Raw genomic sequence first — 72,089 nt, 5'->3', positions numbered from 1 at the left:
GAAACAGGGAGAGACTGCAAAATCACCACAGATGGTGACTGCAGCCATGAAATTAAAAGACACTTGCTCCTTGGAAGAAAAGCTATGACCAACCTAGACAGCATTTTAAAGAGCAGAGACATTACTTTGCCAACAAAGGTCTGTCTAGTCAAAGCTATGGTTTTTCCAGTAGTCATGTGTGGGTGTTACAGTTGGACCATAAAGAAAGCTGAGCAGTGAATAATTGATGCTTTTGAACTGTGGTGTTGGAGAAGACTCTTGAGAGTCCCTTGGACTGGAAGGAAATCAAACCAATCAATCCTAAAGGAAATCAGTTCTGAATATTTATTGGAAGGACTGATGCTGAAGCTGAAGCTCCAATACTTTGGCCACCTTATGCAAATAGTTGACTCATTGGAAAAGACCCTGATGCTGGGTCAAATTGAGGGCAGGAGGAGAAGGGGATGACAGAGGATGAGATGGTTGGATGGCATCACTGACTTGATGGACATGCGTTTGAGCAAGCTCTGGGAGTTGGTGTTGGACAGGGAAGCCTGGCATGCAGCAGTCCATGGAGTCACAGAGTTGGACATGACTTAACTGAACTGAATTGCACAGTAATTCATAAAACATTCCCTTGCCTGAAAGGTAAAAAGAAATAGAAATCTTGAGACATATGCATTTCTAAATGTTTATAGAATATTGATGATACTTTCTGTCTGAAATGTAAAAGTCTAAAATGCAGTCTCAATCCAAAAATGATTTCCAATATTTACCTCTGAATATGAGATAGTATTGAAAAAATGAATCAAGTATCAATATTCTTTACTATTTCTTTAAATATAGACATGGTGAAGATTCACACATGACTGTCTCAATTATTTAGATAATCAGGGATGATTCACACATGACTGCCTTAATTACTTAGATAACAATTGGTTCAAGATACAGACTGCTGCCTGTGAACTCAGAATCACTTCAAATCTACCCCTCAGAAGTAATTCAGAATGGTATTTCTTATTACTCTTATCTTTGATGAGAAAAATATCTAGACTTCCTTATTATACAATGCTATGAAGCTTGCTTTTCCCACAAAGACTGCACATTCTAGGGTAGAAGAGAGAGACTATTTGGAGCAAAGTTTAATGTATTCATTCCAGAAGAGGGACAAGAGAGATGAATATGGAACAGTTTATATGTAATCTTTTTCTCCAATGTCCCTTTCTCCGTGAGTTTTGACATGATTTTGTAGTTTTTCTTAGAATGAAGGAGTTATTTCCCCCACAATTTGCATCTGGAATTGGCCCCTAAATTTGCTTTGACCAGTAAAGTAATAAAGAGATGAAAGTAATTATATGTCAGTTTCATGCCTGTGCCTCAAGAATTATTGCATGCTTTGTCTTCCTCTCTTGCATTTTTGCTGTCCTGGAGAATGTGTTCAAAAGTGCTCACTGATTCAGGAGAAGGATGAAAAATACCTGGAAAACAGTCTAATAAGTCTGGATCAGATAATCACTGGTTGAATATGAGATGCAAATATATATATATACACATATGTGTATATACATATACACACACATATATATATATGTATATTTTGTATGCCACTATGATTCTACTGTTGCTTTTAATTGACAATTATGTGGCAACACATACTTGAATTAATTGAGCTAACTACTCAAGACTAGCCAAGAAATACAGCCCCTTTTCATTGACTTTTCTGACACAACCCTCAGAAAAAGCATTTATGTGTACATATTACATTTTAGCAAAGGTTTTAGGGCAATATGCTTGATGTATACATGGTTTTCAGCATCAAAATCCTTAAAGCTGGAACTATTTTGTAGTCTTTCAGTCATCTTGAAAATGGGAAATTTTCATAACCTGTTTACCTAGGGTTTCAACTTCTGATGTGACTCTGCCATTTAATAAGAGGTTAATTTGCCTCTGAATCCTCCAACCTCAGTGATTCCAGTTCCTTTCTTTATTTCATCACATAGATGGATTAAATCCCCCTCTTACCCCTCAGCTCTAGGTTTATTTTTGTATATAGAAAAGGATATTTAATGGGATTTGCTGAGCAGAAACATTTAATCAGCATCTCATCAGTTCATATGTAAAAGAACTAGCAAAGTTTGGAAACACAAATTTTTCTTTCTCCTTTCCCACTTTCTTATAGAGGAAAGTGAGTAAAAAAATTGTTTATCTTCCCACTGATATAAAGCTATGTATCATCTTTAGAAGGTAGAAGTGTCCTTAATAATTTTTATCATAATATCATAATAATTTTCACCCTGTTGCATTAATTTGTATAACTGTGATGGTCGTATGAATATTATACATTAACACACACCTTCAAAGAAGTAATGTGCATTTGCCAATTTATTACTGAAAAGTTATTTGAGATAAAATGAAAATTAAGCATGTCAGAAATTGAAGGAAAGTCTTCTGCTAAAAATATTTTTATTATAAATCCATATTGAGTTTGAAATGCTAAATTGATATTTAAAGGTGGAAAAATATTAGATATAGAGTGTATGCCACTGGTACTCAAAAAGCAACTACTCTTGAGTATTAATGTGGTCATAATTAGTATATGAGGAAATTTAAAGAAGGTAGAATGATGTGCTATCTGATTAAAAAATTTATTTATTTGGCGGCATCAAGTCTTAGTTGCAGCATGCAGAGTCTTTCATTGCAGTACACAGACTCTAGTAGAGGTGCTGGGGCTCAGTAGATGCAGGCGCAAGCTTAGTTTTTCTGCGTTATGTGGGATGTTAGCTCCCTGACCAGGGAGCAAACCCACATCCCCTGCATTGCAAGGCGGATTCTTAACCACTAGATTACGAGTGATCCTGGCCAAATTTTATTAAAAAAAAACAAAAAAATTGTTTTAGTAGCAACATGAAGACTAACTTGGTGGGAATAAGAATACTCGAGCTTCCTAGGTGGCGCTAGTGGTAAAGAAGCCGCTGGTTAATGCAGGCTAGGCAAGAGAGCGGGGTTCCAGTCCCTGCGGAGGGAAGATCCACGGGAGGAGGGCATGGCAACCCACTCCAGTATTCTTGCCTGGAGAATCCCCTTGACTGAGGAGCCTGGCGAGCTACAGTCCATAGGGTCGCAAAGAGTCAGAAATGACTGAAGCAACTCAGCATGCACCCATAGGAAACCTCATTGAATGTTCACTGTATTTACCTAAAAAATAGGAAGGCTGCTGCAGTGGATATAGATGAGTTAAATTTCCCCCTTATCCCTCACCTCAGGGATTAATTGCAACATATATAAGCTATATTAGGAAGAATTTTAGAAAGCAAAATTGATTGATCTTAGATATGGTTTGGATGTTACTTGTGAGGAAGAAATACTAGAAGATAGATCATGGTTCACACTTAAGAATGAACTAATGGACAGATTGTGATAATTTCTATGTTTCCCATAGATTGAAAATACAATCAATACTTTTTCACTCAATCATTTCTGATAGAAATATCAGACACTACAACTCACCTGTATTCATTTTAAGGAAGTATTTCTAAGTATCAAATAGGATCCTGGAGACATTGTTTTCTTCTTTTTTTTCTGATGTTTTTTATAATGACTTCTGAAACTACAGATTCAAGTGTGTAAGTGGGTAGTGTGGTTAGTATATTAGGTCACTTATTCCTGAGAGGGAAAGTATAGTAGCTCCACTTGAGATGGGTAATATTCTTGTCAAAAACTGGGACATCCTGGAAGTACTAAATCTCATGCCCTGAAGCATCACCAAATATAAAATGAGCAAATCAGTGGTGTGCTAACATAAATTTCATCTTCCAGATGATGATTCATATCAGTTACCAGAGTACCTTTTTTAAGGAAATTGTGTTTTAAATTAAACTAGAGCTGAGACCAAAAGATATTTTATCCATCTCTGCTAAACAGAGATTTACACCTCAAGAGTTTTCAGTAAAATCCAGCTGATATTGAAACCAACATCTGGCCAGACTTTCTCTAGTGTTACTCCTGTGTGTGGATTGTGTTAAATATACAGCATTGTGTTGTATACGACCATAGGAGTCAATAAGTTCTGTTTATTTGGCCAAGCTAATTTCAGTTGGACTTCTGAGCTCAAAGCCAACAATCAAATTGAATGCTATGTATACAAATAATTTGCACTATGTATACAAATAACTGTACTATGTATACAAATAATACAAATTATTTACAAATAATTTCACTAATTTGTTAAAGAGGAATTTTAAATAAAGAATATAGTATGCTCTGTGGGAGAAGGCGAGGGTGGGATGTTTCGAGAGAACAGCATTAAAACATGTATATTATTTAGGGTGAAATAGATCACCAGTCCAGGTTGGATGCATGAGACAAGTGCTCGGGCCTGGTGCACTGGGAAGACCCAGAGGGATCGGGTGGCGAGGGAGGTGGGAGGGGGGATCGGGATGGGGAATACATGTAAATCCATGGCTGATTCATGTCAATGTATGACAAAAACCACTATATTGTAAAGTAATTAGCCTCCAACAAATAAAAATGAATAAAAAAAAAGAAAAAGAAAACAAACACACACACACACACGAAAAGAATATAATATGCTTCATTGTTTTGCTAGACATACTTTGAATTACCTAGTTAATCAAATTGTGACCATAGTATTAGATTGTTACTATAATGGTTAACTGGTAATTTTACCACTGTTCAGTCTGTTTATGGTTAATGAAGATTACATTTTGCATATGAAATTAATTATTTTCCATGTGTGTGCTGTGCTTAGTCATTCAGTCATGTCCAATCTTTATGACCCCATGGATTGTAGCTCACCAGGCCCCTCTGTCCATGGGGATTCCCCAGGCAAGTATACTGGAGTGGGCTGCTATGCCCTCCTCCAGGGGATCTTCCCAACCCAGTGATCAAACCCAGGTCACCTGTTTTGCAGGCAGATTCTTTACCATCTGAGTCACCAGGAAAGTCCAAGAATACTGGAATGGATAGCCTATCCCTTCTCCAGAGGCTCTTCCCAACCCAGAAATCAAACCAGAGTCTCCTGCATTGCAGGTGGATTCTTCACCATCTGAACTACCAGGGAAACCCCAGATATCTTCTAGTGTGTCTCAAATATATAAACCTATGTCAAATCAATGTATGGTGATATCTGAAGTATTTAAAACTGCTTTAAGGTCTTCTGTGATATCGTTACCCTGCATTTCACAGCTCCATGTGTCTTCAACACTTGAGTGTAGAATTTTAAGTGCCTGGTATTTATATAGCTATATTTTAGAGAATTTGATAAAGAAATACAATAAAATATAGAATTCATAGCTACTCTATAGAGCAAAATTCCAAGCAATATAATCATATCTCAAATAAGCCTGTGAATAAAGACAAGATTTGCAGTGAAAAATAAATTTAGAATCAAGCTATTGAATCAGTAGAAAAGAATTCAATGTATTTCACTTGTGTGACCTAAAAGAAATTTTAGATTTATAAGGCAATATATAAAATATTATCACTCCTTTATAACCTCAGTCTAAATGTCATACTTTGTTGAATGAAGCTTAAACACTGGCTACATCAAAACTGCTCATTGAGGGTCAAAGAGAGAAAGTGTGAACATATGAAGAATATTTTTATATTTTAAAGACTACAGTTTCAAATAACTTGAAACTTTTAGTTTTGTGACTACTAAAGCTAGCAGTTTCGTTCAGTAATATTTCCATCACTTTCATAGAATGAACTTAACTAAACACACAGTGAAGGAAGGACAGGGAAGCCTGGTGTGCTGTAGTCATAGGGTCACAAAGAGTTGGACATGACTGAAAGACAGAACAGCAACAAACACACACAGAGACACACACAACTCCATAAATTCAGAATAAAAAAAAGTTATGTGGGCCGTTTCTAATATTAAGAAAAGTCAAATACTCTTAAGTTCATAATTTTTTTTAAAAAAGAAAAGCATTCAATTATAAATTCCAAAATATTATTCAGCTTGAATTTTTCAATTGAAAATACTAAGCATTTTTAAAATTTCAGACCCCTCAAAATAGAGGTTATCACTTGAAAACACTTAAAGATTACTTTTGATGGAATCCAGAGTCAAACCTTGTGACTTTATATTTATAGCACTACACCATAATTAAATCTCCACCATTAAACTGTGAGATCCTTAACAGGAGTATCCCATCTTATTGAGATAACATTGCAGTAATGTTTAAAATTATTAATAATGATCTTGTCACTTGGCAGATGGTTGTAATATCTGTAGCAAACTTTAAGTAATGACATAAAGTATAAGAAGCATCCCCATTTTTTCTCTAGCAGTTTGCAAGTTGTGAAACAGTTTGCTGTGTATAAAATCAAATTGACCATCTCCTTGTAATCTATTTGGCATTCAATCTTTTTAAAATATAAATTAACGAACAACACTAAAAATCAAGCTATTTCACATAAAAAACATGCATTTTTATTGCTCTCCAGAAGTCAGAATATTTGGGAAACATGGCCTCACATTCTTGGAGAATAACAGTGCTCTTGAGCAGAGTAGCAGAGATGCCTATTTGTACAAGACACCACAATTTCCTATTTTATTTCTTATACCTTTTCCTTTACTAATTTACATAATGGAATGGCCCTTGTAGTTCTTTAAGTATGATCTCTATTTCATAATAACTCATATAAGTCATAATACTCTTAGACACAATAATAAATATGCAATATGGAAACAACACACCAGCTTTTTTGAATGGTGAGAGTGTAGTTGGCACCTTAATGTTGTAAAGACTGCTGAAATTATAAGTTTCCAATAACAGAAATACATTTGGAGCACAAGATATTTTCAGGGGAACAGAAAATTCTCATAAAATAAACAATATTCATAAACTTAAATGAGTGAAAGTGAAGAGTCAGCCGTGTCTATTTCTTTGAAGAGACAGAATCATAGTTTTCCTTTCTAACACAGGATGTTATATTATAAATATTAAGTATTGGTCCCAGATATAAAATGCTTTTAGAGCTCTTATCAGTGAAACTCAAAGAATACTTGAATTACAATCAAACTATATGTACGTAGCAGTGAAATAGCAATACATTTTGAACAAATTTTACTTATCACCTTAGAGTTTTATTTTGGCAACTTCAAGAAATATTACATAATCCTAGTATTGTATTGTTTATCATAAGAAAGCTGAGCACCAAAGAATTGATGCTTTTGAACTGTGGTGCTGGAGAAGACTCTTGAGAGTCCCTTGGACTACAAGGAGATCCAGCCAGTCCTCCTAAAGGAGATCAGTCCTGAGTGTTCATTGGAAGGACTGATTCTGAAGCTGAAACTCCAATACTTTGGCCACTTTATGCGAATACTTGACTCATTGGAAAAGGCCCTGACGCTGGGAAAGATTGAGGGCAGGAGGGGAAGGGGACGACAGAGGAGGAGATGGTTGGATGGCATCACTGACTCAATGGACATGAGTTTGGGTGGAATCCAGGAGCTGGTGATGGACAGGGAGGCCTGGCGTTCTGTAGTCCATAGGGTTGCAAAGAGTTGGACATGACTGAGTAACTGAACTGAACTGAATTGAATCATATGATGAATTGATTTTGAAAGGCCTTTGTAAATGGTGAGGCTTCCCTGATAGCTCAATTGGTAAAGAATCCATCTGCAATGCAGGAGACCCTGGTTTGATTCCTGGGTTGGGAAGATCTGTTGGAGAAGGGATAGGCTACCCACTCCAGTATTCTGGCCTGGAGAATTCCAAGAGGGGTCACAAAGTGTTGGTCACAACTGAGTGACTTTCACTTTCCCCTTGTAAATGGCAAAATATGTGGAAAATAATATATTTTAAAAATTGCCTTTAATTTTTGTTGTACTCAAAGACTTCAATGTATGTATGAAATGAAAACATTATATTTAAAAAAAAATGAGTGCTTCTGTCAGTTATAAGGATAAATAAATGCTATATCAAAGCAGCTCAATATTTTTTTACACTTCTGCAATTCTTGTTAGATCATATTAGTGAGGATCAACCTTAAGATACAAAATCTGTATCAACATATTTTATTATTTTTCAATTGAGTAGTTTTTACTTGCATATCCTGTTAGCAGCTCAAAGTTTTTCAGACTTATTTAAACTTACAATAATTCCAATGATTAAGTAGAAAACAGAATATTCATGGAATCTTAAAGAGGTCAAACATATAGATACACTCATGAGATTGCTTCTGAGGATAAATCAATTCAAATTTTCTGGAAAGTAAGATATTAGAATTAAGTACCTTAAATATGTCCAGATTTGAATAGAGCAATTTCAATTTCAGGCAATTATCCTATGGATTTTTTTGACCAAAGGCTAAACAAATCTTGCACACCATTTTATAATATTGATAGAAAAAAAATGGAAACATTAATTGTGATCAATTGCTAAAAATCTAATAACTAGTGATATATATAGATAGTATAAAACAGTTAAAATTTATTTTCAACTATCTTTTGAAATTTTCTCATGATATAATATTAATGAAATGTCATTATTATTATAACTATACACTTTTAAATTTGATTCACACATATTTGCTGAAATTTCTCATATGGCAGTTACATAATAGGGATATATCAAAAACTAAGGGTTTTAAAAGGCCTTTATCTTGAATGTCCGTCAGTTAAACTGAGATGGATGAACCTAGAACCCGTTATACAGAGTGAAGTGAGTCAGAAAGAGAAAAACAAACATCATATATTAACTCATTATGTGTGAAATCTAGAAAAATGATAGTGGCGAGCCTATTTGCTGGACAGGAATAGGGATGTACGTGTGGAGAACGGACTTGTGGAGCAGATGGGGAAGGAAAAAGCGGGGTGAACTGAGAGGGTAGCATTGAAATATGCACATTACCAGGGGTAAAGTAGACGGCTAGTAGAAAGTTGCTGTGTAACACAGGCGCCTCTGCCTGCTGCTCTGAGAGAATTAGAGAGATGAGCTGGCTAGTGGAGGGTGGGAAGGTGGCTGAAGGAGAAGCGATACATGTATGCTTTTGGCCGATTCACGTTGTATGGAAGAAACCATGCAACACAACATTGCAAAAAATTAGACTCCAATTAAATATTTTAAAACATAATTTGAAAAAGTCCCTTACTTTTATGGAGTTTTCTATCTAACAAACATATACATATGTTTGTTAGATATACATATGTATATGTATATTACATATACATATGTATAAAAATTAAGGAAGTGTATGGCATTTTGGAAGGAAGCGTATTCTGTTAATACCTAAATAGGATGGCCAGGAAAGATTTCAATGAAAATATAACAAACACATTAAAGAGATGAGGTACAAATAATAAATATAATAAACAAACTTGGTTATGGTAAGAAGAATAAGATCTTGACTGGGATAGACTGGGAATTGGTAGCAGAGGAAGAAATAATCTTTTTGAGGAGTTTTGGAGAAAGGGAAGAGAGAATTTCAAGGGAGTTGTGGAATCACAGGAGTTTTTTTTAAATATTTTTGTTTTTATAAAAAGTATGAGCAATTAAAAAAAGACAGGAAAAGGGAAAAAAATGAAGAAGAGAGAAAAGAATTTTGCTGGAGAGATATTTTTATGTGCCCATACCTTTGCCCAGATATGAGCAAAAAAAGTCTTTATCCAGTATACAAGGCTCAGATGGTAAATGTGGGAGTAGTGAGTTTGATCCCGGGTCAGGAAGATCCCCTGGAGAAGAGAATGGCAACCCTCTCCACTCTTCTTGCCTGGAGAATCCCATGGACAGAGGAGCCTGGTGGGCTACAGTCCATGGTATCGCAGAGTCAAACATGACTGAGTGGCTAACACGTTTACAGAAATATAAAAGATGGGCTTTATACATAAATATGGGCAAGTTAAAACTGGAAGATCTGGGAAGAAGTGACATACTGTTTTACTCATTTTATCCCATTTGTGATGCAAAACATAAAAATATATAAAAATAGAAAATTGGCTTTTGACTTATCTACTCCCAGAAATAATCTTTATCCTTCCACTAATTGACTCCACATTTATTGATGGAAGGCACTTATCTTTGATTTATGAATTAATAGCTTGTGTAGCTTAAAATGGATTTGATTGTTTTCTTGGTCAGGACTAGAAACAATAGTAACTTATTAATGAGGCATGCATTCTAGAAGTTCCCTGATGAAATTCAAAGATTTATGATAAGATTAATGGAACAGATTTGTTAAATACAAACTGAACCACATCCCTGCAAACTACAGCCCTTAAGGACCAGGAAACACATTTAAGAAGGCAATCAAAAATATAATGTAATGGGAGCACAAACATCCTTGGAAATCTTAGTGATGCATGTTTTTGAATGCTAGGGATAATGCTAATGAAGTGGATAGTACATCTTCTATGTAAATTTTTAAGATACATGATCGACAGAATTCAGTTTGCAACATTTACCATTAGAGGCAAAATTCATGAGATGACCATTACAGGGATCAGGAACAGAGTGGAAACCACGGTATTTTGAGCTAGGTTCTGTGACAGTGACTAATTAATCAGGAGGACATGAGGAATTAAACATTTTGATCATCCACTACTTCTTAATCTATATATTAATAAGAGTAAAGGATTCTGGTGAACAGAATTTTGACATTAGGCAACACAGCAAACATTGCTAGGCTCCCAATCAGTTCTGAAACCTAAGTTAGCTCCATATACCAAGATCCCATGATTGAAGTGTCTTCCTTGAGAAAACACTGAGCCACTGCAAAGTGTTAATACTGTAAATATTTCTCCAAGTATTTTCCAAGGGCCCTATGAGCAGCTTCAAAGATGAATGTGTACTGTAAAAGCGAATATACCTAGAATGTTTTAGGGATTATGTGACACTGGTTGTAAATCGACACCAGAACCTGGAGAACCTAAATACTACTATTGTCCTCAGAAAGGAGAGTTAGGGAGGTCAGGTAGGAAATTAACTTTTAGCTCCAGTTAACCTCACAATATTCCCAATGGGTGGGCTGAACTACCAGTCAGTAATTTATACAGCTCTTGACCACATTGAACGAGATAATAATTATTTTCTGGCAACTGAAAATATCACCATACTGATATCTTCATCTGTATAGTAAAAGTCATTATATTTGCAAATATCAGATGGAAACTCTTTGACCTGCCTCATGCAACCAAAATAGAGAACTTAAAGCAAAAACACATCCATTGAGTAACTGCAAATATTAGGATAATCATTAATATTTAAGTGATGCAGGTTATAATTTGTATCATTAAAAAAAAAAAAAACTCACCTCTAGGAGTAGTGTAAAAACCATCTAGTTCTTGTGAAATTGCATACATAATCAGGTGATACTCTAAAATGCAGTTGCCATTTTCACGCATGGTACTCCCAATTATTATTGGAACGAATAGTCATATTCTCTGGCACTGGCATTCAGCTTTTGATTTGGAAAGTGCTCTTCCAGAACAATTAATGAAAATGATTGCTAACAGTTTCTTTTTATGGAATAAAGACACTCTCTTAACACAAAGATATATTAATTTTGTTTCTCTATATCACAATATAATCCGGAGATGGTCTCTTATATTGATGACAGGATATGGTGAGGTATATAACTGACTGAGAGATGATTTAAGCCTTTTGAAAATGAAAGGTCTTATAATAGTAGAAAATTTCTAAAGGTCAATTGTCTGCAACTTGCCTAAAGTGAAAAACAAGCCACTATACCTTAAACCGAAATCACTACGAAGACACACAATGATCGTTAGCCTTTTCTGATTTTAATGGTAATATATCAGGTACGAACTATTCCAAATCAATAAATGAAAAAAAAAAAAAAATTACAGCTGGTAGTTGTGAATAAGGCCCAGAACAAAAGAAAGAGTAGTCTCAGGTCCAGCTATGCAGACAAGTATTCCTGCAACCTTTTTTTTATAAGTAAAACACTCTCTCCTTCTCTCTCTCTCCCCAATTGTAGAAAAAAGCAAAAAAAAAAAAAAAAAGTATTTTACATAAAATCTACTTTCCTAAAAATATTTTAAGTGTACATACCATCTTGTTAAATATGGGCAGGCTTATGCATTCTGTATTATTGAAACTTTATACACTGCATTTTCCTAGCCCCTGGCAGCTACTATTCACTTCAAGTTTGAATAGTTCATATCTACTTGATATAAGTGGAAAGAAAGTGAAAGTGAAGTCGCTCAGTTGTGTCCGACTTTTTGGGACCCCATGGACTGTAGCCTACAAGGCTCCTCTGTCCATGGGATTTTCCAGGCAAGAGTACTGGAGTAGGTTGCCATTTCCTTCTCGAGGGGATCTTGCCAACCCAGGGATCGAACCCGGTTCTCCCTCATTGCAGGCAGACGCCTTACTCTCTGAGCCACCAGGGAAGCCCTGGATATACGTGGAACCAGGCAGTATTTGTCTTTCTGTGACTGTGTCACTCAGCACAAAGCCACAGTGACACTCAGCACAAATTCATCCTACATATTGTAGGCTTTCCTTCTTTTTGAAGGGTGAATAAAATCCCATTACACGTATATAGTACCACATTTTATCTATTCATCTGTATTTTTACATAAAATTTTACATAAACTTCATCTGAATTTTATCTATTCACATTTTACTGTGAATAATGCTGCAGTGAATATGGGTGTACAAATACCTCCTCAAGATCCTGATTTCAGTTATTTCAGATGAATACCCAGAAATGGAATAACTGGATCATATGGTAGTTCTGTTTTTAATTTTTGGAGTAACTCCCTAGTATTTTTCATAGCAACTGCACCATTACACTACCTTCAAACATATGTAACGATTCCCATTATTTTTGGTAATAGCCATCCTTCAAGCATGAGATGGTATGCCATTGTTTTTTAGATTTCCATTTCCCTGGTTATTAGTGAGGCTGAGTACATTCTCATACACCTGTTTGCCATTTCTATCTTTTCATATCTTAATAGAGTTACTTATTTTACTTTTTTATTGCTTTCTATTGAGTTTTAAGAGTTCTTCATATATTGTAGATATTAACCCCTTATCAAATAGATGGTTTGCAAACATTTTCTCCCACTTCATAAATTACCTTTTGACTCTACTGCTTGTTTTCTTTACTGTGCAAAAGTTTTTATTTGATACCATCTCAATTATCTATTTTTGCTTTTGTTGACTGTGCTTTTGGTGTCACATCCAAAAAAAAGTTGTTGCCAAGACAAATGTTATGAAACTTCTCCCTTATGTTTTCTTCAAAAAGTTTTTCAGTTTCATGTCTTAGCATTTGATTCTTTAATCCATTTTGGGTTGATTATTTTTTGTATATAGAGTAAGAAAAGGGATCAATTTCATTCTTTTATGTGTGGATATCCAGTTATCCCAATACCATTTGATGAAGAGACTATCTTTCCTCCATTGTGTATTCTTAGCATCTTTTCCATTAATTGGAGATCTTCATGGTTCCAAATGAGTTTTAGGATTGTTTATGCTATTTCTGTAAAAACAGAAAAAGTCATTAGGGTTTCAGTAAGAATTGCATTGAATCTGTAGTATGGACATTTTAATGATATTAAACCATTCAATCCATGAACATGAATGTTTTTCCATTTATTTGTTTCTTCTTTAATTTCTTTCATCAATGTCTGGGTCTTATGTGCATCAGTTTCAAAACTATTTGTTAGGTGATCATATTTAAAAAGAAAATAATCAAATAATATTCAGTGGGTATCTTTATGTGTTGAGACAGGCCATGAACCTGGTCCATGTTATCTTTCTAACCAATCTTCTTTGGAAAACCTGAAGCTTTCATGTACTGAAAAAAAAAAAAACCAAAAAACAAACCCAGAACGTTTAGTATAGCACAACAAAAAGCATGTAACCCGAGCTGTACATGATAAATAGAGTATTGTCTGTTTCAATAAGCCACAGGATTGAGTAGTCTATTATTAGCTTATTATCAGTTGTGGTATTATGTATGAGATCAAACACAAACAATTCCAAAAAGCATGAGCATATTCTGTCAGCAAGAGGCTCAAATGTCCAATGTATCTACTCCTTCTCTCAATCCACAAATATGGCCATGTATATAATTTCTTATAACTAGTTGATATTAAAATAATAAAACTTGAGTACAGTTTCCAAATGCCCTGTATGAAATATTAGGCTTAGCTAAAAACAAAGTGCTAAAGAATTACAGCTTCACTTATGGATGGCCATGAAAGAGAATAAAAAAGGTGAACTATTTCAGTGGGAATAATTTCACGAAATACACCTGATCAACACTCTGTGTGTGTGGCCAATGGTATAAATATGTACTGATTCTTAATAATGAGACATGATTCGTGTAGCAATATGGGATTTAGATTTAGAGTTCTACACTCAATTCTAATGTGTGTGTGTATGTGGGTTTTTCCTCATACCACTAAGGAGTCCTTTGGGATATCAACTGGGTGTCTTATAATTTAACTCAATTGTACCTTAATCCTATAGGTAAACGATTAGTCCTACAAGACTGCCTCCCACTTCGGTTACCAATACAACCTTTCACTTCTGCTCCTGACCGCTTCACTGGAAGTTCCAGTGATCCTTCTCTTTGGATTTAATTAACTTGCTAGAGAACCTCACAGAACTCAGAAACATTTTACTTATTGGAATATTAGTTTATTACACAAGGATATAACTTAGATAGTAGTGATGAATAAGAAGAGGGGGAATGTCCATAACATTTCTGAACATATCACTCTCCCTAAATCTCCATGTATTCACCAATATGGAAGCTCTCCAAACTCTGTTCTTTTGGGTTTTTATAGAGAAAAAAAACATCTACTTCTGCTTCATTGACTATGATAAAGCCTTTGACTGCTGTGGATCACAACAAACTGTGGAAAATTCTTAAAGATATGGGAATACCAGACCACCTTACCTGCCTCCTGAGAAACCTGCGTGCAGGTCAAGAAGCAACCGTTAGAACGGGACCTGGGACAAAAGACTGGTTCCAAATTGGGAAAAGAGTATGTCAGGCTGTATATTGTCACCCTGTTTATTTAACTTACACACAGAGTACATCATGCGAAATGCCAGACTAGATGAATCACAAGTTGGAATCAAGATTGCTAGGACAAATATCAATAACCTCAATATGTAGATGATATCATTCTAATGGCAGAATTAAAGTGCCTCTTGGTGAAAAGTGAAAGAGGAGAGTGAAAAAGCTGGCTTAAAACTCAACAGTCAAAAAAAATTAAGATCGTGACATCCAATCTCTTACTTCATGGCAAATAGATGGGGAAGCAATGGGAAGAGTCACAGACTTTATTTTCTTGGGCTCCAGAATCACTATGGACAGTGGCCACAGCCATGAAATTAAGACATTTGCTCCTTGGAAGAAAAGTTATGACAAATCTAGACAGTGTATTTAAAAGGAGAGACATCACTTTGCTGACAAATGTCCATGTAGTCAAAGCTACGGTTTTTCTCGTAATGTATGGGCTTGAGAGTTGGATCATAAAGAAGGCTGAGCACTAAAGAATTGACGCCTTCAAACTGTGGTACTGGAGGACTCTTGAGAGTCCCATGGACTTCAAGCATATCAAACCAGTGAAGCCTAAAGGAAATGAACCTTGAATATTCTTTGAAGAGACTGAGGCTGAAACTGAAGCTCAATACTTTGGCCACTTGATGCAAAGAGTCAACTCATTAGAAAAGACCCTGATGCTGGGAAAGATTAAGGGCAAGAGGAAAAAGGGGGACAACAGAAAAGGAGATGGTCAGATGACATTGTTGACTCAATGGTGAAGGACAGGGAAGCCTGGTGTGCTGCAGCCCATGGGGCCACAAAGACTTGGACATGACTGAGCTATGAACAAGAGGCTTCATTACATAGGCACAGCTGATTAAATCATAAAACCGTATCCTTAACTCCTCACCACTCCTTCAAAATTAGGTGGTAATGCTTCAAGTTCCAACCTTCTTTTTTTTTTTTTTTTAATTTTTTTTTTTAATTTACACGTATTCCCCATCCCGATCCCCCCTCCCACCTCCCTCCCCATCCCATCCCTCTGGGTCTTCCCAGTGCACCAGCCCTGAGCACTTGTCTCATGCATCCAACCTGGACTGGTGATCTGTTTCACACTTGATAAGATACATGTTTTGATGCTGTTCTCTCAGATCATCCCACCCCCGCCTTCTCCCATAGAGTCCAAAAGTCTGATCTGTATATCTGTGTCTCTTTTTCTGTCTTGCATATAGGGTTATCATTAACATCTTTCTAAATTCCATATATATGCATTAGTATACTGTATTGGTGTTTTTCTTTCTGGCTTCCTTCACTCTGTATAATGGGCTCCAGTTTCATCCACCTCATTAGAACTGATTCTAGATGCCATCAGCAGACGAACGGATAAGAGAGCAGTGGTACATATACACAATGGAATATTGCTCAGCCATTAAAAAGAATTCATTTGAATAAGTTCCAACCTTCTAATCACATGGTTTGCACCACTGGCAATGGCCCCTATCCTTAGGTGCCCTCCAAGGTTATCCCACTTACATAACAAAAGACACATTGGTCACACATTTATCACTCCCATCTCAAAAAATTCCAAGGGTTTAAAAAATTCCTCCTGAGACACAGATGAAGACAAAATATACATTTCTTATTATGAATCACAAGATAATAGGTGACAAAGAAATCAGAAAAAGAATGATGTTGAGGGATCAAAAAACCTGGGATACTCATCTTTCTTGAGGTCATAAATCCCAGTTTTTTATTCCGTAATTTAGAGGTCTACTTTGTCTCTCAGGACATGGCTTTTGCAAAGAGGACCTGTTAAGGCTGAACTTTTACTCTCTTTTGTCATTCTGCCACCTTCAAACTCACATCATAGTCTGGATTTTCAGCATAATTTTCAGTGCGACTTCAAGAAATGCTTCTCCAACAAAGATGCCAAAAAGGACCTCTGCCTATCACAGCATGCTTCAAGTTGTTAGCTAGATGCCCTGAGTAACCTAAAGCTTCTTTTTTATGAGAATTTCAGTGCCACTAATCCAACTAGCTCACATCACAATCCTTGGAATTTTCATTGTATCTTGACACATAAATATCATATCCATTATACACTTTCCATTTATACCTCAAATCAATTAACAACTGAAGAAAAACTGTACTGAATATGATGCTACTGCATACCAGAGAATAGAACCCATCCCTTCCCATGGATATGCTGAACATAAATAATAAGGCTCCTGTTGCCTTCAGAATAGTGGGGAATCTAAATCCACAAGCAATGTGAGTAACTTTCTTAAATTACTCCTGTTGCTGGTAATATTTTTGTTCAGAAATTCTACACTATATAGAAACATGAAACAAGTAAGAATCAGTTCATTTTTGGAGTCCTTGATGGCTTGGCAGTAAAGAATCTGCCGGCAATGCAGGAGACAGAGGAAATGTGAATTAATTAGATCCCTGAGTTGAGAAAATCCCCTGGAGGAGGAGATGTCAACCCACTCCAGTATTCTTTCCTTGGAAATCCCAAGGACAAGAAGATAATGGTGGGCTACAGTCCATAGGATTGCAAAGAGTTAGACATGACTGAGCATGCACAGAAGCAAATAAGTCTGCTATACAGTATTGTAGTTGCACATATACAGGCATAATATAAATGGAAATAAATGAAGAAATTTTCAAGTTTACATTAAAATATTAAGAGAATTTTTATCTATTTATTTGGTTGTTGTTGTTTATACTTTTGGTGTCATTGCCAAGATCATCACAAAGCTTCATTGTATATTTTTTTCTAGGAGTTTTATAATTTTAGGTCTAACAAGTAGGTCTTTAATCCATTTTGAGTTTTTCCCTTTGTATAAAACCAGAAGCTTTTTTTTTTTTTTTTTAATTCACATGTGAATACAATCATCCTTAGATATCTGTGGGGGATTTGTTCCAGGGCCCTCCACAGGTAACAAAATCTGTGGATGCTCAATTTCCCTTTTCTAAAATGGCATAGTACACAATTGACAATATGCAGTTAGTTGAATCTGTGGATGTGGAGCCCATAGAAACAAAGAACCAACTGTACTATAAAAGATGCATGTGTAGTGGACCTGTGCAGTTCAAACCTGAGTTGTTCAAGGGTCAACTGTATATAATTATAAATATCAAGATAAAAGGCACAAAACAAAAATCATCTGGGGAAAATGTTATCCATGCTTTATTTTTCTCCTATACTATTAAACATGGAAGCAAAAAAAAAATATTAAAGTGTTTCCTAAATAAAAAGTAGCTATCTTAAATTCCTTTATTTGTGACTCTTTTGGTTTTTTTTTTTTTTTTCTTTTGGTTTTATTAGCCATAAAATATTGCTTGTTTCAGAGTTTACTAATAAATATAGACTGGAGACAAAGGCTGTGTATCTCTAATTAACAGTCATCCTGGAAAACATTTCTTTACTAAGATAATTTTATTTACTCAGATGTTTTATGTAGTGTGGCAATTAAAATCTTTTATGATAAAACTGAAGGCAATGAAAGTTCCTTAAATCATAAGACTGAAAGCGAACATAAAGGCAAATTTATGAAGGGGCCTCATTGTCAGATTTACATTTGTACTATATCTTATAAAACATTATCTTCTTTTTTGTGAGAAAAATAAATTGCCTCAGTGTTATTGTGGGGAAATTTTATAGATACTCAAACTCTAAAAGTTTAATGATATCTCCTATGCATTGCAGCCATCAATTTTTCAGTATTTCTAATTAATTGTCATATAAAACTACTTTCAATCTTCTGTCTGTAAGCTGTTTATATACATCTAGTGTTTTTTTCTTTTGCTAAAATATTGTTTCACTTTTCTATCTGCCTTCTCTTTTAGGTAGTGTTAATAACAAAATCACTGACTCTAGCTGAATATAGTCTTAGATTAACATTAGTCAGATATCTTTTTCTATATCAAATGGTGGAAAAAACACCCTAAACTAATGACTGCACACACATATTTTATTTATCCAACTCTGCACAATCTCACTGAGTATTCCTGACCAGAAACTATCAAACTTAGAAGAGAAAGAGAGAGATTAAGAGTGGTAAAGAACTTGCCTCAGTTTTGAAACTTAGTGTTACTTTGTCACTTAGCTTTGAGATTTCTTTTTTTTTTCTCTGCAATATAAGATTTTAGACATCAAAGTCAAGTTATAAACCCTATTTCTAGCAAAGAACTTATGAAAAACTTTAGATGTAGTTGAGCACAAGATAGAAATTTGTGAACTTCATAGAAGATACTGACAAAATATGTTTTTAGGGGCTTAATAGAAAACATTGACTTGAAAAGCTTGTAATCTTATTTTTAATTGAGTTATTTAATTGTCATTTAAATCCTGAAGCCATTAATTATTTAGAAATTGAGTTGTAAAATCTATATGACTATGGACATGTTTTAAAGGTTTAGACAATATCAAAAGTCTTAAAAAAAGAAAAAAAAACATAGTATTTACATTGTTGCTATATTTTCATAGATAAGGTACATATCTATGGAAGGACATGAGAAACCAGTTTTACTCACCAATAGTAAATTTATTTTTGTGTTTATGTATGAATGTATGTATTATAGTTTCAGAATCTGGTGAAAGCCCAGTTGGTTATACATTTGGGGAGACCACATAAATTTGACTCTGAAGTCTTCTCCAGCGGTGGCCAGCTCTCAGCTGCCTGCTTTTTTGTAATCCAAGCGTCAGTTTGGAAAGGGGCTGAAATTCCAACCTTGGGTTGTGGAGTCAGCACCTCAGTGCAGGCTGGGGTCCAGAGACGACTGAGCTGCCATGAAACAGGTCTTTATAGCCTAGGCTAGAGCACTGCCTGGTTCTCCAGGCTCACTCTCCTCTCACCAAGCTTTGCCTAGGCCTGTGTCACAGGATCTTGCTGGATATAAGTGGCAGTTGAGGGCTTCTTGGTGAAGGCCTGGATATTTCCTGGTGGCTCAGAAGGTTAAGAGTCTGCCTGCAATCCAGGAGGCCTGGGTTCACTCCCTGGGTGGGGAAGATCCCCCAGAGAAGGGGATATTCCTTGGTGGAGTCCTTGGATATGCCTGGTGGCTCAGAGGGTAAAGAGTCTGCCTGCAAGGTGGGATACCCTAGCTCAGGGAGATCCCCAGGGGAAGGAAATGGCTACCCTCTCCAGTATTCTTGCTTTGAGAATCCTATGGAGGGAGGAGGCTTGCAGGCTACAGTCCAAAGGGTCGTGAAGAGTCCGACATGACTGAGCGATTTCATTTTCAATTTCTGGTGGAGTCCTTAGCCAGTCAGAGATTGTATCATTTTAAACTTTTTGCAACTATGTGTGTGTAGCCATGCTGAGGATGTAAAAGAGGGTTTCTGCAAGGGAGAAGGAAATGGCAACCCACTCCAGTGTTCTTGCCTGGAGAATCCCCAGGATGGGGGAGCCTGGTGGGCAGCCATCTATAGGGTCGCATGGAGTCGGACACGACTAAAGCGACTTAGCAGCAGCAACAGCAGCAGCTAGGGTCACAGGGGTCTCTGGGCTTCATGAGTAAGGCTACTGTTGGCTTGTGCATGAAGAGGCTTCCTCCTCGGACGTGGGTCCAGTCTTGGTTTAGGTGGGAGACATTTGGGTAGATAGCCCCCAGAGATCGAGATCAATGCTGTGGCCATGGTGACTGTGTGGTTGGGATGGTCACACTGCATTGACTCTATCTTTGCCATAATAGTATGCATGGTTCATCTCCTTCTACCAATGCCTCCCTCTCTCCTTCAGCATTTTTAAGGGAATTAACAAAACCAGGACTACCCAGTGGATATTTTTAGATGATTCTGTCCTTCTGGTCAATGTAATCAGTCACATTCCATTTTACTTACACAGATAAAAGCACTATGAATTTTGCCATCATTTTGTTATTTATTTCTTTTGGAAGGAAAGATAAACAAAGAAAATAAAGTACATGGAAGGAATGAATCATATGCATTGTTAAATTTAATCCACTATTATGTCTATACTAGAAATACTATCTTTCCTTGGCATCCTAAGATAAATTATTTCTCTATATCATTAATAAGAGCTTCCCAGGTGGCTCAGTGGGTAATTTGCCTGCCATGCAGGAGGCTCAGGTGACATGGATTGGATCCCTGAGTTTGGAAGATCCCCTGGATGAGGACATATCAACCCACTCCAGTATTCTTGCCTGGAGAATCCCATAGACAGAGGAGCCTGGTGGACTGCAGTCTGTAGCATCAAAAAGAATTAGACATGGCTGAAGTGATTGAGAACACATGCATCATTAATAAAGCTAAATAACATTTCTTCCCATTAATAAAGCTAGCTATTTCTTCTCTAAGTTTTGAAAACTCTATATACTTTCTGAGCATGCAAAAGTAAACCATTGTTGTCATTGTTTTTCAAAGCTTCCAACAGAAAAATGCAAACATTGTTAATTTAAGTAATGTAACTAGACCAATTTTGACTATGTTTTTTTAAAATAATTTCAAAGATAGAAAGGGCAAAATGATTTTATGTAAAAATATATATAAAGAATATTGGAAGGCAATCAAATGTTTTTAGTATGAAAATAATATTCAAAGAACTCTTCCTTATATCTCTAAGATTTGAATAAGTGACTAGGCATATTTTCAAAAATAATATATTATTTAGGAATAAGCTTAATCAAAGAAGTGTAATATCTGTAAACAGAAAACAATAAAAAATTGATGAAAGATGTTGAAGACAACACATAAATGGAAATGTATCCAATGTTCATATATTGGAAGAACTAATACCATTAAAATGATCATACTAGCCAAAGCAATCCGCAGATGCAGTGAAATCCCTATCAAAAAAACAATAGTATTTTTCACAGAATTAGAAAAAAAAATCTAAGATTTATATAGAACCACAAAAAAACAGGAATAGGAAAGCAATCTTGAAGACAAAATAAAATAGTTGGAACCATCCCACTTCCTGATGTGAAACTACACTACAAAGCTGTAGTAATCAAAACAGTATTGATATTGGCAAAAGGACAGATACATATACCAATAAAACAGAATAGAAAACTCAGAAATAAACCTTTCAATTAATTTATGACAAAAGGTCCATCATATTTTCAAAAATGATGACAAAAATGGGCAGCCACATGGAAAAGAATGAGACTGGGCTCTTATCTTACACAATACAGAAAAAAAAAAAAAATCGACACAGAATGGGCTAAAAATTTGTATGTAAGAGTTGATACTGTAAAACTCCTGGCGCAGAGTTCCTTAGCATCAATTTTGATAAGTCTTGACAGTTTTGTTTTTAGGTTTGACACCAAAAGCTCAAGCAACAACAGTGATATAAACAAATGGAACTACATTTGATTTAAAAGATTTTGAACAGGAAAGGAAATCATCAATCAAATGAAAAGGCAACCTAGAGAACATGAGAAAATATTTGGAAACAATGCTTTTGATAAGAGGTTAATATGTGAAATATATCAGAAAGTCATGAAGCTCAATAACACAGTAATAATAATAACCCAATTTTAAAATGGACTAAATACCTTAATAGGCATTTTCTGAAAGAAGACATACAAATGGTCAACAAAAATATAAAAAGGTGCTCAAAACCACTTATTGTGGAAATCAAAATTACAATGAGCTCTCATCTCACACCTACTAGGATGGCTATTAACAAAAAGCAAAAGTAACAAAAGTTAGAAAGGTTGTTGTTGTTGTTGATTAGTCACTAAGTCATGTCCAACCCTTACGGCCCATGCACTGTAGCCTGTCAGGCTTCTCTGTCCATGGCATAAGGACACCGAAGTGGGTTGCCATTTCCTTCTCCAAGAAAGTATGTGGAACAATGCAGTTGCATTTTATACAGAAAAACAAGTTTTATGTTTTAGTTTTTTTCAGAGCTAAAATGTAATGTTAATGAGATGAAAAATGCTTTAATAAATACCAGAAATACAAAAACTATTTACATGTATTTTTTTTTTTATTAGTTGGAGGCTAATTACTTTACAAAATTGTAGTGGCTTCTGTCATACATTAACATGAATCAGCCATGGATTTACATGTATTCCCCATCCCGATCCCCCTATTTACATGTATTTTGATTCATATTATGGCAAAAGAAAAGTTTCACTTTATTTTCAAGAAATGATTTGCATTCTTCTAAAAATTATATCAAAGTACCTTGACATATCTCTTCTCTTTAATATAATTGGTATTTATTTTGAAAGTTGGCATAGCTTATCTTAGTATAACCCAGGTCATTTTTAAAGTAAGTGTGTTCTTCAGAAGCTTTTAAATATGATTTCCTACTAAAAAAATTGAATAATTTTATATAAGCTTCATAATTTTAAGTTTTAAATTAATAATTTTAAAAATAATCCAAAATATTAAATCAACCCAGAACAGATGTGTTTGAATCTTCATACTAACTCTCTCAATTGTTCAACATTATCCACCTCATTACTTCTGCAGGAATGACCAACTTCCCAGTCAAAGATCAATATATCTAATGAACTACTGATTATTTTCTATCTAAAGACACTTCATTCAAGTGTTTCAGATTCAACCAAAGTGCAGAATCATTGAAGAAAAGTTTCTAAAAGTCTCAAACTTTAGGACAGTAGCTATCAAATCAATTAGTGATCCAAAGAACATTTACTGTGCTCACAGTCTGTGATGACACAGTGAGTTGTTTGTATTTGCTTTTATTTAAAAATTTATTTCTAAAAAAAATTCTAAATAGTTACTACATTAAAATCTCTTGTTTTAGGAACCCTACCTTTAATAATAAATGCAATTTTGAAAAATAAAGTAGAGCTATATCATCTTTTATAATTTGAAGAAATTTTGTTTCCAGTGTTATCCTCACACTTCTAAAGGTAAAAGTGGGGGTTTATAACTGTTCTCATCACTAAATAAAAGTTTTTTTTGAGCTCTTTGAGAAGCAGGTATCTTCTCAGCATAAAATGTTGAGGTGCGAATTACTGTTATTATATTGTTATAACTTACCATCAGAAATCCACTATAAATAATCAGTCACTACTGCAATGTAGATTTAGTCCCATGAAGAAGCAAGGTGTAGAGCTCTGATGGCACTGTGGAAGTCAAAATGTTACTTACAAGAAGAATTTTGTGCTCTTATGAAAAAAAATAAATAAAATCATGCCTCCTGTCATTTATACATGTTTTCAACACTTTGTATTGCCATATTGGCCCTGAATGACTATTTGAACAATTAAGCCTGTCCTGTGAGAAATTTAAATTTTTCAGTCATGCCCTTAAGCCTCTCTTCTGTGTAGTGTTTCAATTGCTTTAGGAAAAATAAAATCTATTCTATTTAGGATTTTTTATTTGATTCAATTATTATGTAAATATGTTAAGCTGGATGTAAGCTTATTTAATAATAGGCTACCTTTTGTGTAATCAATAATAATGGTCATATGTTTCCTGTATCATCCAGAGTGATCTTTGATCCAGTTTCAATTATTTAATAAGTGACTAATACAATACTGACCACACATGGTGCAAATAAAATAAGTCAGAATGTATATGTGGTATTCTTTTTTTTCTAACCAATAACCAGCCTTTGCAGTGGACTTATTCCATTGCCAATACATATAAATAAGAAATCCATTCTCCATTTACCAAGATATTAACTCATAAAATTAGAGGAAATTTGTCTAATCCACATCCTTTAATAGGGATGGAGAATTAAACTCAACCTCCAAATACATAATCAACATTATGTATCAGAATACATATCAGCAATACAATGCAATACACATACAGAAATCAACATTCTGCAAAGATGTGACTCTATCTCTTTTTGTGGAGTGATGTACAAACATAAAACCTACAGGATCACTCTTGATACACAAAAGCATTATTTAACAGGTAAAATAAAGCATCTAGAATCTGAAAATTTATTACTAAATATACGGCTTACTGTTGTGTCTTCCTTTAATGTATATATTGCTGAATGGATTGTACTATGAGGGTATAATCAGAAACAGTTTTGCATTTTCTCAAATGGCCTCCAACTGGCTCTGAAACATCTTTTTTCCCACCACAGATGGGACAGTTTTCTGGAGTTAGGAAGACAGTCTACACAGATCATGCCTATCACCTCCTTTAAGTGTTTATCTGCCAACAATCTCATCTAGCTTAAATGGGAGAGGAAATACAGTCATCTTCACAGGGAGTTCTGTCTTTGTATAAGTTTCCTTTAAAAAATCTCTTCTTAAGGAGGCACTTGGCTTCCCTTATGTATAGGTTGGGGGAAAAAAAACAAAAAAGTATAATGTAGGAGAGGAAAAGAGGCAATGGGGTAAGGGGGTAAAAGTCCAGAGGGGTGATCTCTGAACAAGTCCTGCAGAGATGGTTCAGCCCCTCTTTGAACAAAGTACAGGCATGTGGCACTCATATTCTCATCCAAAGATGAGTTATGAGTTTCCATAACTTTGAAAAAGGAGAGAAAATGTTGTTTATCATTTTTTACATTAGTATTCTAAGGTCAGTCAGAAGTTTGAATCCAAGTGGAATATTAAGGAGGAAAAAGAAGGGAAAATATTTTGCTTTCTCAAATAATCAGGGTGTGATATTCCTTCAGGTGATTACAATATTCCAGCTCTAAATATTGCTGTTTTGTTACCACTTCTGTCCTCAATGACCAGAAATAGTTTTTTTTTAACTTAAAATGCAATGCATGATGTTGACCACAGTTTTAATTTTCTTTGATCCTAATACCTCTCTTACAAAAAGGTGTAATACTTCACTTACAGATTTCATTCCTTTATAGCACAAACTACAACTCAAGTATGAGCTAAGTCACTTCAGTCATATCCAACTCTATGCAACCCTATGGATCAGAGCCCACCAGGGCTATGGTCTATGGAATTCTCTGCCTTTGGAATTCTCCAGGCAAGAATACTGGAGTGGATTGCCATTTCCTCCTCCAGGGGTTCTTCCTGTCAGGGAAATCCAGCCCTCATCTCTTACATCTCCTGCATTGACTGGTGGATTCTTTACTACTCATCTGAAGTGTACGAAGGATAATATCTAAAATGTAACTTGACAGACAAACTCTATTTAGCCAAGACCCTATTTGAGAAGAATGTTTTTAAAGAGTTGCAGAGGACAATAAGGGCTGCTTACATAAAATAGAAATGCCTTTCATTTAGGAGAAAAATATGTTTTATCTTTTACTTCTCCAATAAACAGCAACAACAAAAAATAAGCTCAGATGTTGCATTATTACTTCCCTCATCAAAGGATTCAAATCAAAAGGATTTGATGACAATTAAAAAACAATTTTATCAACTAAGCTGACTTCTTTATTATTCCCTGATCTATGAACTGCCAGACACTGTGATTGTCCAAACAACTGTGGGCATAAATGTTGATTTCCAAAAACTTGTAATTTGGTTACAAGTTAGGGAAGCAAAATATGAAAATAATAGCAATATTAAAAATGAAATAAGTGTCAAGTGATGGTTGTATCTTGCGATCTCAAAAAGAAAAGATGTTCAGGAAAGATTTATGGTGATGGTAGAACTGAATCTGAGTGAAAGGGTCAGTTCAGTCACTCAGTCATGTCTGACTGTTTGCTACCCCACGGACTACAGCACGCCAGGCTTCCCTGTCCATTACCAACTCCCAGAACTTGCTCAAATTCATGCCCATCGAGTTGGTGATGCCATCTGACCCTCTCATCCCCTGTTGTCCCCTTCTCCTCCTGCCTTCAGTTTTTCCCAGCATCACGATCTTTTCTAATGAGTCAGTTGTTCGCATCAGGCCCCAATTGAGCTTTATCATCAGTCTTTCCAATGCATATTAAAGATTGATTTCCTTTAGGATTGACTGATTTGATCTCCTTAAAGTCCAAGCGACTCTCAAGAGTCTTCTCCAACACCACAGTGAAAGTGTAGGTAAAACTTAAAAAGAGTTCTGAATTTAAAAATTAATGAATATTTACAGAAGCAATACCTGGGGTCGCCAAGACTCTGATAAGAATTAGCAACTGAACAACAGACCATAGTGATTCACTATTTTTAAAGGTTATATTCCATTATACTACATTAAAAGTTTTTACAAGATAAAGGATATAACTCCCTGTGCTATACAATATATCCTTGTTGTTTATCTATTTTATGCATAGTAGTTTGTATCTCTTAAATCTAAATTCTTACTTTTCCCCTTCCCCTTTCCTTCTCCCTTTGGTAACCACTGGTTGGTTTTCCATAAGTATAGTTGTTTCTGTTTTGCATATACATTCATTTGTTTTTGTTTTCTTTTTTTTCTACATGTATAAATAGATTGGGAAATAGTGAAAACAATGACAGACTTTATTTTCTTGGGCTCCAAAGTCACTGCAGATGGTGATTGTAGCCACAAAATTAAAAAAAAAAAAAAAATGCTTGCTCCTTGGAAGAAAAACTATGGCAAACCTAGACAGCGTATTAAAAAGCAGAGACATTACTTTACTGACAAAGATCTGTATAGTCAAAGCTATGGTTTTCCCAGTAGTCATTTATGGATGTGAGATTTGGACCATACAGAAAGCTGAGAGCTAATGAATTGACGCTTTTGAACTGTGATGTTGGAGAAGACTCTTGAGAGTCCCTTGACTGCAAGGAGATCAAACTAGTCAATCCTAAAGGAAATCAATCCTGAATATTCATTAGAAGGTCTGACACCAAAGCTCTAATACTTTGGCCACACAATGGTAAGAGTCGACTCATTAGAAACAACTCTGATGCTAGGAAAGGTTAAAAGCAGGAGGAGAAGAGGACGACAGAGGATGAGATGGTTGGATGGTGTCACTGACTCATCTGGACATGAATTTGAGTAAACTCCGAGAGATGGTGAAGAACAGGGATGCCTGGTGTTCTGCAGTCCAAGGGTTCGCAAAGAGTCGGACAGGACTGAGTGACTGAACAACATGTAAGTGAAGGGCACAGTCACTTGTCTCTTTCTATCTGATTGATTTCAGAAAGCATAATACTTTCTAGGTCCATCCACATTCCCTTTTATATCTAGCATTAGAAGTCACACTGTGTTGCTTCTGCTACAGTGGAAAATGAGCTGCCTGTTCAGTGCAAGGGAAAGCAATTATATCTATTTTTTGAAAGGTGAGTGCAAAGTTAGGGAAGAAAATGAGGGACTAGATTTATTACAGTGGCCATTTTGGAAAATAAAATCCACTGTATTCCTTGTTTAGGAACAAGTAACTTTCTGTATTATATTCTTATAATTGAAATATGATAAGTCTAATAAGAAGATAAACATGACAAAAAATGACTACAGAAGAGAATGGTTAATATAGTCAAAGTTTTTTTAATTGTGTGCCTACGCCAGGGAGTTTTGTAGAGCTCAGAGTCCTCCACACTAGGCCTCTAGCTATTTGTCAATTACAATTCAGGCTTTCCTTCTCTAGTTCTGTTCTCTTGGTGGTTTCAGTTCATGGGTTTCTGCTCCAGTAAGCCACAACTCGTGTATTTACCTGTTTCTTCAGTTTGGGGGACAGCAATTCACCCAGTTTTCTACTCCTCTTTTATACTTCCAAGAAGGGTTATCGACTTCTCAGTCTTTTCATCTTATTACTTGTAAGGGCATAAGAACAGCTTTCAGACTTCTTATATGTAGACCCAGAAATCAGAGTCTTCATCATTTAAAAAGTATTTCCATTTATTAATTTTCCTTCAAATCCTTTGTCAACACTGGACAAAGTGTTGGCATATATATATTATATGTATATAATATATTATATAAAATATATATGTTTATATTATATATAAAAAGGTTATATTAGACATATAACCTTTTAGAAATGTTTTTCCTTTTCTATATAAATGTCAAAGTTCAATGAAAGCAGATATTTTGACGTTTATAATTACTACTATCCCTTCAATACCTATGCCAGTGGCTACCAATTAATAGAAGTTCAATAAATATTTGAAGAAGGAAAGTAGAAAAAAAAATCTATGCCCCAATATTATGGGAAATATCAAACAACAAATAAGTGTCATATTTTAAAATAAATGCTGCAATATATAATATATGTAATATAAACAGATAGTAAGTATACACCTATGTTTGCAAAGTATATAAAGAGTTGGAATTCTTTAAAATATTAAGTGCAATTCTAAACTAAATATTATTGCCCTTTATACTATATAAACATGCAGTCAGTCTGGAACAAGATATAGAAACCTACTCAAACCAGAGTAGCATTGGCAGAATGACGGATAAAGTTCTACTGGAAAGATATGGATGTTTCACAAAAACTGAAACCAATGAAAAAGAGCAGTCAGTTTTGCAGGATGCTGAAACAGAACTAAAAAATCAAGAAAGAAGATAGCAGAAAGAAGAAGTGCTACATAAAAGAACACTTGTTTTGTTTTTTATATTTGTGTTTTCTTACTCAATGCGGAGTTTGACTTGTTTCAACATAACTTTTTTTCTTTTTGTAATTATAGTTTCATCTATCTGGGTCAATATCATATAGGCTTATTTTCCTATTTCTCTCTTTGAACAAATTTGTTATAGCTCAATGGGCAGATGGGATAAAATTATCCCAGAGAATGGCCCTGATGGGCTCAGCTCAAGCTATATACACATGTACCTAGTAAGATGGAACAGAGAATTGGGCTATGGCACAAGTTGTATTTATGCTGAGGCAAGTTCCGAAATCACTGAAGACGGTGATTAAAGCCATTAAAAGACACTTGCCCCTTGGAAGAAAAGCTATAACAAAGCCAGAGAGTGTATTAAAAAGAAGAGACATCACTTTGCCAAAAAACGTCCATGTAGTCATGCACGGATGTAAGTGTTGGACCATAAATGTCAAGAGTAGTCATGTACAGATGTGAGTGTTGGACCATAAATGCCAACAAAAAGATGCTTTTCAATTGTGGTGCTGGAAAAGATTCTTGAGAGTTCCTTGGATTGCAAAAATATCAAACCAGTCCATCCTAAAAGACATCAACCCTGAATATTCACTGTAAGGATCGATGTTGAAGCTGAAACTTCAATTTTTTGGCCACTTGATGCTAAGAGCTGGCTCATTGGAAAAGCCCCTGATGCTGGGAAAGATTGAAGGCAGGAGGAGAAGCCAGCAGCAGAGAATGAGTTAGTTAGATGGCATCACTGACTAAATGCACATGACTTTAAGTAAACTTTGGGAGATAGTGAAGGACAGAGGTTTCTGATGTACTGGACTCCATGGGGTTGCAAAGAGTCAGACAGGACTTAGCAACTGAACAACAACAACAGCAACAAAGTGTACTTATTTTTATGTGTTTTATTATATTAAGGTGAATGGTAAAGATTAGTTAACTCCACTCTTCTCTAAATTATCTTGCCTGAAGAAAATAGTGCCTTGCATGCTGCTGCTGCTAGGTCACTTCAGTCATGTCAGACTCTGTGTGACCCCATAGACGGCAGCCCACCAGGTTCCCCCATCCCTGGGATTCTCCAGGCAAGAACACTGGAGTGGGGTGCCATTTCCTTCTCCAATGCATGAAAGTGAAAAGTGAAAGTGAAGTCGTTTAGTTGTGTCCGACTCTTAGCGACCCCATGGACTGCAGCTTACCAGGCTCCTCCGTCCTTGGGATTTTCTAGGCAAGAGTACTGGAGTGGGGTGCCATTGCCTCCTCCGACTGCCTTACATATGACTGCATTATTGGATCTTATCTATTTAATACTCACAAAAGATAGTTTTCTATATTTTCCAGCTTAGTAAAAAAAAAAAATACTTTAACTTCTCAAAAATACCTTCAAATGCCATTTTGATCTATCCATTTGATCTATCCACAGATGAAACAAAGTGGTGTTTACCTACCATATCTCACCCACATACCAAAATGATGAAATCACTAACAACTTATCCTTGAAATTCCCTGCCAATTGCCCAGAGCAGCAATAGAGAGAGGATAAACCAATTAACAAAATTCAAGTAAAAAAAAAAAGGTTAATCTATTTTCTTAGAAAATTTGAATAAAATTCTATAAGGCTCATCTTCTTATATGTAAAGTGAGGATAATCATATTAATTATACCTGCTTGAAGTTTAGAAACTGGTATGTTAAATAAATGTAGGATATAGTTACTACAATGCATTTTGTTAATAACAAAGCATTGCTGCTATGTAATTTAATGTCTTTTTATTTTCATAAATAAAATATGACAGAGGTAAAGTTTTATAATTTTTTTTTAAGGAAAATGACAATACATCCAAAATGGTTATGATTTTACTTAACCACATCTACACCTTGGCCTTTGTTCAATAGTATATTATGTGTAATATTTTTATGTGTATGTAATATGTTTTAGTTACAAAAGCTATTTCTTTCATTAGTAAAAATGTGACAAGAATAATCAGAATAATTGGTGACTTTTAAGCACTAACTAGGAGCTAGTACTGCTTTCCTTAGCATATTCAAGGTACCTATTTGTTTTAAATAATTAGAACCATGCAAGTAACTATTAAAGCTTTCTATCGGTCTCCAATCAAACAGATAGTCCTAGTGACATTATTGCCAGAAGGGGAATTCAAATTCCATTATCTCCCATTACCTTTCAAGGCATTTTACTTCCTTTAAGTTAAAATCAGTTTCACTTGCATTACTGTTTAAAACTAATTGAGTTTGTTGTTTAATCCTATCTAGAAAGTTCTATTGGTTAAACAGGTTGACTTACGAATAGAATTGTTCTATAGACTCTAGTCTGTAATATCAGGACTAGAGTTTGTCAATTTTATTATTCTATTTTCTGAATTTATCTCGTTTGGAAAATTCCTCACATTCAAACTCGGGAGAATGTAGTTTTTGCATTTTTAGGCAGTGAGAGTTGTTTAACAGTGACAAAACTTAATCTTTGCATTTTGATGAAGAAATTGGCAAAAATGAAATCAAAAATAAAAAAAAAATCAGCTTTCATTTACTTCAGTCCAAAGAATAAAGTTTCTTGTATGAAGCAAGAAAGAGATAAACTATTTTTACTTATTTTGAGCTATAAAAAATAAGACCTCAAAACCAACAAATGCTGTTCCAAATTCACAAGTGATGCTGTTTTACAAATTTTTCAGCTCATGTAGTTCAACCATTGTACTGTAGCCAAGTCTCCCTGGAGCTCTTTTAATCTTCTGCATCCACTGAGAAGATGGCAAGAATATAATCCTCAAAGCAGAGAAGAGCTAGGATAAAACACAAGTACCAAACTCACTGGCCCACGGTTCACAGTAGGCTGAAAACAACAAACACTCACTCTTGGGATTTTTTTGCCTTAAGCTCCTTCCAAGGTCTGTTATACCTCTGGCAGAAAATATAATTTAGGAGCAGTCTAAGGGGGATAAGATCTAATTGAGATCTTTGTAAACTAATACTGATTTAACTTACTTTCCACGTCTACAGTAGTGTGAATACCATCCTAAGATATAGATATAATGTGCTGTCAGTTTGCAATTGAATGTTGTTTCACACCCAGTTTTCATGCCCCAAATGATCATATAGCTTACAGTCATTTGAGATGTTACCAAGAGATGGATGTGAATCTTGTGCAAGCTTACTACTATGACCATGACCGTGACTGTGACTATGTCCTACTCTTCGCAACCCCATGGACTGTAGTCCACCAGGCTCCTCTGTCCATGGGCCTTTCCCAGCAAGAATACTGGAGTGGGTTGCCATCTCCCCCTCCAGGGGACTAGTTAAGTATATGTAACTAATTAAGTAGCTTACTTAATGCAATGAAGTGTTACTGGACTGCATCCATTTCTGCATTCACCTTGATCATTTTAACGTGAGAAAAACTTAATTTCTTTAATCTCAATGTATTTTCCCAAAGAAAGATCATTAAAAATCCTGGTCATGAATATGAATGTGTAATAGAAAAAATAAAGAATGGCATTTTCAGTTTGCTAGAAGTATAGCATGTATGATTATGCCTACTCTATACTTTATAAGGGAACAAGAGAAAGTGGCTTATAAAAATGTTTTAGAGAATGTTATATAGTAATATACTCAAGTGTGGCTGTTTGTAAAAATGTCAAATTTTATCTATTGAGAATGTAGAAGATTTCCTTTAATACTTGTACATGGGAAGGCAGTGCATTAAATGTAATGGTGAGTTTCTACGTTGCTCTTCTCAACATCAGTAGTATTTGATATAAATGTATAGTCTATATTATATATTGAACTCTGTTATTGGAAATATCAAAGATATACCAAGTCTGATAATAGTGATATTATCAGGAAAACGGTAATATTAAAATTTTGAAAATGTCATCTAAGGATAGATGCAGCAATAAGAGTGACTTTCCAGTTATCATTGTCATTTTAATTTTTGATGAGAGAAATTCAGTGCACTAAATGGATAAATCATTTTTGATGGGAGACGATATTTACCATCCCAAGAAGTTAAGAAAAGCAATGATAGAAGAGCAGAACAAGTGGTATACATACAACATTTTCATCAAGTGGCAAAATCTTGAGCTTGAAAGCAAAGTTTTTAGAGTTTATTATTTTTTAAAGATTTTTTGATGTGGGCCATTTTTAAAGTCGTTATTGAATGTGCTACAACAGTCTTCTGTTTTATGTCTGTATTTTTGTCTGCAAGGCATGGGGATCCTAGCACCTCGACCAGGGGTCAAACACCCACAGCCCTGCATTGGAAGGCAAAGTCTTAACCACTGGACCGTCCAGCAAGTGCTGAGTTTATTTTGAAACAGTAGTGCTTCTCATATAATTATTTTAAAGGTACATTTACATATAATGATTGTTAGTGATTAAAAAAGTTAAATACATAATTGTGATTTAAGCATAAAACATTGTGTGAATAATCATAGCCTTTAAGCAAAACCATTGTTTTTAAGGCGACCCTTTTGAATATTTAAAAAAAAGTATATTATCAAACTTTGAATGCATGCAGAAAATTAAAGTTGAACTATTAAAAGGCAATTTTTAGCAAGTCAACAGTGTAAATAAATCTTTGCAAACAATTATTCAAATATTACTTCATATATTAAAGTTATATTCTGATTTGTCATTTTTCATTCTATTGCAGTTTGATTTAAAATATTTCATTTATGTTTAAGTAGTTTGGCATTATATGTATAAGGACATATCTAAAATCAGCTTAAGAAATCATTATTAATAAGTAAATGTTGAAAAATGTAGTCTCTATTATCTGTAGAACCTCATTTTCTGCATTTCTTATGAAATTCTTTGTTAGGTCAGGTAGTGCTTTGGTGTTCACTTTATATTTCTTAGAGCCCATCACAGCTAGATAATTCCCTATGCACCAGTGAATGATGAAAATCCAGTGTTGAATTTTAATATTTCCAGTTCTAAGTAATTCAGTGGAGAGTAAAGATCTATCCTAGATGTACTTTCCTTCAAGCAATGCCACACGCTACAGTCATTCAGAAACCTCAGAGGCCAATGGCTCAGCAGTACAAGGCTCAGACTGGTAACATGCCTGCAGCAGCATTAACTTTTGATTTTTGCTGGTGCTTGTTTTCTATTTTTAATATTGCACATAAGTGTCAGGATTCAGATTGTCATATAATGGCAAAACACAAATTCAGTGAGATCCATGACTCTCCTGCAACCTGTCTTGATTTCCCTTGACCCTCCTTAAGCATGTAACTTATCTCTAAGAACTATGGTCAGCACTTAATGATGCCTACACATTTGGAAGGAATGATAAAGTGAAGAGTGAAAAACACTTTAAATGATGATCTAACACCATGCACAAAAATAAACTCAAAATGGATTAAAGATCTAAATGTAAGACCAGAAATTATAAAACTCCTAGAGGAAAACATAGGCAAAACACTCTCTGACATAAATCTCAGCATGATCCTCTATGACCCACCTCCCAGAGTAATGGAAATAAAAGCAAAAATAAACAAATAGAACCTAATTAAACTTAAAAGCTTTTGCACAATGAAGGAAACTATATGCAAGGTGAAAAGACAGCCTTCAGAATGGGAGAAAATAATAGCAAACGAAGCAACTGACAAAGAATTAATCTCAAAAATATACAAGCAGCTCATTCAGCTCAATACCAGAAAACTAAACGACCCAATCAAAAAATGGGCCAAAGAACTAAATAGACATTTCTCCACATAAGACATACGTGAAAAGATGCTCAACATCACTCATTATCAGAGAATGCAGATCAAAACCACAATGAGGTACCATCTCACACTACTCAGAATGACGGCTATCAAAAAGTCTACAAACAGTAAATGCTGGAGAGGGTACAGAGAAAAGGGAACTTTCTTACACTGTTGGTGGGAATGCAAACTAGTACAGCCACTATGGAGAACAGTGTGGAGATTCCTTAAAAAACTGGAAATAGAACTGCCATATGACCCAACAACTCCCCTGCTGGGCATACACACTGAGGAAACCAGAATTGAAAGAGACACGTGTACCCCAATGTTCATCACAGCACTGTTTACGATAGCCAGGACATGGAAGCAACCTAGATGTCCATTGGCAGATGAATGGATAAGAAAGCTGTGGTACATATACACAATGGAATATTACTCAGCCATTAAAAAGAATACATTTGAATCAGTTCGAATGAGGTGAATAAATCTGAAGCCTATTATACAGAGTGAAGTAAGTCAGAAAGGAAAACACCAATACAGTATATTAATGCATGTATGTGGAATTTAGAAAGACAGTAATGAGACATCAAAAAAGACACAGATATAAAGAATAGACTTTTGAACTGTGTGGAAGAAAGCAAGGGTGGGATGATTTGAGAGAATAGCGTTGAAACGTGTATATTACCATATGTGAAACAGGTGACCAGTCCAGGTTCGATGCATGAGACATGGCACTCAAAGCCACTGCACTGGGACAACCCAGAGGGAGGGGATGGGAGGGGAGGTGGGAGAGGTTTCAGGATGGGGGACACGTGTACACCCGTGGCTGATTCATGTCAGCATATGGCAAAACCCACCACAGTATTGTAAAGTAATTAGCCTCCAATTAAAATAAATAAATCAATTTAAAAAAAAAGATGATTAGCAGCAAACAAAAGAGTTATATAGCTTTCATTCTGTGGCTCTTATCTACCTGTGCTTGTTGACTGAAGTCCAGTTCTAATTCTCCTGGAGATTTTGCTGAGAAATCTGAAAGTAAATCAAAACATGAAGGTACTCATAATGGATCCTTGATAATCTCAGTAATGAAAGGATGAAGAAAAGTAAACATTCCTGCAAAAACTATTTGCTTTTTATTAGGCACATTAGACTAGAGACCAACTGATAACTTATAATTCTATAATATATAATTGAAAATGTAATTCTCTCTAGCATTCAGAGAAATAGTTCTGGAATGGTAAGCAGAGAACTATATCTTTAGATGTACTCAAATATGCATAACTATGAGACATGAAATGTGTCAACATGTCACCCCCATGAACTCAGCTTAAAAGAAAACTCTGAAAGATCAAAATAATTGTATTAATACCTATTTACTAAAATATAAACAATTTTATCATACCAATATTCCTGTTTCTTGCTTAAAGGTTATTTACTTTTAATTTAAGATAGTTCTAATTAGCTTAGTAATTCAGTTTCAAATCACATAAACACGACACTCAGGAAAATAACAAGGGAAAGGAAGAAATGCTGAGAGAAAACAAACTATGCAGTTAGGAAATGATTGTGGACAAAATAAAAAGGGGGGAACACAAAATGCAAAAAGCAACAGTCTGAGATGATGTTGTGCAAGACTATGTGGCCCCACATTGCACAGTCAACCTCAAGGCTATACCCGCAGAAATTTAAGCACAATTACATAAGTATTTCTTAGAATAGAAACTTTGAATATTAAATAAAGACCTCAATAATTTCCCTGAAAAATTTAGAGGACTGTACAGCTCTCTCTTCATATTCACATATGTGTATAATTTATAAAATATAAATAGGTTTTTGGTGAATATCATTTAAATTTGAACCTGTATATTGAAGTGCCTAGCTAATAATAAATATTAAATAGAAATTTATCCAAAGGAAAAAGAAAAGAGAGGTCTGCCCAAAATTTACTTAGAATGCATTTGTAGAAAAATGGTAAACTTCAAAAAGATCTTTTTTGATTTATACACAATAATCTATAAATAACTCCCACTCTTTTATAATTAGAATAGTGCATAAAAATACATATGTTGTTTTAAAATTCATTAGTAGTTGGGACAAACGTATTCCAAAATTTTGAGCACTTAGGCCTTGCCAATTTACTGTTGTTCAGTCGCTCAGTCGTGTCCAACTGTTTCAGCCCCATGAACTGCAGCACGTCAGACTTCCCTGTCCTTCACCATGTCTGAAGTTTACTCAAACTCATGTCCATGGACTTGGTGATGCCATCGAACCATCTCATTCTCTGTTGTCCCCTTCTCCTCCCTCTTTCAGTCTTTCCCAGAATCAAGGTCTTTCCCAGTGACACGTCTCTTCACATAAAGTGGCCAAAGTATTGGAGTGTCAGCTTCAGCATCAGTCCTTCCAATGACTATTCAGGGTTGATTTCTTTTAGGATGGACTGGTTGGATCTCCTTGCAGTCCAAGGGACTCTCAAGAGTCTTCTCCAACACATCAGTTCAAAAGCATCAATTCTTCAGTGCTCAGCCTTCATTATGGTCCAACTATAACATCCATACATGGCTACTGGAAAAACAATAGCTTTGACTAGATGGACCTTTGCAGCAAAGTGATATTTCTGTTTTTTAATATGCTGTCTAGGTTTGCCATAGCTTTTCTTCCAAGGAGCAAGTGTCTTTTAATTTAAAGGCTGCAGTCACCATCTACAGTGATTTTCGAGCCCAAGAAAATAAAGTCTCACTGTTTCCATTGTTTCCCCATCTACTTGCCATAAGTGATGGGACCAGATGCCATGATCTCAGTTTTTTGAATGTTGAGTTTTAAACCAGCTTTTTCACTCTCTTCTTTCACCTTCATCAAGAGGCTCTTTAGTTCTTCACTTTCTGCCATAAAGGTGGTGTCATCTGCATGTCTGAGGTTATTGATATTTCTCCCAGCAATCTCAATCCCAGTTTGTGCTTCATCCAAGACTATGTATTGCTTATTTGAGCAGAATATGTCATAGAGATTTTTGGGTGGATGTTTCTGTAGGCAGAAGTATTTCTAAAGGCCTAGAGGCCTAAATTTCTAGAAGCCTAAAGTATGCCTGGGTGTTCATTGGAAGGACTGATGCTGAAGCTGAAACTCCAATACTTTGGCCACCTGATATGAAGAGTTGACTCACTGGAAAAAACCCTGATGCTGGAAGGGATTGGGGGCAGGAGGAGAAGGGGACGACAGAGGATGAGATGGCTGGATGGCATCAACGACTCGATGGACATGAGTTTGAGTAAACTCCGGGTGTTGGTGATGGACAGGGAGGCCTGGCGTGCTGCGATTCATGGGGTCGCAAAGAGTCAGACATGAATGAGCGACTGAACTAAACTGAAAATCTGTCTCTTTGACATATTAATCGTTATACATTGGTTATTTTCAGAGAAACAGCACATGCGGAAAGACTCTGAAAACCAAGCAGAAGCTGCCTTTTTGTAAGAAAAGGCAATAAATTTAACTTTTATATTGATTTGGTTTCGATCCCTGGGTAGCGAATATCCCCCAGAGAAGGGAAAGGCTACTTACTCCAGTATTCTGGCCTGGAGATATTCCATGGACTGTATAGTGTCTTTTAATTTCATGGCTGCAATCACCATCTGCAGTGATTTTGGAATCCAAAAAAATAAAGTCTGACACTGTTTCCGCTGTTTCCCCACCTATTTCCCATGAAGTAATGGGAAAAAGCCTCTTGATGAAAGTGGAAAAGGAGAGTAAAAACATTAGCTTAAAGCTTAACATTCTCCCATATATATGTGTTATCAAAATTTGCTTGACTTTCCCCTATTCATCTATTTAATGCCAATGTAATTATTAGGGAAGCTGAAGAACGTAGAAGTATAGAGGAAAATTTATTTCTCCCCAACATCTCCATAATGTAACCCTCTGAGGAAAATGTATCCCCAAATTAGAGTATTTTCAGGGGGCCTGTGCTCTGTTTTGATATTAAAGTAGAAGAGAAGAAGAATAGGCACAGATGGAATTATTAAGTAAGGGGCAAGATCCTGGAAAAAATAGTGATTGCTTGGGAAATTCCAGTGTTGTGATGAAAATCTCTGTAGCAGAAATTCACCTTAAGATTACCTCCTACATATAGGATGCCTGAGGCTGACTTCAGGCATTGTTCAACTAAAGAGAAGAATATGATCAAGACTTGTTTGCAATCTCTTGGTTCTGCTTTACTCTATACACATATTTCATGTTTTTGTGCTGTAAATAAATGTCTTCTCTGTGGTTAGGGAAGAGAGTCACTAGAAACAGCTTCAAGTGAAGTTATTTCACATTTATAATAATGGATCCTTAAAGGCAATGGGTAAGTTTTAGTGGAAACAGTGACAGACTTTAGTTTTTGGGGCTCCAAAATCACTGCAGATGGTTACTGCAGCTATGGAATTAAAAGACACTTGCTCTTTGGAAGAAAAGTTATGACCAAAATAGACAGCATATTAAAAACAGGGACATTACTTTGCCAACAAAGGTCCATCTAGTCAAGGTTATCATTTTCCCAGTAGTCATATATGGATGTGAGAGCTGGACTATAAAGAAAGCTGAGCACCAAAGAATTGATGCTTTTGAACTGTGGTGTTGGAGAAGACTCTTGAGAGTCCCTTGGACTGCAAGGAGATTCAACCAGGGCTTCTGAATGGAAGTCAGTCCTAAATATTCATTGGAAGGACTGATGCTGAAGCTGAAACTCCAATACTTTGGCCACCTGATGTGAAGAACTGACTCATTTGAAAAGACCCTGATGCTGGGAAAGATTGAAGGCTGGAGGAGAAGGGGACGACAGAGGATGAGGTCATTGGATGGCATCACCGACTCAATGGACATGGGTTTGGGTAAACTCCGGGAGTTGATGATGGACAGGGAGGCCTGGCGTGCTGTGGTTCATGGGGTTGCAAAGAGTCGGACCTGACTGAGTGACTGAACTCAGCTGAACTGAAGTTTTCTTAACTAATTATTGCAGTGAAGACTTGGAAAGGGTTTTTGTTAGCCTGACTCGAGTCACACGTCTTTATCAGAATAAATTGTGGTCTGCGGAATATGACACTAAAACAGAACAGGACGCTCTGACACTCTCCAGATACAAATTCTTAGTGGATACAAATTCTCTCCTTTCTTGTTTGTAAGAAATAGGCTTCATTTAGTCTCCTGGTTCTTGCCTGTGTTCCAAGGGGCAGATTCAAACAATTGTATATCAGAGAAAGGATGGAATGCAGAAACAAAGGAGAAACAATCAAATAATAATAGTGCAATCATGGGGAAGGTCCTGGCCTTTCTTCTATACACTATACACAGCAATACATTTGAGTTTATCTATAGGAACTAGGAAAATTCAATATTAAAAAAAAAAAAAAAAACTAATATCATGCATCTGGTCCCATCTCACTTCATGGTAAATAGAAGGGGAAAAAGTGGCAGCAGTGACAGATTTTATTTTATTGGGCTCCAAAATTAATGTGCACAGTGACTGCAGCCACGAAATTCAAAGATGCTTGCTCCTTGGAAGGAAAACTATGACAAACCTAATCAGAATATTAACAAAGAGTTGAAAACAGAGACATCATTTTGCCAACAAAGGTCCATATATTCAAAATTTTGGTTTTCCAGTAGCCAGGTACAGATATGAGAGTTGGACCATAAGGAAGGCTGAGTGCCAAAGAAGTGATGTTTTTCAACTGTGGTACTGGAGAAATCTCTTTCTTGAGAGTCCTTCGGACTGCAAAATCAAACCAATCAGTCCTAAAGGAAATCAACCTTGAATATTCATTGGAAGGGCTAATGCTAAAGCTGAAACTCCAATACTTTGGCCACCTGATGCAAAATGCTAACTCATTGGAAAAGACCCTGATGATGCTGGGAAAGATCAAAAGAAGAGGGCAGTAGAGGATGAAATGTTTGGTTAGTGTCACTGACTCAAAGGATATGAATTTGAGCAAACTCCAGGAGACAGTGAAGGGCAGAGAAGTGCTGCAGTCCATGGGGTGGCAAAGAGTCAGACACTACTTAACAACTGAAGAAAAACAGCAGCAACAACCAAGGTCACCAGTCAGGTGGAGGATGGCAATTTCAGGCTCAGTGCAAGACTCATGTGGCACCGCCCTGTTATCTCACCAACAATCAGATGAAAGTCTGCCCACAGTGGAAGATAAAAGACTCTGATCCCTTCCCCCAAACAGTTCTCCCTTTAAAAACTTTAATAAAAATAAGAAAAATTAAATAGCAAATGCTGATTTTAAAAAAACAAAACAAAAACAAAAAAACAACTTTAATAGTGTGGTGGAATCTTCAGAGCTGTTTCTTTGGACACAAGTCCTCCTCTCCCCAGGTTACTGGCCTAATGAATAAAGCAGTCTTTCCTTTTCCAACCAACATTTGTTGCTTGGGTATCGACTTTCAACTATGTGCAGCTAAACCTGAGTATGGTAAACAACATTATTAGACAGTCTTAAATTAATTGCTTGCTCCTGGAATGTGTTTAGGAACAGAGCAGCATGATGACAACTACACCAGGTCTGTATATAAGAGAGGAGTAATTCTCTGGAAGAAGAAATGCCAGGCATGTTGTATGAAGTTCATGCTCTCTAGGAACAGTGGTCCCCAAGGAAGAAATAAATATTTCCGATAGAAGAGAGGATTTGACACTTTACAAGAGACCACAAGCCCAGGTCCTATGAAAACTAGTGAGATGAATTGTGTAAGCCTCAAAATGTTTGAAAAAAAGAGTTAAAAACAAATAAAACTGATTTTTATAACAATGAAGTCTCTAATAATCAAATTTTACTATGATTGAAACTGAGCAGGACCCTCTGATTCTGTCCAGAAGCCTTTTACTGTTCCCTGTGTCTAGTTTGTAGGAAAAGATGTCAACATTCTAGACCTTCCCTTAGTTCCACAGGATAGATTCAAAAGGTTGCACAAAGGAAAAAAGGATGAACGGCCAAAAAATAATAGGCAGTGCTAAAATAGGGTCCTGGGTCTTTCTCAAGAGATACACAAAACAATATATCTTTGAGTCCTTCTGCAGGAACGAAGGCCACCTCTTGGGTGGAGGATGGTAATTTCAGGCTGAGCACAAAACTTCTGGACAATCCCCCTGTTACGTAACCACCAATCAGTCAGAAGAAAATCACATACCGTGCAACCCTGACTCCATATTTTGCCTATAAAACTCTTCCCCCAAAACCGTTGGGTCTTTTGAGAATCAGCTGCCCATCCTCTTTGCTTTACCTGCAGTAAGTGCTTCTCTGTTCCAAACTCTGACAATTTGATTTGGTTTCACTGTATTTGGGTACATGAACTTGTATTTGGCAACAAGATGACAACCACATTACTTCTGACTGATATTTATTAAGCACCTATGCTCTGCCTAGCATACTATATAGTTTGTCTCATTCAATTTTGAACAGAAGCTCAATGAGATACATTTTATTATTATCTCTGTATAGCAAATGGAGAATTTGAAACATTTCTGGTTTTATTAAGTTGGGTTCACAGCCAGTTTAAAAAAAAAAAAAGAGAGAGAGTCAAGATTCACAGTCGGATTTTATTTCAAATGTCATGTTCTTAACTAAATAGCCTGTTACATTTTTAGATCCTCAAAGCAGGAATTGTGCTTTTTAAAATCTGTATGCTCAGTGCCTATAATTTCATCTGGCACACTGCATGTGAATATGTGCTTGTTTAATGACTACATATATGTGGATGCATCTTCCAGCTTGGAAGTCTCAGACTTCCCCTTTTGAACTATTCTCAGCATGAAGTTTCGTAAGAAGTAAAGAATTCTTCCTTCTTACTTATAAACCCATAGAAAGATTGCACAGCTGGTATTTCCCCTCCAAATAATGCTAGATTTATTTGTCCTTTTTTTTCAAAACTATGAATTGAGGGATTTCTATAAGTGTCTAGTACTGCTTTGGCCCTTACAATCAAAGAAAAACTCTGAGTCAGGAGTTTGTATTCCAGTGGAAAAAAGGAGATGGATAATAAACAGTGACCATAATATAGAAATAAATTACCCACGATAGTAGAAAACAAATGCTATGGGAAAAATAAGAAATCAGTTCAGTTCAGTCATTCAGTCATGTCCTATTCTTTTGAGACCCCATGGACTGCAGCAGGCCAGGCTTCCCTGTACATCACCAAATCCCAGAGCTTGCTCAAACTCATGTCCATCACGTTAGTGATGCTATCCAACCATCTCATCCTCTGTTGTCCCCTTCTCCTCCCGTCTTCAATCTTTCCCAGCATCAGGGTCTTTTCCAAGCAGTCAGTTCTTTGCATCAGGTGGCCAAGGTGTTGGAGCTTCAGCTTCAGCATCAGTCCTTCCAATGAATATTCAGGACTGATTTCTTTTATGATGGACTGGTTTGATCTCCTTGCTGTCCAAGGGAGTCTCAAAACATAAGACATAATGTAAGGGAAATCCGACATGCAGGGGGTTAGAAAAAGAAGGAAAGTAGTGATACAAAAAAATAGGCTGTACCACATGAGCATGTTTCAATAATTGTCATAAAAAAGCAAATTGACTTTTATTTTAAATTTATTTTTATTTATTTATTCGACTGCTCCAGGTCTCAATTACGGAACATGATATCTTCCATCTTCCTTGCAGCATGCATGATCTCTAGTTCAGTTGTGCAAAATCTTAATTGTAGCATGTAAGATCTAGTTCCCCCACCAGGTGACCAGGTATCAAACCCAGGGTCTTTGCATTAGGAGCCTGGAGGCTCAGCCAAAGGACCAGCAGGGAAGTCTGAAAGAGTCAATTCTTATAAAATGTGTCCATTTTCTTAATGTTTATTTTAAAAAGTTCTTTTAATAATTCCATCTTACTTTAGATTTGAATTTTAACTCATTTTATTATATCAGTTCAAGCATAATAACATGTCATGAAAATCTTATGAACTGGAAAATAATGATTATGAACCTACCTTGTAGTACATATGTAAAAATAAGAATTCCACCTAACATTTACGTAGTAGTGGCTGAGATTTGAACTGTTTAAATAAAGTCAGTTTAAATGTTATTGCACTGGATAAAAAATAAAGAAAATGTGAATTTTAGCTATTTTTAAAATGCTGGATTCTTATTCATCAAACAGAAAGAAAAAACACCATTTTTGTTTCCATAAAAAAAGTAAAGTATGCAGTTTATTTTCTCATTCTACAGGACTATATACAGAATTAAGAAAAGGATTCATATTTTCACTTCTTGGGGGAATATAGAAATATCACATCATTCATTTATTTAAAAAACATGACTCAGTAAAGCACAAGTTGATTTAATCTAAAAATCTAGTTATAGGAATGTTCTTTTGTTAATTTTCTCAAAGGATAGTAACTGACAGAGCCCCTTAGTGGTCTATGGTGTAGGGGCTTCAGAGTACAAATCTATAATGAACACACAGTTGTTGATCAGGCTGTAAATTGTGTGCCACTTTCTGCAACCCCGTGGACTGCAGCGTGTCAGGCTTCTCTGTCCTGCGCTATCTCCTGGAGTTTGCTCAGGTTCATGTCCACTGAGTTAGTGATGCTATCTAACATATAATGATTTTGTAAATACAGATGTAAACACAATGTTGGAGATGCTTAAACATTTGCATCTTGTCTGGCAAGCTGATTTAGTTCATTAGTTAAATCACACAAACAAACAAAACATTAAGAAAACTTTAGCCAGATTCTCTGTGACTTCTGAGTTAGTGAAATTTAAATGATTTCTTTTGTGACTTATTTTTATGATAATCATTTTAAACTTAAGCCATTTTTTTAAATGACTTCTTATATTTGAATATGTGCCCAGTGTCTAGCCTACCACTATGTAACAAAATTCATGTTAGAATTGCAGTTCATATAATTTGGTATCTCTTCACAATCTTAACAATGCCCTTGTTCTAAAGAGCTTTTGATTAAATTTGTGAGGAATATCTGAATGAGTAAATCATTAAAATCCCTATGTTCTCAAAAAATAAGTATGAGTTAAGAATATCATTAAATTTTAGAACTCTGAATTCAAAGATCATCCCCATCACTTACTAATGACTTTTCACCTCATTGAGCTTCATTTTCTTGACCTAGAAAAGAGCAAAATAATACCTAACTCACAAGGGTGTCCTGAGAATTAAATAGGTAATGTAGCTGAAATTGCTTTGTATATTTCTGGGTATGTCATGACTGACTGGAACTGTTATTTTGCCAACCAGGAAGCAAAGTTTTGTCTCGTTTTCTTCAAAACCTAGTTCTGGGCATATAAATGTCCTGAAATAAAATTCTATTGAATGCTGAATAAAAGTCATCTGGCAGGATAAATTTTATACAAAGTTATCTGATAAATGTTAAACACACACACACTTTGTTTTTTAACAATCCGTGCATGACAGTTCTCTCTGTATAGGATCTATATGGCAAACCAGCAGTTAACCTTAGAGATTAAAGGGATAAAAAAGGAAAAAAATAAATAAATAAATAAAAATAAAAGGTTACTGCAGAGCAGTTGATCCGTTCTGTCAAAATGCCAGCTGTCTCTTTGCTTCTCGGTATTATTAAAGCTTGCTCCGGGGCGTCTCTGTCTATCTCTTCCTCATCTTCTTTCTCTCTCTTTGTCCCAGTCAATGTGCTGGCTGCATCGCTCAATTACTGAACAAATGTAACTTCCCGTCCTCCTCTGTTCAGCCACTTTTTAATGTCACTAACAGATGCTATTGTTAAGACACTTAATGAAAATCATGAACTAAGTATATTCTTTGCCCCTCTTGCTTTTCATTGTTTTTCAGAAAGTTAAGCCATCTGCTTTACACCCCTTAAAATTGCAAGTTTCTTTATAACATCAATCTTGCATTTATCTTAATAACAAATAGATATTTAAGTTCAGAAGTTTAATTTGTATAGAGCTATTTGTTGGTACTGAAATAAATTAAATTTGAGCACCATAAGCGAGATATCAATTTCTGGTTGCAATATGTTTTAATCACTAAAATGTAAACAATAAGGCTCATGCTTACCAAATTTTACCATATGCAATTTTAGTAAAAATGCCCTCTAAAAATATATTGTGGAATGATTATGAAAACACTAAATAAATATTGTATATATGAAAAGTTCAGGCATAATAATGTTGCAAGAAGGGGGGCCCCTTCCAGGACCTGAAAGTGGATTCTTGTCTAGCACACAGAAATGAATTGTCCAAGGAGACACAAACGGTGACAAAGCAAGAGATTTTATTGAGAAGGCGGCGCTCACCCAAGACGGACGCCAGTGAGAAGGCTTCCGGGAGGTGGGGTCTCCTTTTGACCTTTCCTGAACTCTTTTGGTTGGTGGTGGCTTAGTAGTTCTGTGTTCCTTCCTAGGTCTTCCTGTCACAAAATAACCCATGCAAGTGGTTACTACGGTGCCCGGCCAGGGATGGCAGTTTCAGTCAATGTGCTTCCCCTAACAATAACACTTCGTGGACAACCGGAAATACTAGGTATCTTTACACTCACATACGAAAAATATCAGTGCCACTCGATGAGAGAGAAAATACAGGAACTAAAATATAGGAATACAGAATGTAAATATATATTAGATTATTAAAATAAAGAAAAAAACTCAATTTCAGAAATTTTTATTTAAATGGCACTTGTATTTTCTATTCCTTTAGTGTAATTGATATACAAAAATAAATAAATAAATAAATAAAACTTAAAAAAAAATTATTATTCTTTCACATTAATGTGGTGGGTCCTGAAAATAATAGCACCCTTTTCTACAAAAATGAGCTAAGAGGTTTGAGGGCTGGGTATAGAAAGAAGAGAAGTTATCAATTGTTCCTACACTTTTTATTATCATAACCAACCATGCAATAGCTCCAGCAAAATGAGAAGCTTGAATCTATTCCTCTCAGTGGTAATAAAACGATAATTTTACTTGTATTATCCACTTAGTCCCTGAGTCATGTCCTACTCTTTGTGACCTTATGGAGTGTAGCCCACCAGGCTCGCCTGTCCCTGGGATTTTCCTGACAGGAATACTCCAGTGAGTCGCCATTTCCTCCTGCAGGGTGCCTTCCCAAGCCAGGGATCAAAACCTCATCTCCTGTGTCTCCTGCACTGTAGAAGGATTCTTTAAGATCTGCCACCTGGGGAAGCCCATTATCTACTCTTACCTTGGTAAAAATCGCAATTCCCCTTTGCCTCTCTTTTCAATGCATTCTCTTTGTCAGTTCTTCCCTTTCTTTTGAAACTTTATATCTGAGAGGGCCCCAGGGTTTCTTTACACCCTAGGAGTGACCCAGGGCTGTGACAGCTCCTAGGCTTTGGACTTAAAGCACACTAAAGAGAAGAGAAGTGAAAAGCAAAGGAGAAAAGGAAAGATACTCCCATTTGAATGCAGAGTTCCAAAGAATAATCAGGAGAGATAAGAAAGCCTTCCTCAGCGATCAATGCAAAGAAATAGAGTAAAACAACAGAATGGGAAAGAGTAGAGATCTCTTCAAGAAAATTAGAGATACCAAGGGAACATTTCAGGCAAAGATGGGTTTGATAAAGGACAGGAATGGTATGGACCTAACAGAAGCAAAAGATATTAAGAAGAGGTGGCAAGAATACGCAGAAGAACTGTAGAAAAAAGATCTTCACGACCCAGATAATCACAATGGTGTGATCACTGACCTAGAGCCAGACATCCTGGAATGTGAAGTTAAGTGGGCCTTAGAAACCATCACTATGAACAAAGTTGGTGGAGGTGACGGAATTCCAGTTGAGCTATTTCAAATCCTGAAAGATGGTGCTGTGAAAGTGCTGCACTCAATATGCCAGCAAATTTGGAAAACTCAGCAGTGGCCACAGGACTGGAAAAGTCAGTTTTCATTCCAATCCCTAAGAAAGGCAATCCCAAAGAATGCTCAAACTACCTCACAATTGCACTCATCTCACACACTAGTAAAGTAATGCTCAAAATTCTCCAAGCCAGGCTTCAGCAATACGTGAACTGAGAAATTCCAGATGTTTAAGCTGGTTTTAGAAAAGGCAGAGGAACCAGAGATCAAATTGCCAATATCCACTGGATCACCGAAAAAGCAAGAGATCTCCAGAAAAACATCTATTTCTGCTTTATTGACTATGCCAAAGCCTTGATTACAATAAACTGTGGAAAATTCTGAAAGAGATGGGAATACCAGACCACCTGATCTGCCTCTTGAGAAACCTGCATGCAGTTCAGGAAACAACAGTTAGAACTGGACAGTGAACAACAGACTGGTTCCCAATAGGAAAAGGAGTAGGTCAAGGCTGTATATTGTCACCCTGCTTATTTAACTTATATGCAGAGTAAATCATGAGAAACGCTGGGCTGGAAGAAGCACAAGCTGGAATCAAGATTGCCGGGAGAAATAGCAATAATCTCAGATATGCAGATGACACCACCCTTATGGCAGTGAGTGAAGAGGAACTGAAAAACCTCTTGATGAAAGTGAAAGAGGAGTGTGAAAAAGTTGGCTTAAAGCTCAACATTCAGAAAACTAAGATCATGGCATCTGTTCCCATCACCTCATGGGAAATAAATGGGGAGACAGTGGAAACAGTGTCAGACTTTATTTTTTTGGACTCCAAAATCACTGCAGATGGTGATTGCAGCCATGAAATTAAACGACGCTTACTCCTTGGAAGGAAAGTTATGACCAACCTAGATAGCATATTAAAAAGCAGAGACATTACTTTGCCAACAAAGGTCTGTCTAGTCAAGGCTATGGTTTTTCCAGTGGTCATGTATGGATGTGAGAGTTGGACTGTGAAGAAAGCTGAGCGCCGAAAAACTGATGCTTTTGAACTGTGGTGTTGGAGAAGACTCTTGAGAGTCCCTTGGGCTGCAAGGAGATCCAACCAGTCCATCCTAAAGGAGATCAGTCCTGGGTGTTCATTGGAAAGACTGATGCTGAAGCTGAAACTCCAGTACTTCGGCCACCTCATGCGAAGAGTTGACTCACTGGAGAAGACCCTGATGCTGGGAGGGATTTGGGGCAGGAGGAGAAGGGGACGACAGAGGATGAGATGGCTGGATGGCATCACCGACTCGATGGACATGAGTTTAAGTAAACTCTGGGAGTTAGTGATGGACAGGGAGGCCTGGCGTGCTGTGATTCATGGGGTCACAAAGGTCAGACATGACTGAACGACTGAACTGAATAGTTCAAAAAAATTATCTCCATGCAAGGCTTCTTTTCTAAATACTGGACATTGACATTTTAATGTCTCCAACTGAAATATTGATTCCCAGCCCCCAGATGCATTATTTTTGCTATTATATGTCTTAATGAAATATAATTTTACTTTCATGCTATTTTGTTTTAATCTTCGGAGCTTTTATCACCTCATATGCTACACATTTGCATGTTCATTTGTCCATCTCCACTATAGCCCCTAATCTAAAAGGGAGCTTAATGCACATTTATTGATGAATGGGAATGAGAATAAGAATGAGTAGGAGTTCTGATTACATAGAAGTCAATAAATACAGTACTATATATAGTTTTATGCTTCTGTTAAAAACTACCACAAACAGTAGCTTAAAGATGACTTAAAAAAAAAACAAAAACAACAACAACAAAAAAACCTTGTAGTTCTATAGAATAGAACTGATTCTCATCTTCCAATTTTAAGGACTCTTGTGATCACACTGGACACATTTGATGCCAAAAACTTGGCATCTGTGAACCAGTGTTGAAACAAATCTTGCAGACAGAGTTTTGGGCGAAGTAGAAAAGAATAGATTTACAGCTTTACCAGGCAAAGAGGGAGATTTTGATGAGGAGTTTTAAAGCAAGAGTTTAAGGGTGGGGTAGCTGATAAATAGGGTCTGTATAGGGCCTGTACTCCTTTAGTCTGGTCTTGGATAATCTTTTGATGAACATCTTTGTTTCCTCTAACATGGCCTCAGGTAGTGTTCTCTCCCTCTTCCAACAACACAAAAGACAACTCTACACATGGACATCATCAGGTGGTCAACACCAAATTCAGATTGATTATACTCTTTGCAGCTGAAGGTGGAGAAGCTCTATACAGTCAGGAAAAACAAGACTGGGATTTGACTGTGGCTCAGATCACGAACTCCATAATGCAAAATTCAGACTTAAGTGAAAGAAAGTAGGGAAAACCATTAGGCCATTCAGGTATGACCTAAATCAAATCCCTTATGATTATACAGTGAAATTGAAATATAGACTCAAGGAATTAGATCTGATAGACAGAATGCCTGAAGAACTATGAATGGAGGTTCATAATCACTGTACAGGAGACATGATCAAAACCATCCCCAAGAAAAGAGAAATGCCAGAATGAAAACTGGTTTTCTGAGGAAGCTTTACAGATAGCTGGACAAAGAGGAGAAGCAAAAGGCAAAGGAGAGAGGGAAAGGTGTACCATCTGAATACAGATCTCCAAAGAAGAGCAAGGAGAGGAAAGAAAGCTTCATAAATGAACAATGAAAGACATAGAAGAAAACAATAGAATGGGAAAGACTAGAGATCTCTTCAAGAAAATTAGAGATACCAAGGGAATATTTCATGCAAAGATGCCCACAATAAAGCACATAAACAGCACGGACCTAACAGAAACAGAGGAAATCAAGAAGAGCTGGCAAGAATGCACACAAGAACTGTACAAAAAAGGTCTTTAAGACCCAGATAACTATGATGGTGTAGTCATTCACTTAGAACCAGACAGCCTGGAGTGGGACTTCAAGAGGGCTTTAAGAAGCATTACTACAAACAAAACTACAAACAAACCTAGCAGGGGTGATGAAATTCTAGCTGAGCTATGTCAAATCCTTAACGATGATGCTGTTAAAGTGCTGCACTCAATATGCCAGCAAATTTGGAAAACTCAGCAGTGGCCACAGGACTCCTTGTTCCTTCACACTGTCATGTCTGACTCTTTGTAACCCCATAGACTGCAGCATGCCAGACTTCCCTGTCCTTCACCATCTCCCAGAGTTTCCTCTCATCCTCTGTCACCCCTTCTTCTCCTGTATTCAATCTTTCCCAACATCAGGGTCTTTTCCAAGCAGTTCTATTGGCATTAGGTGACCAAAGTATTAGGGTTTCAGCTTTAGCATAAGTCCTTCCAGTGAATATTGAGGGTTGATTTCCTTTAGAATTGAGTGATTTGATCTTCTTTCTCTCCAACAGACTCTCAAGAGTCTTCTCCAGGACCACAGTTTGAAAGCATCAATTGTTCAGTCTTTTTTATTGTCCAAACATCACATCCATACATGACTACTGATAAAATTATTGCTTTGACAATACAGAACTTTGTAGGGAAAATAATATCTCTGCCTTTTAATACTTTGTCAATGTTTGTCATAGCTTTTCTTCCAAGGAGGAAGCGTGTTTTAATTTCATGGCTGCAGTCGTCATACACAGTGATTTTGGAGCCCAAGAATCTAAAGTCTGTCACTATTTCCATTGTTTCCCCATCTATTTGCCATGAAGTGATGGGACCAGATACCATGATCTTCATTTTTTGAATGTTGAGTCTTCATTTCAATCCCAAATAAGGGCAATGCCAAAGAATGTTCAAACTATTGAACAAATGCAATCATTTCACGTGTTAGCAGGTAATGCTCAAAATCCTTCAAGTTAGGTTTCAGATAGTACCTGAAGATTTAGAAAAGGAAGAGAAGCCAGAGATCAAATGACCCACATCTGTTAGATCTTGGAAAAAGCAAGAGAATTTCAGGAAAACATATCCTTCTGCTTAATTTTCCATGCTAAAGCCTTTGACTCTGGATCACAAAAAGCTGCAGAAGATTCTTAAAGAGATGGGAATACTAGACCACCTTTTCTACTTCCTGAGAAACATATATACAGGTCAAGAAGCAACAGTTAGAACCAGACATGGGACAAGGAACTGGTTCAAAATTGGGAAAGGAGTACATCAAGGTTATATACTGTCACCCTGCTTATTTAACTTGTATACAGAGTATATCATGTCACTTGCCAGGCTGGATGAATCACAAGCTGGAATCAAGATTGCTGGGAGAAATAACAATAACCTCAGATATGTAGATGAGACCACCTTAGAGAAGAAAGCTAAAGAGCCTCTTGATGAATGTGAAAGAGAAGAATGAAAAATCTGGCTTAAAACTCAACATTCAAAAAATGAAAATCATGGCATCTTGTCTCATCACTTCATGGTGAATAGATGGGGAAACAATGGAAACAGTGAGAGACTTTATTTTCTTGGGCTCCAAAATCACTGCAGATTGTGATTGCAGCCATGATTTTAAAAGACACTTGCTCCTTGGAAGAAAAGCTATGAAAAACCTAGACAGCATGTTCAAATGCAGAGACATCACTTTGTCAACAAAAGTCCATCTTGTCAAAGCTATGGTTTTCCCAGTAGTCATATATGGATGTGAGAGTTGGACTGTAAAGAAAGCTGAGCACCAAAGAATTGATGCTTTTGAACTGTGGTGTTGGAGAAGACTCTTGAGAGTCCCTTGGATGGCAAGGAGATCCAACCAGTCCATCCTAAAGGAGATCAGTCCTGGGTGTTCATTGGAAGGACTGATGTTGAAGTTGAAATTCCAGTACTTTGGCCACCTGATGCAAAGAGTCGACTCATTGGAACAGATCCTGATGCTGGGAAAGATTTTGGGCAGGAAGAGAATGGGGTGACAGAGGATGGGATAGTTGGATGACTCAATGGACATGAGTTCAAGCAAACAATGGACAATAGTGAAGGACAGGGAAACCCAGAGTGCTGCAGTTTATGGGGTAACAAAGAGTTGGACAGGACTTGGTGACCAAAAAACAACAACGACAAAGTCTTCTATCAAACGAAGAATGTTAACTCCTTCTGTGGGGGGTTCTGGTTCTATAAAAAGCTCAAAGATATTGTTATGTGTACTCCTTGAGATAGAACCAGGACTCTGCCCAAGACTGTAGTATTGCTTCTTGGTTGCTCCTCTCTTGTCTCTGAATCCCTTTCCTTCCTTAATTAATGACTGTTTGAATCTGCCCTTTGGAACTCAGGGAAGTTTACATGGCTGAACAGAAATTCTCCATGCCCAGGAGCCCCACTAATTTCACCCCAGGATAATAAACAAACAATCACCCTATTTACAAACTTCCACCTATAACTTTAATTCCTCTTACTGTGAAACCTAGTATTTTCACATATTCAAGGATTAGAATGTAAACATTTTTCAGAGAGACATTTCTGCTTACCACAAATATCTAAGGATTTGACTGTAGTATGGCATATTAAATTTAGCAAATGAGAGAATTGGACTTTAAAAATCACTGAGAAAATACTGGGTTCAAAGAAAATTTGAGTTAAAACAAAATTTGTCCTCCCTAGAGGAAAATAGTCATACTATTCATTAATGCAAAACCTCAGAAGAAGTAGCAGCCTAGAATCATGTGGGAAAATGTAGAAAAATCATTCATGAGTATATTTATAATACTTGGAGTTTGACAAGCTAAATAAAGCATACATATTAGTGGATGAATAATAAAAAGAAACTTACAGTATACATAAGATGAAATTTTAAACAATCACAAGTATACACATGATTAAAAGGAACAATCACAAATGGAAGTGTAGCTTTAAACAAGATGTTGAAGCCTTTAATTTATAAAGAATTCTTGAAGCTTACAGGAAAAATTTGATTATGTACCAAAAGGAAAATTACATACCAAAAGGGGGAAAGTGTAACCTATAGAAAAGTAAAAGTAAACTAATGGAGAAGTTTACTTTCTTGGCAGTCAGTTTAATGATTTGAAGAAAGAAAAACAAATCGGTCTTCATTTTGGTCTTTAAATTCTCAACAATTTAAACAAGATAGGACTCATTAGTAAAACAAAAGCTAGGAACATAAAGTGTAATTTTTGTAGAATTTCATAAATATGAAAACATTGTAAAGCAAAGTTTTTCAAACCAGCTGCATTTTTTCATACCTCTTGGTAAATTGTTATTTTTATTGTGATTATTGTTGCTATAAGTTTCTACCCAACATCTCAGATGGTACAGGGGTGGGGAGGATTCTGGATTAGAATTTACGGCTTTCCCTATTCTGGAAATTGCCCTCAGAGAAAATTATAAAATTCATTATTATGGTGACTCTTAGAATGCAAGACCAAGAAGTAACTGAAAGGAAGATGGAGACAGAAGGAATGTGGAGATTAAGGGTTATGAACAGAAGCCCTGGGCTCTGGCACTACTTCGGGAGGCTTCCTCCAACTGCAGTATCAAAACAAGGAGCTTGAGGGGAAGGATGGGCTTATGTTGCTTCCTGCTAAGCACCAAAATAAATAAATAAATAGAATTAATTTTTAATAATCAAAAGATCTAAAATGCATGTAAATATCATCATTGAATTCATAACAATGTCTCCTAAATTTTTAAGAAGATTCTTTTACACTTAAAAATAAATTGAGCTGACTTTGCTCAATTTCATCAAACATGTTTCAGAGTCTACATATTCTGCTATTTGGGGTTTTATTGGCAAAATACCTGATAAAACATTTTAATTCAATTTTATCTCTTTAAAAATGATAGGATGTTGACCAAAATATATAATTCATCTTAAATTCATTCTAGAGACCTCATAAAATGTAAATGATTATAGAAAATAATGACTCTTTTATTCAAGTCAAACATGACCTGAAAAAAATTGTTGATAAATGTCAATTATCAATATATGTCCAGTGCCTCTCTCTTGCTTTATTCCTTCTCTATATAGTACACTTTACTCTAATTATGAAATCTACCCTTTCAAGATCACATTTTTCCCTTGACATCTGTGAAAAATTGGAATTCATTTTGAGAGCTAAGAATGCCTATAAGTCATAAGCAGGTTTAGATAACAAGTTGGGTATTTTGTCATTTTCCCTGTTATTTATTATTTTGCCCTTATCTCCCTGAGTAAAGTAAAGTGCATTGCTTCCAGCTTTTCAACCACAATAAGAATGGATAAGGGTTTTTAAATAGTATGTTCCCTAAAATTATTTTAAAATAGATTTAAGAATTTTTTTCTTTGTTTATTTAGGGGATGGGGGTGTTTAGGGCTGTTATTTTATATTTGTTGAGCAAAATGAGATGAAAATGGCAAGAAACCAGAAATAAATTTAATTTTTGGACTTTAAGATATGCATTTAGTCAAAATAGTTACAATTAGAAACATCTGAATTCATTCAAGCATCATCTGTCTATAATACAACTGTCTATAATATGCCCATATGTGATGCATAGTCTGCTCATATATTTTATACATATATTACTTTATAACTTCTTAACAATTAGGTAGATGAATACTTATATCGCAGGAAGGGGGATTTTTCTATCCCCCTTCCCTGTTTTGTTCTTTTGACTGATTGAATAATTAATATGATATAAAACAGGTTAATAGAGGAAAAGCCTATTTAGTTCTTTACATACAGGAAACCAACATACTTAAGAGGTTCTGAGACAGAACTGTAAAATGAAGTATATATGCCATTCTCATATAAGGAATGGAATAGGTATCTGGGATTTCTAGGCACAGGAGGGTCATTCACAGAACCATAAAAAACAAAGTGTAGACATTAACATTTGATAGCTATATGTTTACCCTGCCATACAGATGGGGCAAATTAGATAAAATTTATCTCTGGTAGTAACTCTTTTTCTGGGAAAAATGCTTAATTTAAATTCATCCACGTAGTTAAGGGAGTGCAGTAGTTTCTCTTGAACCCTTGGAGTATTCACTGCCTATAACTCAAAATAATTTACATGCCAAAGTGGTACATCTTGGGGAGGCCTATACTGAACCTCTGCAATATTTGCTACTAACTTACATTTGTTCTGTCTTTACACTAGAATATGTGGCTTAATTCTAAACTAACTGAGCACTTCACTCTTTCATTTTTCTGGGCCTTTCTAAGATGCAAATTGCAAATGAGACCAGGAGAAATTCAGAGAGTACTAGGTGTATGATAGAAACACGTGTCCTTACAGTTGGAATGTCCCACAGTCCAGGGCAGTTCTGTCTGTACCTCTCACACATGCAACATTCCTTTGTATTTATAACTGAGAAAGAGGTGAATGCACTTCTATTTTTTCTTACAGATACAGAAAATGTTTTCAGTTTTATGTTCTTTTTATCCCAAAAGGAAACTTGAATTTTTTTTTTCATATTACACATACCTACAAAAGCACAACTTTTAAAGAAAAGCTACTGACAAGTGTTTTCATACACTTTTTTTTTTCTTGTTTTTGAAAGTGCTTTATAGATAGTAGAGAGAACGATCAGATGGATGCAATTTTGTATACTCCTGTGTGGCTGTTCCCTGATGTCCAGAGGGTTGTGTCACTCCTAACCAATTGATCCCGAGGTATTTGACTTATGAACCAGCATCTCTCCCCTCATTAGCCTTCTACCCTGCAGGCTCATCACCCTCACCCAAGAGGGCTAAAATAATCACTATTACACATCACATTGACTATGTCACACATGCCTTTAAGCTGGTTTGTATTCTTCTTTTAAAGCAGATTTGAATCGGTCACCTGGAAGGCAAGGGCCTCCTGCATGATTGTTTCTGATTATCTCATCTCTTTCCCCATGAGTTTCTGTTCCATGTTCCAATTTAAAATGATATAATGACTTATGATACCTAGATTTCTCTATTCTTTTCCTATCCTCTCTACAGTCATCCTAATGGATTGGGTTTTTACCTTGTATTATACAAAAGAATGAAATAACGCTTTATGGCAACTAGCAGCTTTGTTCTCCAAATTATTTTATAGTCTTTCTTGTTTTCAGGGAATTGCATTCACTTTTCAGAGAAGAATTGAAAGACTCTTCATTCTTTGTCTTAATATAACATTTATTAAAATATTTTTCCCTAAATGGTTAGTATTGTAGGCTTTTTTATGTGATGAACATGGTTTAACATATTGTTCCCAGTGGGTACACACAGGTACCCTACCCATAGGCCAAGAAATGCCTTTTTTTAAAAGCCAAAATCACTTTGTGCTACTACAAAGAATCTTTTTTGGGTCATTTAGAAGCAGTTAAAATGTCAGCTTTCTTAAAAAAAGAAAAAAAAAATAGAAAGCTTCAGTTATGCAAAGGTCAAGTTACCTCCACATTTAGACAGAATAAATAAAACATTATGCCCATTAAGTTTATACTGATGAAACATCCAGCCTCTGAAAACATTCAGTTAAGGAAAGGAAAATTTAGAGAAGACCCCGATAGAACAATAATGATTAAGAAATTCCTTTACCAAAGAACAAAATATATAGAGGTGAATACTATAGATACAGATGAGACAAATGTTGTGAGTTATTTACAATGATAGAAATATAGCTATACAAATGTAAGAGAACAATGGCACACATTTGCATACAGGCATATATGTAAATTGAAAGGGTGATAAGTTACTATTAGACAGGGATATTGGAGAAACAAAGAAAAAGAGGAATAAGAAAGAGCAAAAAGGAAATGAAAAGGACAAAAAATCTGTATGTTATACTATACCTGATAGAGGATGAATTTTTTTTTTTTTCCTGTGTTCTCCTAAGTTCCATGCTGGGAAATCACTACTCTTACACTCCACATTCAAAGATTAATAAAAACAACAAGCAGGTATTGATTACCAAGTGTATCTCTTATGTGGATGGGGAGATACACAGGAAAACTGAATAAAATTCCCTGAAATGGCCCAAACCACCTCCTTAAATGGGCTCCCCTTGTGGTTCAGCTGGTAAAGATCCACCTGCAACGTGGGAGACCTGGGTTCCACCCCTGGGTTCAATCCCTGGAGAAGGGAAAGGATATCCACTCCAGTACTCTGGCCTGGAGAATTCCATGGTCTATGCAGTCCATGAGGTAGCAAAGAGTCAAACACGACTCGGTGATTCACCACCTTAAATGGGCTTCTCAGGTGGTGTTAATGGTAAAGAACCCACCTGCCAGTGAAGTGGACACAAGAGACACAGGTTCACTCCCTGGGTAGGGAACATATACCCTGGAAGAAGGCAAGGCAATCTACTCCAATGTTCTTGCCTGGAGAAACACAGGGACAGAGGAGACTGGCAGGCTACAGTCCTCAGAGTTGCAATGAGTCAGACCCAAATGATGCAACTTGGCAAACATGCCTGTGCCACCTTAAATACCATCTTCAGCTAAAGACTTCAAAGAAAAATGTGGGGGACCAGTTAAGTGAAGTTACTAGGAGAAGGGCAGTAAACAAAAGTAAGGCATTTACACAGCTTTAAGGCTGAGCCATCTCCATTGATGAGTTTCTTATGATTTAGAGGCATTTTGTTACTGCATTGGTCAACGAGAACCATGCCCGAGTCCTAGACTTAGCAGGGATTTTCTGTATCATCCAAAGAGGTTCTTTTTACAATTAGATTCACATAGTCAACAAAGGAACTGGTGTTGAGACTGGACCGCACAGGCTTTATTCAATGGCCAAAGAATAGAAAAGTTGGAACCTTGTTGACAAATCAACTTCTGAACCCAGTTTTGGTGAAGATGCCAAATACACAAGAAGGTGGATGAAAGAGTGGGAAGAAGGGTGATGTTCTTCAGTAGCTAAATCGTGTGTCTCTGCAGCTCCGTGGGCTTACCATCTCCTTCAGCATCTCCCAGGGTTTGCTCAGACTCATATCCATTGAGCTGGGATGCCATCCAACCATCTCATCCTCAGTTGCCCACTTCTCCTCCTGCCTTCAATCTTTCCCACCATCAGGGTCTTTTCCAATGAGTCAGTTCTTTGCATCAGGTGGCCAAAGTATTGCAGCTTCAATTTCAGCATCAGTCCTTCCAATGAATATTCAGGGTTGATTTTCTTTAGGATGGACTGGTTTAATCTCCTTGCAGTTCAAGGGGCTCTCAAGAGTGTTTTTTTTTTTTTTTTTTTCCAGCACTACAGTGTAAAAGCATCAATTATTTGATGTTCAGTCTTCTTTATGGTTAAGCTCTCACATCTGTACATGACTACTGGAAAAAGTATAACTTTGACTATACAAACCTTTGTCAGCGAAGTGATTTCTTTGATTTTTAATACACTACCTAGATTTGTCACAGCTTTCTTTCCAGGGAGCAAGCACCTTTTGATTTTCCTGACTGAAGTTACCATCCTCAGTGATTTTGGAGCCCAAGAAAATAAAATCTGTCATCATTTCCATTGTTCCCCCATTTATTTGCAATGAAGTGATGTGACCAGATGCCATGATCGTAGTTTTTTGAATGTTGATGTTTAAGCCAACTTTTTCACTCTCTTTTCTTTCACACTCATCAAGATACTCTTTACTTCTTCTTCACTTTCTGCCATTAGAGCAGTATTGTCTACATTTCAACATATCTGAGATTGTTGATATTTCTTCTGGCAATTTTGATTCCAGCTTGCGATTCATCCAGCCTGGAATTTCACATGATTACTCTGCATATAAGTTAAATAAGCAGGGTGACAATATACAGCCTTGAAGTATTCCATTTCCAATTTGGAACCACTGTTTTGTTCCATGTCCATTTCTAATGGCTGCTTCTTGACGTGCATGCAGATTTCTGAGGGGACAGGTAACATGATCACGTATTCCTATCTCTTTAAGAATTTTCCACAGTTGGGCTCCACACAATCAAAGCCCTTAGATTAGTCAATGAAGCAGAAGTAGATGATTTTCTTGAATTCCCTTGCTTTCTCTCTGACCCTCCAGATGTTGGCAATTTGATGTCTGGTTCCTCTGTCTTTCCTAAATCCAACTGTACAACTGGAATTTCTCAGTTCAGGTACTGCTGAAGCCTAACTTGATGGAATTTGCACATTACCTTGCTAGAATGTAAAAATTAGCCCAATTGTATGGTAGTTTGAACATTCCTTAGCATTGTCTTTCTTTGGGATTGGAATGAAAGCTGATCTTTTCCAGTCCTTCGCCCAGTACTGAACTTTCCAAATTTGCTAGCGTATTGAGTGCAGCACTTTAACAGCATCATCTTTTAGGATTTTAAGTAGGTTAGCTGGAATTTCATCACCTCCATTAGCTTTGTTCGTAGTAATGCTTCCTAAGGCCCACTTGACTTCACACTCCAGGATGTCTGGGTGTAGGTGAGTGATTACACCATCGTGGTTATCTGGGTCATTGATGACTTTTTGGCATAGTTATTCTCTGTGATCTTGCCACCTTGTTTTAATCTCTTCTGCTTCTGTTAGGTCTTTGCCATTTCTGTCCTTTACTGTGCCCATCTTTGCAAAAAATGTTCTCTTGGGATCTCTAATTTTCTTGAGGATAGCTCTAGTCTTTCCCATTCTATTGTTTTCCTCTGTTTCTTTGCGTTGTTCATTTAAGAAGGCTTTCTTATCTCTCCTTGCTATTCTCAGGAACTCAGCATCCAGACAGTGTATCTCTCTCTTTCCCCTTTGCCTTTTGTTCTGTTCTTTTTTCAGCTATTCACAAGATCTCCTCAGAAAGCCACTAGTCTTCTCCCATCCAAGTACTAACCAGGCCCAACCCTGCTTAGCTTCCGAGATCAAACAAGATCGGGCGCACTCAGGGTGGCATGGCCGTAGACCCACTTAGTCTTCTTAGTCTCTTTTTCTTTGGGATGGTTTTGGTCATTGCCTCTTGTACAATGTTATATCCTCCGTCCATAGTTCTTCAGGCACTTTGTCTATCAGATCTAATCCCTTGAATCTATTTGTCACTATTCTTAAGTTATCCGGAAACAAAAGTATGGTTTGGGCCTGGAACCAATGAGGTTTCCTTTTCAGTCCTTGTGTGGACTTTTCTGATTGTTGTCATGGCAATCATCAATTGCCATAGTGCTGGTGGTTGTGTCATTTAGCTAACGTATTACAATGTGTTTGTAATGAGGTTCAAGGTCTACTGGAAGTCAAATCTCCTGCTATCTTGGGCTTAGTTGTTTCTAAGCAATTATTATTATTACTTTTTTTCCTCTTTGCAGCTTCCTCCTGAAACTTAGATAATTGTAATTGATTTCTATTCCAGAGAGGGACAGGAGTGTGATTGTGGAACAACAGCCTTTGTAACATCCCTTCTCTTTCTGGTACATTGAGCAAGAAACCCTTACAAGTGGAGGTTTTCCTTACCAAAGGGTAACTTCTTCCCCCCCCCCCGCCCCCCCAGATTCTCCTGTGTCTAGAGTTTTGCAAAAATGTCAACTCAAAATAACCCTTATGCCAATACATGTCAATCCTTATTTTGGGGTTGCGTGTTCTTTCAACCCTAACATTTTAGACATGAGGAAATAGGAACAAAAAATGATGATACTTGTTACAAGCATGGTTAGGTAAAGACCAGAGGGGGTGCATTTCTGCAGCACTCTGAGCATGTTGACAACAAAGATGATCAACATGGAGTCACCTATGCTAAACATCACATCATCAAACCAAGATTTGAATATAGTTTCAACCTCTCCCAGTAATGCATCTTAAACCTCTCAATCAGATATCACTGGATTGGTGCTAGTGAGGTCATCTGCCCGAGAGACCACTGCCATCCTCTGAAGGACAGTGACCACGCCACAACCAATCTGCTCTTTGCTAGTATAGCTTTCTTTTCTCACACCTTCTCCTTGGAGAAGTCTTTCGTTCTGTGTAGCTCCTTGGTGCTCCCTTCTGTCGGCTATGTGGGATGTTGCCTGATTCAGGAAATGTTGAGTAGAGCCAGTGAGATCTTTCAAAGTTACTCAATTGAATTTTGTTTTTTAACAAGTGTAAGAGCAACAATTCTGGAAGTCAGCTGCTAGAGCTGGAATCATGACTGATTCCACTTAAAGCACACCATATTTTCTAAAATAATTTTCAGTCAGTTACTTAACCTCTTTATGCTTCACTTTCCTGATAAAATGGGCGTTAGCACAGCACACTTCTTACATGGGTGTGTCAGGAGAATTAAAGGTATGAAAAGCTGAGTCTGCACTTGGCCTTTGGTGCACACCCTCAGTACTGTCTGTGTTATTTCTCTGGACACCCGAGTCTCAATCTGCTTTTTAATACCCTTTTAAGGAATATATCTTCTCTATGTAGTTATAATACTTGCTATAATCCCTGAGGGCTCAGATGGTAAAAGAATCTGCCTGCAATGCAGAAGACCCAGATGTGAATCCTGGGACCCAGAAATCAATCTCTGGTTACCCACTCCAGTATTCTTGCCTGGAAAATTCCACAGACAGGGGGGCCTGGTGTGCTACAGTCCATAGGGCCACCAAGAGTAGGACAATTAGCTCAGCAAAAGCGACTAACAATTTCAACACACGTAGTTATATACTTATAAACTTTTTTTCATCCAGTACCCTGCAGAGGATCAAAGGACTTAACTGATCAAAAATCCCTAAAGGTTTAATTTAACATTTAATAATACTAATCTTAAAATGTGTAAAATAAACTTTTTGAAATGACATGAAAACTTACTATTTTCAGTGAAACAAAGTTTATATTAACAGTAAATTAGATTTATATATTGTTAATTTTATATTATTACATCTTAATAGTTTTTAAGTTTTTTTTTCAATTTTTTTTTTTCCAATATTTTCAATGAAGCTTAAAATGGTCAGGGTCAGCCTGAATACAGAGTTACAATCTGGGTTCAAACCTTCTTTCCTAAGTGTTTTTTTTTAATTTATTTATTTTCCTCTTCTCTCTCTCTCTCTGCCAGAATCCTTTAAGATGAATAATACTTTCTCTAAGGCAACATTTCTATATCTAAGCCTAATAGACCTTTTTCTTTCCTTTGTACTCTTTGTTAAAAGCCTTTGTAATGGAAAGTACCTTTCTTTGTGTCCTGTATTTTCCCTTATCTGAAGAGAAGGCTGCCTGCAGGCAGTCCCTTTGAGTTCTAGGAGGTTGCTATAACCTTCTTTGTGATTAGATCACCAGAAAACTGCTTCTTTCCTGCATAATGCACTTCTTAAAACACTAATGAAAGGAAAATGAGCCAAACAATAACTTTGTAGGATGAAGTGGGTGGCAGGTAGATCTCTGTTCTGTTCTTAGAGAGAGAATAATATCTCATTTTTACATCAATATTGTTTTGGAGCGTTGTATGTGGTTTTACTTTATTTTAGTTTTTTTTTTTTTTCTTTTTTCTTTTACTTTAGGAAAGGCAATGGACTAGCTTAAAAAGAATGCCAACTTAGCGCCAGAGGATTGACACAGCTTTTGTAACTAGCCTTTGACAGAATGGTTTAGTTTGTGGACTTTCTCTAACATTTGCATTATTACTTCCTAATCTTGAAAAAAATTCTACTCTTTGATAAGTTAAAAATGTAATAAAATACACAAATAATTTCACAGTACATAACTATTAACAACTAAAAGTTTCAAATCACAAGTGTCACTGTTTTGTGGTGAAGGAGAACATAGTACCCCCAAATATGCCTTTTTGGCAAAAGGATTATTTTGACCTGATTGTTTTTAAGAAATAGCAAGCATAGGAGAAGCTCTGAAAGCAAAGTAGAGGTTACTCTTTTGTAAGAAAAATTTATAAGAGAAATCTTCATTTGGAAGGATGTATCCCTCTTTTTATCAGGAAGAGGAGGACAATATTCCTAGAAATTTATCAATGGCAAAGACAGCTACTTAAATCTGCATAACAATTTTTACCCTTGTTTAATGATCTTGCTTGATAACCTCCCATAACCAACTCCCTCTATCCTTGTGGAATCTTGTTTAGTCTTTAGCTGAATATGGTATTTAAGGTTGTGATTTGAGCTGTTTGGGGGAAATTACCCACACTTCCTGGGTGTCTCCAGTGAGTACAAAAGTATGCATATTATTAAACCTGTGTTTATTTATCTCATGTTAATCTTTGTTATTACGTGGGGATCTCAGCCAAGAACTTAAAAGGGTAAAGGGAAAATATTTTTATTCTCCTACAGTTGTACCATGAAGCTAATGTACAAAATGTAAGTTTTCCAGTTGATATACTAATATTCACATTCTGCATATGGAGGGTTCAGCAGTGGATGCTCAAATGCTGCATTTGGAATGAAACTCCAGAAACAATAAGGATGTCAGCTGTAGATGGAAAAAAAAAAAACAAAAAACTAAAGCTAAATTTTCTTGGGTCAGATAATATAGGTCCCTTTAGAATAGCAAAAAGAACTTGAGGCTTCTGGTTCAATATGGCTGAGTGGAAGGACTTGCACTCCTCTCCTCTTGTGAGAGCTCTAAAACCACAACTAGCTGTTGAACAATCATCAACAGGAGAATTCTGGAATGCGCCAAAAAATGATACTGCATGTCCAAAGACAGAAAGATGATGGGAGGAGCACAATCACAATAAAAATCAATCTTGGCATAAGCCCTCTTGGAGGTCTCCATTAAAATTACCAGAAAGCCTGTAGACCCCAGCCATCAAAAGATAACCAGATTAAAGCTTTACTGAGCAAGGCCCTGTCCACCAGAGCAAGACCCATTTTTCCCATCTCCAGTCCCTCCCATCAGGAAGCTTACACAAGCCTCTTAGCCTTCTCCATCAGAGGGCACAGAGGATGCAAGAAGAACCACAGTCCCACAGTGACTAGAACAAAAGCCACATTACAGAAAGTTCATCAGGATGAAAAAGCAGGAAGTTATGTCCCAAATAAAGGGACAAGATAAAATACCCCAGAAAAACAACTAAAGGAAGTGAAGATAGACAATCTTCCAGAGAAAGAAATTAGAATATTGATAGTGAAGATGATCCAAGATCTTGGGAAAACAATGAAAATGAAAGAAATGTTTACCAAAGACCTAGAAGTAAAGAACAAACAAACGAGATGGCAAACACACTAGAAGCAATCAATAGCAGAAGAACAGATACATGACCTGGTGGACAGAATGGTGGAAATCACTGCCACATATTGAATATTGAAAAAAGAATAAAAATAAATAAAGACAGTCTAAAAGACCTCTGGGACAAAGTTAAATGCACCAAGATTTGCATTATAGGGATCCCAGAAGGAGAAGAAAGAAAGAAAAGACCTGAGACAATATATGAAGAGATAGTAGCTGAAAACTTCCCTACCATGAGAAAGGAAATAGGCAACCAAGTCCAGAAAGCACAGAGAGTCTCAGGCAGGATAAACCCAAGGAGGAACACACTTAGACACATAGTAGCCAAACCAACAAAAATTAAAGATAAAAATAAAATATTAAAAGAAACAAGGGAAAAATGACAAATATACAAGGGGACTCCCATCAAGCTTTCAGGTGATTTCTCAATGGAAACTCTACAAGCCAGAAGGGAATAGTGTGATATATTTAAAGTGATGGGAGGGAAGAACCTACCGCCAAGAATCTCCACCCGGCAAGACTCCCATTCAGTGTTGATGGAGAAATCAAAAGCTTTCCAGACAAGCAAAAATTAAGACAGTTCAGTACCACCGAACCAGCTGTACAACAAATAGGCAGGAAACACAAAAGAAGGAAGAGATCTTCAGAAAATAAATCCAAAACAAATAAGAAAATGGTAACAGGATCATACATATCCATCATTATCTTAAATGTAAATGGGTCAAATACACCAACCAAAAGACATAGACTGGCTGGGTGGATGAAAATGTTCATGTATGCTCTTCCACTTACTACATCACTCTGCTTGACCCCCCAAATTGTATGTAGTTATTTTATATTGGTAGGTTAATCAGGTTCCCATTACGGCTTGCAACTGTAATTATCTTTTATTTTTATTTCTTGCTATTGATTGTGAAAACTGATAAGCATCTACCATCATGATCATCTAACTATTACTCACTTAATATCACTGTATCATGATTGGTCAAGAGAAAAATAACAGAACTCTATATCACCAAAACTACCATTTACTAGAAAAGGCTGTAATCACTTTTTTTAAAAATCCAGACTCATATCAGAATTATCTTGAAATTTTTTGAAAGATAAAGAAAATGTGCTTGAATTTTATGAGACAGAAGATATAGTTAGATAACTTTATTATGCATTCTTTATAAATTCTACTACTCTATTATATAGAATGTGTGTAATATAGTTTAATTTGTCATTTGCTGTTGTTGTCATTCTTTTGTAAACAATGTTGAACCAATTTGGGTAAAGATGGCAATGAAATTGATACGTAAGGATTTGAAGCAGCATGTAAGTTTGCAAGAAAGCAAATTACTCAGATGACTCTGGTGTTGTATATAATCACAGACAGTATAGAGAAGTAACTGCTAATGGCCTTGCAAATCTACCAGAGTATTGGCTCTGTGTGTGTGTTATAAAGTTTCATTGAATTCTCCCTACTGCCATTCTTTACAATCATCACATCATTTATTGTGGTTGATTCTCTATCTTTCAAACTTATTTTTTATAGTGTCCTCTTGTAAACTTCTTATACGTTTATATTTAACTTTTCCAAACATTATGATATATCACTGAAATATATTGGTATTTAAATTGTCATGTAGACTGTTTTCCAACATTGCTGACACTCTCCCTTTCCATGGACGTGTGTTTCAGGGATTCCTTTTGACCATTTGAATATTTTAATAATTTGGGTAGGACAAAACCTTATAATCTGAAAGGCTGAAACATTTAATCACTACTGTGATACCCTTCAAAACTCCTTTCCCTCTGACGTGCTAATAAGTAATATTCAAGATGACACATGCTCCATCCACAAGGGTCTCTGAGAAACCAAGATAATCATAGCCCTCAAGGATTGATGTGTGGTGTAAGAGACTAAATATTGAAATTGAGTTGTATAAATACATATGTATGTGTGTGTATTTATATATAAATATTTATGTGTGTGAAGAATATAATAAGCATATATGTTTGTATGAATATGCATAAAATCAGTGATGCCTTAGAAAATGAATTTATTATTATACTACTGCACATATTATTACTTTAGGTGAGTAAAATTAATTTTCTACAATAAGCGTATTCCACATAACTTCAGGTAACAGTGACTTTCTGTCACTATGTAACAAGAATTCCATTTCCTCTAGTTTCAAATAAGATTTTTCTCATTATCCTGCTTAGCCTTTACCTATAACATTTTTAAAGTTCAAAATTTAACAGTGTGTTCAATGCACTTAGCACTTTTATTAACACTCTCCTCAAAATAACAGGTTTTCTAGATTCTGACTACAACATGATTTCAAAGCTTACTCCCCCATTTAGCCATTTCTTTTGGCTATACCTAACATTCAGGTGCCAAATTCTGTATTAGTTATTCACTTATGTGTAATTAATTGCATCAAAACTTAGCTTTGCACATTTATATTTTCACAGTGAATCAGTTGTCTGGTTTAGTATGTCTGATTGCTTCTGGCTCAGGAAATCTGTCAATTTGGGCTGTGTCTCTTCTGAAAGTCCTACTGTAAGGATAGAATTCTTCTTCCAAGTTCATTTATGTGATTATTTTTCCTGTCACAGCACATGACACACCTTGGCACATGAGTCTCCACAGGCTACCTTCTAATACGGCAGCTTGTTTTTGGCCAGGTGACTGAGACAGGGGTAAGACTCCCACTGTAACCTAATGTTAGAGGGAGCATACAGTATGACATCATTTCTATCATATTTTACTAGTTTCAAGAGTGTCAATACATCCAGCCCTTACCTACCCAAAGAGAGGGGATCGCACAAATGTATAAAGATCAGGAGTTAGGGATCATCCAGGGTCTATCTTAAAGGCTGCCTGCTACAATCTTACTATAATTTTTATTATAAACAATATATAACCTAGTTCAGGAAATAATGACATCTTAAAAATATTTTTTCTTTTATGTAAAGTTAAGGATTTGTAAATTATGAAAACACTTTCTAAATTTTCTGTCATTTCCCAGTTCCTTTTTTAAAAAGCATTCTCTAACTCTTCCTAAGACTAAAGACTCTAAAATCTCTCATTTCCCAGTCTTTCTCCTCCATTTTTCTGCTAAGCTAGACCACAAGTACTTGTTTTATGATACTCTCCCTCATTCAATTTTCTCTATAGCTACTGATTTTCTAATTCTTATTCTAGGCATATGCAACAAATTCAGAAAAGACTGTGCCATGGGCTTCTTTTAATTATGTGGGAAAAGGTGTTATGTGAGAAAGGAAAAAAAAAATGTATAAACATTTAGAGTGAGCCTGGAAAAATATCTGTACATATAAGCACATGGTTACTATGGTTTCCATAGCACCTAGAGGGTGTTCACATAGAAACTTAATTTATGGTTCCAATCTGGAGTAGAAGTGTAGATTCTGAAGACAGTGTCAGGAACTAAAGGCATGCAAGTATTAGCATAGCTTCCAACATTCAAAGGGATAAGGAAAGTCTATATGATAGAAAAAATTGATTTTGAAGTTCAAGATTCATGTAAAATGATCATATGGTAAGTCTCATGAATTAATTAAAAAGTTATCCTATAACACTGAAATGATACACACTAAACAGAAATTATAACAGTTATGCATTTATTGACTCTTCAAAAATGTTATAACTATAATTTATTCATTCTAATTAATAAAATAATTATTTATAATTACTTAATTTATAAATAGTAAATTTACAATTTATAAAATATGGGTTAATTTCTATAATTTGTTTATTAAAAGAACATATCTAAAATGGTAAACTACTTTGATATTCAATCCCCAAAAGCTAATGAGATTGAATTCAATAATTTCTTTTAAATTTTAATAATATACTATTAAGTTCAGATCAATTTTAAGTGTAATTCATTTTTTAGAGTGCTAAACAGGATTATTTCACATTTTTCTAATTTTTAAAGCAATCTTTAAATTATGCTTTTTCTAAAATAATTTGAAATCAGTTTCCCAAGAGAAGGTGAGTTTACTAAATATTTTGCAGGAAATATTTATATCTATTACACCATACTTGTGGCGGAAAGTGAAGAAGAACTAAAGAGTCTCTTGAAAGTGAAAGAGGAGTGAAAACGTTGGCTTAAAACTCATCATTCCAACTAATAAAAATAAATGGAAAAAAAAATAAATTAATACAATAAAAAGACCTCCTTACACCCTGAAAAAAAACAAAAAAACCTCAGCATTCAGAAAACTAAGATCATGGCCTCCAGTCCCATCACTTCATGGCAAATAGATGGGGAAACAGTGGAAACAGTGACAGACTTTATATTTTTGGGCTCCAAAACAACTGTGGATGGTGACTGCAGACATGAAACTAGAAGACCCTTGCTCCTTGGAAGAAAAGTTATGACCAACCTAGACAGAATATTAAAAAAGCAGAGACATTACTTTGACAACAAAGGTCTGTCTAGTCAAGGCTATAGTTTTTCCAGCGGTCATGTATGGATGTGAGAGTTGGACTGTGAAGAAAGCTGAGCACTGAAAAATTGATGCTTTTGAACTGTGGTGTTGGAGAAGACTCTTGAGAGTCCCTTGGACTGCAAGGAGATCCAACCAGTCCATCCTAAGGGAGATCAGTCCTGGGTGTTCATTGGAAGGACTGATGCTGAAGCTGAAACTCCAATACTTTGGCCACCTGATGCAAAGAGCTGACTCATTAGAAAAGACCCTGGTGCTGGGAAAGATTGAAGGCAGGAGAAGAAGGGGATGGCAGAGGATAAGATGGTTGGATGGCATCACTGGCTCAATGGAACTGAGTTTGAGTAAACTCCGGGAGTTTGTGATGGACAGGGAGGCCTGGCGTGCTGCGGTTTATGGGGTCGCAAAGTGTCGGCCTCAACTGAACGACTGGACTGAACTGAACAGCATTATTTTAACTTTAGACATAAAAGTTCCCTTAAAGTTGTTATAAAACTAAATTGAAGCAAAGTCCAACCAGTTCAGCAAAGTCATATACAGAATTATTAGCAAATCTAATACTAAAAACACTGTTTGGGACTTCCCTGTTGGTCCAGTGTTTGGGAATCCAACTGCCAATGCAGAGACACAAGTCCAATCCCTGGTCCAGGAAGATCCCACGTGTGAAGGAGCAACTAAGACCATGAGCCAAAACTAACTTAGCCAGCCCTCTATAGCCTGTGAGCTGCACCACTGAAGTTCAAGTCTAGAGCTGATGCTCTGCAACAAGAGAAGTCACTGCAATGAGATGTCCACGCATGGTAACAGAGTAGCCCTAGCTCACCACAGCTAGAGAAAGTCTGCATGCAGCAATGAAGTCAGAACAATCAATAAAAAAAAATAAAAAAGATTTCCCCAATCTATAAAATAAAAATCTTTCTATTTATATAGTTCTTCCTAGTACATAAATCAAGTATATTAATTTATGTGTAATTATTATGAGGAAATAAAAATAAAAAGTAAATGCTTCACAAATCAGTTTATACTTTCAGCTGGCAACATTTTCAATCAGATGGGAGCAATGAGAGATAAAAATCCTGTTTATATTAGTGGCCAGTTGATATAGAAGAACGTGGAGTGTCTCAAAAGACTCTCCTACTGATTGTGATGTAGGCTATCATCAGCCAATCCAGAAACTACAAACACTGATGGAACTAGAAATTTCAGAATTTATTTGAAAGTACAGATTCCATCATGGTATTCTATATAAAATGTCCAAAACTCATTCTTTTAAAAATGACAACCTATAAACACTAGAAGCTGTAGACTATAAAAAATAAGTATACCACTGCCAGTACTATATTTATTATGGTGTCAAAGTTGAGGCTAATATTTAAAAAAGAATCTTCAGATCTAACAATCCTGCATGCTTCCTGGATATGGTTCAAGACTTGCATTACATTCTGCTAACAATTATAGAATTCAGTCACGACTCTCAAAACCTCATTTTATGTCTTACAATATTAGTAAATTCTTTATGATTTTTAGAGAAATGTGGTAATCTTTATTAAATCAAATTAGCAAGACTTTCCTTTCTTAGAAAGAAACCTGCATTTTAGTTCCTAATATAGAAACAAAAAGAGGAGTTCAGTTCAGTCGCTCAGTCATGTCCAATTCTTTGCAACCCCATGGACTGCAGCACTTCTGGCTTCCCTGTCCATCCCCAATCCTGGAACTCAAACTCATGTCTATCACACCGGTGATGCCATCCAACCATCTCAAAAAGAGAAAGCCTTATTCTTATTTAGAAATCACAATTTAGAAGTTTCCTTAGCTGGGAGCATAATAATATTCTATTTTTTCTTGCCCACTGTAACCAAAACTGAGCTATTTAGACCTGAAACAAACAAACCAAAAACCCCAAGAAGATAGATATTTTTAAGTACCTTACAATGTGATGCTTTTTCCTTAAAGCTAAAGAGCATTTTCTTCTTGCTAACCTTTTCTCTTATACTTAATATCAATTTAATGCAAAGTATAAAGACTTCATTTTCCTCCAGGAAAGACAGCAATATTTGCTACTTGTTTTCATCCTAAAGCTGTATTGTCTTGTTTGATGGACTCTTTAAAATGCTCCTCACTTAAAAAAATAAAATAAAATGCTCCTCAAAAAGTAGAATCATGTGTATCTAATTTCAGCATACCTAAATCAGTGGGTGAAAGACGTGAAGAGTATGACTGCAAAATGTATTCAGTTTCAAGTAAAGTACTTCACTTGTTTTCATGTCAGGCACTTGGTTTCTCTAAGAGCTGCCAATATCAAAAATTTACTTTGTTAATTGGGGCAGCTTCTCAGGTAGCTCAGTGATAAAGAATCCATCTGTCAATGCAGGAGACTCAGGAGATAGGAGTTCAATCCCGTGGTTGGTAAGCTCCCCTGGAACAGGAAATGACAACTCACTCTAGTATCCTTGCCTAGAGAATCCCGTTGACACAGGAGCCTGATAGGCTACAGTCCTTGGGGTTGCAAAGAGTTGGACACGAATGGGCACTTCTATTATGTTTTAAGGGCAAATTTAAGTCATTACAGGATTTTAATATTTTATGTTTTGAAGTATATAATTTACATTCACATTTTAAACGGGTATATTTTAGTTTTTATGAAACTGATACAGAAATTATATTAAAAACAAGACTTAATAAATGTAGTAAAAAGTATTAGTATCCTACTCCATTTATCTCATCTCTACTCTCTAGAAAAATATATTTTAAATTATTTTAT

The sequence above is a fragment of the Cervus elaphus genome, chromosome 30, assembly GCF_910594005.1.
Source record: "Cervus elaphus chromosome 30, mCerEla1.1, whole genome shotgun sequence".
Lineage (NCBI taxonomy): Eukaryota > Metazoa > Chordata > Mammalia > Artiodactyla > Cervidae > Cervus > Cervus elaphus.
The sequence above is the reverse complement of the archived record's forward strand: the minus strand, read 5'-3'. Positions refer to the sequence as shown.